At 41.4% G+C, this 67,803-nt stretch overlaps 2 protein-coding genes and 2 long non-coding RNA genes across 7 annotated transcripts; 3 read left to right on the forward strand and 1 right to left on the reverse strand.

Annotated features, from left to right (window-relative positions):
* Positions 1-15,292: 15,292 nt before the first annotated feature.
* On the forward strand, positions 15,293-15,799 carry LOC139785358 (ATP-dependent DNA helicase PIF6-like). The gene has a single exon (XM_071724527.1). The coding sequence runs from the start codon at positions 15,293-15,295 to the stop codon at positions 15,797-15,799; it is 507 nt and encodes a 168-aa protein (XP_071580628.1).
* Positions 15,800-24,707: 8,908 nt separating this feature from the next.
* On the forward strand, positions 24,708-26,078 carry LOC139785360 (uncharacterized). The gene has a single exon (XM_071724529.1). The coding sequence runs from the start codon at positions 24,708-24,710 to the stop codon at positions 26,076-26,078; it is 1,371 nt and encodes a 456-aa protein (XP_071580630.1).
* Positions 26,079-26,204: 126 nt separating this feature from the next.
* On the forward strand, positions 26,205-31,787 carry LOC139785359 (uncharacterized). 4 transcript variants are annotated; one of them, XR_011721916.1, is made up of 5 exons: positions 26,205-27,527; positions 27,827-28,052; positions 28,132-28,351; positions 28,439-28,571; positions 28,653-31,787. It is a non-coding gene; the product is annotated as an uncharacterized lncRNA (long non-coding RNA). The 4 variants fall into 4 exon arrangements; XR_011721917.1 differs by having other exon boundaries at positions 26,206-27,402; XR_011721918.1 differs by having other exon boundaries at positions 26,209-27,402; positions 27,928-28,052.
* A 30,572-nt stretch (positions 31,788-62,359) lies between these two features.
* Positions 62,360-65,141, reverse strand: LOC139785361 (uncharacterized). Its single transcript, XR_011721919.1, has 2 exons — positions 63,626-65,141; positions 62,360-63,454 (listed from the first exon to the last, which is right to left on the reverse strand). It is a non-coding gene; the product is annotated as an uncharacterized lncRNA (long non-coding RNA).
* Positions 65,142-67,803: the final 2,662 nt, after the last annotated feature.

Consider the following 67,803-nt stretch of genomic DNA (forward strand, 5'->3'; position numbering starts at 1 on the left):
GATTAAGATAGGATTCAATATTTTTTTATAAAAAGCGATGGGATTACCAGTATTCATCCTCCTTTCCTCCTCTATATCTCCCCGAAGAGTCTTCGCAACGAGTACGAATCGAATTGATAGTCTGCAGTCTCTGTTTATACGTCTCTCCTCTCGCATCCACCGCCAGTAATCAATATTAATAAATCATGGATATGGTAGTCCATACGCAGCTGTAAGATAAACATTAAAAATTACTTTTTCTTAAAACATGCGCACGCACGCACAAAGGAAAAATTATACCCACGCAATCTCGGGGGATGCGGATCCGCACCCACAAGTCCTCCATCTGCACCTCGATCCTTAAAATGCGCCGCACCCATCGCGGCCACATCCACTAAACAAAAAGAAAAAACATTAAAAACTCTATAATGTATGTCACTACACTTTTGTCGCACTTCGTACCAAGATGTTCTTGGAAAAAATATTTCAATGTACTCCATTGTCACACACGCACTCAATCAAAAATTCACGCGGAATCGTCGAGAAGCAGCTGTCGATCGTCGCTAAAGATGTTCGTTATACTGACCGCGCTCTAGCCGAGCTCAATTATAGGGCATTGAAAAATGAAGAGAGAGGGTTGTACGTGATTTATCTGTGACTATTATATTATCAAAACTAGCTATCATGAAAAATAATCTTCTACTTACCTTTGCATCATGCAGTCGCAGGTGGATACTCGAACCGCTATCGAATAAGATGAGAAGCGAGGATGCGCGTGATTTATCTGCGGCGTATTATGTGATGCGAAAATAATCCTTGCGAGAAAAAGACAGCTATCAAGTTAATAAACAAGCTTCACTAAATAGTTAAAAATACTGCAGGCTATGGTTCTTTCACAAATGACATGTGCACACAGGACACAGATTACATGGCATATTAGATATAATGATCTCCAATGATGACAGAAGAGACCGTCCATGAGTACATAAAGACGGGTGTCATGTTTCGCTCAGCGTACAACATTGAGAACAGTCCGCTTATTCTCACCATACATGATACACAAAACTTTGCGTGCCCGGAAGTGAAATAAAGTATGTGCAACCACATCTTTTTCAAAGGATTCAACGTATTCACTTCAGCTTGGTTTAAACTCTGAAAATTTCTTCCGTATCAGACCTTTCGCTGTCATAACATGAATCGTCTGACAATATTGCATCATCATCATCCATTTCTTCCTCTTCATTCACTTCAACGTCCATTTCTTCTTCTCTTGTTCATTCACTTCAACTTCCATTCTTTCTTCTCCTTCAAACTGCAATTCTTCGAAATCCATTTTATATACACTCTGTTCCACTCACGCGCTAAAATATAAACTTTGGAAAATATCCGAAGGGGTTTTTTCCAATAAAATTCGCTGTTGAGAACTCCGGTTCGATCGGAGATCAGCGATTCCGATTTCGCGACGGATCAATTATCGCGCTACGTCGACTCTCCCACAATTTCAATCTGCAACAATTTCTCATCCGCGGTTCGCTGATTTTCACGATTTTGAATTTACAATTGAGCACCGGTTTGCACAATTTTATGTACTCGTCGCTCATATCACGTTAAAATAGAAAAAATCGCGGTATTGCACTCACGCGCTAAAATATAAACTTTGGAAAATATCCGAAGGTTCTTTTCCAATTAATTCGGTGTTGAGAAACTCCCGGTTCGATCGGAGATCGGCGATTCCCAATTCGCGACGGATCAAATATCGCGCTACGTCGACGTCCGACAAGTACAATCTGCTACAATTTCTCATCCGCGGTTCGCTGATTTTCACTATTTTGAATTTACTATGGAGCACCGGTTTGCACAATTTTATGTACTCGTCGCTCATGTCATGTGTTGTACTCGCGACTTTCGGTCCACGACTACTGAGCGTACCCTCAAATTCATCCTTCTATATCTCACTATTGTCACATCGTTTGTTTAACATATCTAATTTCACAATGATCTCAGCATCCGTACGGATGCGCCTTGCGAAAAATCTACGATGTACAGTTTTGCACGTGTGCAATGAAGTCACCGCGAGACACGTATGTTCATGAAAACGATATCGCAACATTAACTTTCAATGGTTTAATCTGTATAACTGCTATTGAACCGCTATCAAACTTCTTTAAAACATCTTTAAAAACAACTTTAAAAACAGCTATCAAACAACTAAAAACATCTTTAGAAACAACTAAAAACAACTAAAACATCTTTAGAAACAACTCACGAAACAACAAAAAAACATCTTTAAAAACAACTAAAAACAACTATCAACAACTAAAAACAACTAAAACAGCTTTAAAAAACATCTATCAAACAACTATCAAACAACTAAAAACATCTTTAGAAAACACTAAAAACAACTAAAAACAACAAAAAACATCTTGAAAACAACTAAAAACAACTATCAAACAACTAAATAACAGCTAAAAACAACTAAAAAACATCTTTAGAAACAACTAAAAACAACTAAAAACAACTTAAAAACAACAAAAAACATCTTTAAAAACAACTAAAAACAACTATCAAACAACTAAAAACAACTAAAAACATCTTTAGAAACAACTAAAAACAACAAAAAACATCTTTAAAAACAACTAAAAACAACTATCAAACAACTAAAAACAGCTTTTGAACAGCTAAAACAGCTTTTGAATAGCTTTTAAACAACTAAAACATCTATATTATATTACAAACTATGTGGGAAAAGGAAATAAAACATTTTATATATACATATATAGTTTATTTAAAAAAAAATCATAATTTTTTCTGGTGTCGCGACCACCAGTTACATATTTTAATACATTTTGTAATGCGCAATTCTTAACATGTTTTCACATCTTATAGTATTAGTAACATCTAGATTATTTAAAGATTCGATATCTTCGTAATCGGCATCCAAAGTCTCATGTTTAGATTTTTTCTAGCTTTATTCTCAAGTAAATCCACCAGCCATTCTCGTTTCTGGCATCCCTTGACGTACACAAGAGTCGACGTCTTCGTCACCCTCTCCAAGCACGGCCGATGTAATTAAATGTTTCGCCATGCTGTATGGCACGTTTCCATCCTCCCATCGTAGTCCATGGTGATTTGCATCAACCAAGAAGCGCATGATTTGTCGGATTTCGTGAGGAGACTCCATGGCATGGGACATGTAAAAATGTAATGTGCCAAAACGGTCCCGTTTCTCAGAACCGCCACCTCCTTTACGACAAATTTCATCCCGACGGTGAAGCCTTGCAGATCGACAAACGTTGGTACGATCATGACGAAACGACGGAGCAATCTGTATCTTATCGCGGTACATCAGTGCTTCTTATATCGCAATACCCGCTGATATTGCAATTTACATGATTTTGCGCACTACGTTCGACAATGGACAGTATTCGATTACACGATCATGCAAGATGAGGCAATAGGCGGTAGTATTTGCCGGTACATTCTCTTTGCAGTCAAATTCTATTCGCACATCCAGGTGGCGCTCTTGACAGATTCGTTTTGTCGCGAGCAATCGATGACAACAAAAGGTCCTTCCATCAGGAATGTATACAAGCTGCAAAGCGTATCACTGGAATCGTATCCGTAATAAGCTTTACGAAAACGCGCATACATATCGAAAAGGACGGCGTATCGATTTTTGCCAAAAATCCAGATTCAAGTCGTCGTACGGATAAAATTCAGAGTTTAGATAAAGTTTCACGTGGTCAAGTTACAGTCATCGAATACGCTAACATTTTGAGACATGATATTCTTGCGCCCGGTCTGCAGCGCAAAGATAACGTATCGCGGCTTCTCCAGCTGAGTCGCCGTTTTGACGGCCCACGAATGCTTGGTCGTGCTCTGCAACATGGGTACTCGTACAGATCCCACGAACGGAAATACACTAAGATATCGCCCGCTTTCCAAGGCCCGTAGCATGGATAGTCTTATTGATCTCGTTTAATGTGACGTGAGGCATTCGCCACTGTACTTTAAACAATTCAATTTCCGGCTCCGTCGCCGGATTTCCCACAATGCAATTGTTGTCGCTGCGCGCTCGTATCAAAATTAATTCGTGACGAGCGTTAACAACCACGCGTTTGTAATCCTCGCAAAAGCCCAGCAACCTCTTGAGCGGTACGCAAAAGTGAAGTATCCTTCCGGTATGCTCGATGAAACGTCCCATCCAGCATTCCGCATGAGTTGAGAATCATTATACGATAGCGATACATAGTTCTTGATGGTACTGGTTATTCCAACGTTTCTGTTGCGATCAATCTCCACACCGTTGAGCTCGTATCGAATCTCATCGAACATGAACGCTGCACAATTATTCGCAAAACGTTGCCTGAGACTCGTCATCCCTTTTCTTTATCGTCAATCTTCCTTCAACGTAGAGAAAGCTCTCGCACGGCAACGTGTTATAAATCCTGTTGTTGTATGGGTATTCTTATCTCATCGTTATGTCCAAACGTTGTGTTGGCATATGGATTGTACGTGTGTGTCTCAATCTTGACGACGCTGTCGTCAAAGATCGGTTCACCTCCAATGTTTAAGATATTAGCCATTCGTACGACGAAACCCAATGATTTCAGAAATTCAACGTTCGACGCAGTGAGTTTCTTCTTTGGCGATCGGATTGTCTCTCTAATTTGTTTCTCGTCTGTTGCACCTGCTCAGCTTCGTTCAGTACGAGCATCTCACGTTATCGCTGTCGTCTTCGTACATGCAGTCTAACGGTGATCTCCTCTCCACGAAAATCATCAATCGGCCGTCCTGATCCACGACGCGAAGCGTCAAGTCCGAAATGCTCCGTACGATGATCGGAAGGTAAATGATCTGTGCCGGCGTTTCCGATATCTTATATCCTGGAGGCACACTCGGTGAAACTCGTGTATCGTGTGCACGTACTTGTCGTTGCTGTACGCACCCGCGGTCACGTTACACTCTATGCGAATGATGTTTACGTTGATGATATTTATCGGAACATCCGATTCGTGCCATTGTCGCGACTCCAGCACGCGATTCGCTGAAAATCCCAGCAGCGATCCAATGTTGTTCGGTTTGGTGAAATTTATCCGATAAGCGCACTTGATCTCGCTCTTCATCGTATTGTTATTAGCCCGAATAATCAATGGGTGCGATTCATCTTCGTTTATCGAGACATTATTGGATTGATCCCATAAAAGAGCGCGTTTCAGATACATGTCTATATCACGCAGTTCGTACGATCCTTCGGGAATGGTAATCTCCTTGTCGTCGTCATAGTAGAATTTATTGTTCGACGAATTTACATTCGGTATCGTGTGATAGGTTTCAAAATCTGTCAGACCGAGCTCGTAATCGCCATCGCTCAAATCCACGGCGGGAAAGTAGCTTACCGCGAGGATGCTGCTCTTGCCGGTGAGCGTAAATGTCAGTGACATGTTTGAATGAATACTGAGATTAAACAGCGTAACGCCGGTCTTTAAATTGATTGTCAGCCGACTGTAGAAAACGCAGACACAGTTGTCCACAATTGCTCTGATCGTATCGCTGATATGGCGTGCGATTGTACTCTATTACATTGTTCTTTAGATACTGCGCCAATTCTCTCGGTGGTCGAAGATTGCCAAAACTGTCGAAATATATGGCACGATCTCCCCTCTTCGCGTACGCCACCCAGTGAGTACCCGGTCCCTCAGTATTATCCAAATTCACGATACCGCTTTCGTTTCGACGTACACCGCCGATCGGTAACGAGTCGCGCATGAAAATACCTCGAAAATATGGAATGCGCATACGCTTTGCCAATTGTTGCAGTTGTACGTTGGTAGTTACACCCTTGGGGATTTTTAGCGTCTCTTCGACGTTTTTTTTTTTCTCGAGACTCCCCGTCCGCGTTTGTACGGAGCGAGATAAAGTCCGTGACCTTCCATGGCGCGATTGTGACGTTGCATCTCTTCCAGCTGACGTCGCGCGGCTTTGTTATCGTTCACGGCCTTTGCGACTCCCGCCGCTCCGCCGACCAACGAACCGAGAACCCCTAATAACGGCAGGATCGGTAGGATACCACCGCGTTTCGCTATCGGAAGTATTCGCTTGTTCTTCTTCTTTTTCTTCGTTTTCAAACCCATACCGAGTTTCGTTTTAGCCTTCATGGCCGCCCAGACGGCTGTAGCTGCAGCTCTCTCTCCGAGAGTCGAATCGTTCGCGGTGACACGTTTTCGCGCTTTCGCGGCAAGTATATTGTCTGCCACGTGTCGTTCTGCGAGATCGCTGCTACGCGAGTAGGCTATGTCGTGCTCGCGACACGCTGCGTCCAATGGATTAATACCCTGATCACCTCTTGCCAATCGTGTTTCTAAATGAGTTCCCGGACCGCAAAATTGATAGCCGGGAATGTGTAATTCGATCGGAAGCGCGTTTATCGCGCGATTCAACAGACCTCGACCTATCTTCGGTGGCATTCGCCACAGTTTTTTATCAACGGCGGCGGACCGTCGATGTGCGTTTGCTGACACGACAAATTATAATGTATTAAACAGCGACGGTATTGCTGAACCTCCGAATCTGCCTTGATATGTTCGGGAAGCTTATCCCACAAATAATCTATATGATTATAAAACTGCCGTAGTAGAATGACCTTTGGTATATACTTTAACTGCTCGGCGGTTAAATCGTAAATATCGCTGTTATCCGACACGAGCAAAAACATTTTAAAGACTGAGCATCTCAGCTCTACGCGCCTCTATAAATAGGCCAGCTTTCTCGATACTGTTTTTCATTCGTTGTGGAGGGGAGGTAAAATGCGGTTCGTACGACAATCGCGGACGATCAAAGTGACAAACTTTGACGATAGGATACAGTTAACGAAAGAGGTACGCAAACATGGAGACATGCTACCGATTTCTATACGTGGTATCATCTGCGGTCCGTCGAATTGCGGCAAGACAAACGTCTTGATAAGCTTGCTGGAAAGTCCGCACGGTGTACGTTTCGAGAACGTGTATGTGTACTCGAAATCGCTGCAACAGTCGAAATACCGATATTTGGAGAATATACTAACACCGATAGAAGAAATTGGCTACTTTACGTTCTCGAATAACAGTGACGTCATTCCACCGAGCGAGGCGCTCCCGAATTCTATTTTTATCTTTGATGACGTGGCATGCGACAAGCAGGATACGATAAGAGAATACTTTGCAATGGGCCGGCACGCCGACGTTGACTCCTTCTATCTTTGTCAGACGTATGCAAAGATACCGAAGCATCTTATACGCGACAACGCGAATTTATTGATTCTGTTTAAACAGGATGGTACCAATCTGAAACACATATTCAACGATCACGTAAACACAGATATGTCATACGATGATTTCAGCAAATTGTGTGATACATGTTGGCGACAAAAGTATGGATTCGTGGTGATAGACAAGGACAGCGCGATTTCGAATGGTCGATACAGAAAAGGATTTAACGACTTTGCGATACCGAAACGCGGTTAGTTGTTGTCGACGCGCCGATTGAACAACGTTATCGCAACATGGACAGCGGCGAGGAGATTAGAGAGCGCGAGAGAATAGCAAATCAAATTGCGAAAACAAGCGATTCGATTCGCAAAAAGTATCACGCCTTGAAAACTGGCAAAATGGAGGAAGATATCGCGTTGGAGAGACACTTTAAGCCCATCATCGAGTCTCTAAGGCAGATTGCCGAAAACACCGTTGGCAAAGAATCTGACGTGTCAAAGATTGAGAATGAAACGGTGTGGGAAGACGAAGAGCCAAAGTTCAAACGAAAACGACCAAACGCCTCGTTTAACGACTCTGTAATGGCTTCAACTCCGGTTACGTTGAAACGATCGATAAATGTGCCATCTAATTTGAGCGAAATAACCAAAATTTTACAACCGCATAAATCGAAACGATCGACAGGTCCATTGAATGAACCACCGATAACCTCTGCGCCTTCCGTGCAACCCACAATACTCGAATCACTCGCAAACGAAGATGTTTTCGAAACCACGGATGACTCACTCGTGACGTCCGTTCGACAGCAGTTGCAAACATCTGAGGGTCGAGAAACGTTGCGAGATCACTTTGGTCTATTGGGCCAAAAGTACGTCGGGGCAGTTCTGAGCGGCGATCAAGAAAGCGGTATAGACACCGTATACGGCGTTTATTTCAGCAACGATGGAATGATGCTCGGTAATAAACGTTTTGACGTGAACAACGCGGACAACATAATTATCGACGGCATACGATACGCTGGCACACGCGGTCTTTACGAGTTGATCTTTAAGAAATTTCCCAATGACGATATCTACACGGTAGACGATATGCAAACATACAAGAGCATTCTGTTGACGACGAGTGCTCATAAGCGCAATTATGATGCTCACGCTCGAATAAATGGCAACAGGGGATACAAGTACACACAAATAATCGCACCGTTGATTTCGGGTAAAAAAGCTGGAAAAGGTATACCGCGTGCCATGACATTAAACGGCAGCAAGATCGACCATATAATTGCATCGTCGATTTCGGGTAAAAAAGCTGGAAAAGGTATACCGCGTGCCATGACATTAAACGACAACAAGATCGACTATGTTCATTGGGACGATCCCAACGAGCTTGTAGATCGTCTCCGATTGCTCGAAGCTTCGCGCCTAGCGGGTCACACCGGTCACGATAACGAGATCCTGTCGATTATCGAGGAACTTCGCGAGGCTGGACTTATTATAAATTAAACCGCGCGTCGGCGAGTCGTTCAATCAACATCGAAATGCCGATCAACAAGTTTGGTATATCGCTCGGAAGAGGCGGTGCGGAACCGTACTATCAATGGAGCGGATTAATCAGAAATTACGTGCGCGATAACGCTCTTTGCATGGTCGCCACCGACTTTGACGCGAAATCGCGCAAGATTCGACGGATAGCGCCGCCTGTAGATGATGGCGATGCAGCCAATAAACGTTACGTGCAGCAGAGCGTGCAAATTTTGAAGGATCAGCAGGATGAAATCGAGAGAAAGATGGCCACATTCCAGAATAACGCGCAAATTACCCTAAACGAACTTCAAAAGATGATTCAAGATGTAATTGCGAATCATCGCGAATAGATAAGAACGTACATCTGATCTCTGCGTCAGTTGCGCGTCAGCGTCATGGCTAGTAAGAAGCAATCAACTGAGAAACGGAGGCTGGTGGAAGAACTACACGCTCCTGCGAGAAGAAATTTTTCGCGAAGACGCGTCATAGTGCGCGGATACGATGACCTGTGGCAGGCGGATGTGGTCGAGATGCGTCCATACACGCGATTCAACAGAGGCTACTACTACATACTCACCGTTATCGACGTGCTGAGCAAGCACGCATGGGCCGTACCGCTCAAGGCCAAGAGCGGAACCGAGGTTACTACGGCAATAGCGAAAATAATTCGAGACGGCGGAAGATGTCCGAAAAATCTGCAGACTGACAAGGGCAAAGAATTTTACAACGCAAACGTGCAGAAACTCTTGAAGAAACATAATATCAATCACTATTCGACCTATTCCGTAATGAAGGCATCGGTCGTCGAACGATTCAATCGCACGCTCAAGAACGATATGTGGAAAATGTTTACGCTCAACGGAAATTACAAATGGATCGATTCGCTGTCGGGTCTCGTATCGGATTACAACGCGCGAAAGCATCGAACTATCGGCATGCGACCCATCGATGTTACCCCCGCGATCACCGACAAGCTCCTAACAACGGTGTACAGCCACGTAAAGATCGCTGGTCCCGCGCGATTCAGAGTGGGCGACTCGGTACGCGTGAGTAAATTCAAGACAATCTTCGAGAAAGGATACACGCCAAATTGGACCACGGAGGTGTTTAGAATCGTCAAAGTGCAGAAAACTAATCCCGTGACGTATCTATTGGAAGATTCCTGCGGAAAACCCGTCGCCGGCGGCTTCTACGAATACGAGTTACATTGCGTTGCCAATCCCGACGTGTATCTCGTTGAAAAAGTTTTGCGCAAAAGGGGGGATGAGGTTTATGTAAAGTGGTTAGGATTTGATAATTCACACAATTCATGGATACACAAGAATAATGTATTGTAAAAATTTATTACAATATAAAAACATATTATACATACAAATGAGTCATTTATTTTCATACATATCTAAATGTATTTACAATTGTATTTTACAAAGGTATTTTATAATGCCCCCATGGCAGCGTCTCGGTAGAACCGGGTATAATGTATCGCTTATCATCGTACGGACTTAGAGCTATTTTCGTTTCGGACACGGTGTATACCTCGTGCTGTTTGGATCTTATGCAGGCTTGCTGTCGCGTCATTTCAATTTCGTCGTGCAGACATCGCGTGTAATCGTCGAACGTTATCGACCTGGCTACGACGTTACTCTTAACACCTTTAGCCTTTTTCGTATCTTTCTTACCGTCGACTCGCAAGGCGTACATCTTTGCTCTAAGCCCGACGAATTCGGTCATTATCGCACCGTTATTTTCGTCTTTCATTAAGCCCGGTACTTTTTTATTGGCGAGTGGGATATTGTACGCATTATCGATCGCGTAATCGCTAGTGTCAAATCTAATAATGTGGCGCTTCATGGTGTCATACACATCGTCGCACTCGATGTGATAAATGAGACTGTCCGTATCGGTGTACGTGACTTTACACTTGTCGTGATACAATGGTAACATGTACTCGTGGTGAAATTCGTACAAACATGTCTTGGATATATCGAGGATGCACATACCCACGTAGATTGGTTTGTCGAACTTCACCTCGAGTTTTCGCATTTCTATTGCTACTAAATTCTCCGAAAAGACGCTTCGGCTATGAAAATTTGGTTTCGCGATCATTGCCTCCGCGCCGTATCTACCCTCCCAATGAGTCACGAGTCGCACGTCAACGTGATTGCGCACATTCTCCATGGTTTTGCCAAACACAGCATTGTTCATCAATTTGTATAAATTTTTCTCGAAATCATTCTTGGCCAATGTTCTAAATTTCGTATTAAGTTCTATATAATCGCGAAGCCATGGAGATTGCGCGAATTTCAATATGCGGTGAATCTTTGATATACGGAGACCATGACGAGTGCACTGCTGCAGGTTGCGATAATGTATGACGTAACGTTTCTTATCGTATAATGTTGCGAGGAGCTTGTCCTGCCGCTTACCGGGTGGTTTATCGCGCGTCGGACAGAACGGTAGGTCAGTGTGCGCGTCGTGAAGATGTTGCGGATATTCCAAGTCGACTTCGAGAATGTAGCCTATCGTGGAATCCAACGCGACATCCATAACATTAAAATCGGTCACGTCGTCAACCCATTGAAAATCTGCGTATGGCAATGGTTGACACATTGCCCAGCCGTATAAGTTGTTTACGTCGAAATACATCAGATATGACGACGGTTTCGATGGATCGTACGACTGCATGTACTTGTTGTTGGCCAGCGCGTATCTGTTTGAACATTGACTCAAACCGCCGCGTATACCGCGTTCGATAAACATGACCATGTCAATGTCGGTGAGCAATTCGAAATTGATACGCGTATGCTTCAACATAGCATCCCACGTAAAACCTGGTAGAGTATAATAATACGCGGGATCGAGTCCATAACTCGCGACGCAGCTATCGCGAAAATTTTCAAAGATATCGGCCAACAGCAAAACATCGGTTTTGAGATATAAATCGCTGTAGTCACCGAGCGTTCGAATGGTGAACCGCTGCCAGACGTTGACGGCGTGCGCGTAATCGCTCTCGGATACGGTGCCACCTGTCAATGAACTATAAAACGAGTCGCGCGGTGGTAAACACGAGTCCTCCAACTTTTCGACGCAGTCAATGTACTCGTACGGAAATACGCCTTTTCGTGTCAGCAAATCAAAATTTTCTGCGGATATTTTACAAAATTCGCGTTGCAATATTCGCAGTTTATCCTTGCTGAGATATGATGCCAATTTGTCGAGACTAGCGGTGAGAAACTTGTACGAATCGATAAATCGCAATTTGACGCAAGTTTTCTTATCTTTATCTTCGGTGCTTTTAACGTTTTTCGTAAACGAAATATATTTCTCTTTTGTAATTGGGAGCAAGTCTACATGTCCTTCGTACGCTGTTGCTATTTCCGTTATAATAAAATGCGCGTCATAGCCCGATAAATTATGAAAAACTATGGGAATGCAATGCGAATCTTTATAGTTTAGATTACAGTTTGAGTGCGCGGGACCTCTGTACTGACCGGTCAGATGACAATGATCGCGTACTCGCACGTCGTCTGGCTCGAACGGTTTTTCGCACACGTGACAGTGCGTTGCGCTGTTAAACTTTTCCCACTCGTCTCGCGTGAAATCCGCCATGGGTACATTAGTGGACAAGATTGTCTTTACGTCGTGAGCTAAACGTCTTAGCTCCTCGGCGAACCACGCGACGCACTCCTTATCGCGACGAAACCGATACATTGATAGCGAGTCGTCGTACGAGCAGCGCACGTAGTATCCTATGCTAAATACGCGATGATGTTGATACGTGTACCTGGACGTTTCCGGATCCGCTTCCATCTTCTCCAGGGTACATTCAAGGTCGGCGTATACTATAAACGGAACTCGTTCCTTCCTGCCGTGATTCTTGAAAGCCAACCACTTGTCGTTATCGCTCGGTAACTTGATCGCGCAGTCGTTCATCTCCCGACAGTCGACGGTGTGGGCTTCCAATTTCTCGCTCGTGTAGAAATAGTGCAGACATCTGTAAATAATGAAATTTTTTTTTATATATCTTTCACGTAAAATTATTTTTATTATTTATTAGAATGTATACTCACCGATCGCAAAAGTATTTTTTGTTTCTATTCTTGCTCAATTGCGAGCTCACGAGGCGGGATAGGTTCTTGATCCACGCAAAATGTCCCACGTTGTCGTCGTGCACGTACAGCAGATTTACATGCCTGTCCATCTTTCGACCAGTAACCCGTATTGGCAAGATCGCAAGTTCCTTGTTTTTTTTCTCGATACCGTACACATTGATGGAGATGTCGTTGTGATCTTCAAACCGTTTAATTTGATCCAACGTCATTGGAAATTTAATGTTTGTAAGATTTAGTACCGACGTGTAATGAGGATACGACGATTGCAGATCTGCATTTATTTGGGCTGGATGCAGAGCCGCCATCACTGACCATGCGAAACATGCATTGTCCATTGATCGCACGTTTATCACCGCTCTCTTCAATTTAATTTCTCGCGGTATTTCCACAAGACACCCCGCGTGCAATGGATTATATTTGTTCACATTTACAGTCAAAGTAAGTATACGCGACAACGCCCATCCGCTATCGCGTTCCTGGAATTCCTCCAGCTTTGCTTGGGTAGGCTCGATGACGTGTCGCTTGTACCACTCACACAAATCGGACTCACGGAAGAGTTCATAGTTTCTCGTAGCGATACTTTTATTCGCGCGTTTGTCGCCCGCAACAAATTCACCATTAAACATTGTGTTTATTTTTACATTTTCATGTCGTTGCATGACGATTCGCACATGAATGAGTACAATGTCTCTCGCATCTTTGAGAAATTGATGAGGGTCGATGTGTTTGGAATTTATTACCACACCGGTTAGTATACGACTTTCAAAAGCCGTATCTATCTCACGCCATCTAAGTCCTGTCTCACTCGCACTGTATCCTGCACCCACATGCACGAAACGTTGACGTACCGAATCTTTCAGACCTTCGAGTCGTGCGATACAAGCGACCAACGACTGTTTAAGACCGATCGATAATCGCGGCCGTTTAATTCGACTTTGTTCTTCCAACGATTCGATAAACTCGTCGCATCGTTGCTCCCACGCGGCAAAGTCTTCCCTCGAATTTAAAAGGGTGGATTGCTCCAACAACTCTTGCTCCATGTTCCTCTTTCTACCACAATTTGTTGCACTCGCGACTTCCAGTCCTCGGCCACTGAGCGTATCCCCCAGATTCGTCAATTTATATCCTACTAATAATGCAACGTTTGCTTTTTTATCATATCTAATTTCATCTCAGCATCCGTACGGATGCGCCTTTCGAAAAAAATGCAAAATTTGCAGTTTTACACGTGTTCGATGAAATCATCGCGAGACACGTATGTTCATGAAAACAATAACGCTCCATTGACTTATGCGAAATTGCAAAATTTGCAGTTTTGCACGTGTGCAATAAAATCGTCGCGAAACACGTATGTTCTTGACAAATATATCACATTTAACGTATATGTGGACTGTGGTGGTGATCACCCTGCAGCAGCGACGCTTGGCTGAAATGCAAACTTGCATTTTTAAGATCGCAGAAAAAATATCTGCGAGGATTCTAGAGTCGAGAGTTAATATCAATTTTGTAACTTATCTACAATATATATTTAGGCGGCAGAAAGCGAGTAATTGTAAGATGATTTTGTAAAGGGTTGGCTTCCCTAAAAATGTCTTTCAACCCCATCAGAGGAATAAAGTGCATAGTAATCTAACCTATTTGTATGAATTCTTGTCGACACAAAATTCATGCCACATGACAAATAAATAAGTTTATAATATGGTAAAAAGTTTAAACGATTTTTCTTTTTCATTTACCATTCATCCCATTCCCTGTCATTAAGCTGTCTTCGTTTATCGCTTACTTAAATGTAATATTAAAAAATAAATATCGCGAAGATCCAAACGATTAAATAGCGTGAGCGAGAACGCGAACGGGAGCCGCGAGCGAGAAGACGCGCGCGAACGGGAACGAGAGAGAGACCGCGAGCGAGGGAGAGAGAGAGACCGCGCGAACGAGAAGACGTGCGCGAACGGGAATGAGAGAGAGACCGCGAGCGATGGAGAGAGAGAGACCGCGACCGTGAAGACGCGCGCGAATGGGGGACGGGGCCCGGGGGCGCGAAAGAACATCTACGAGGGGGAGATAACGCGAACGAGAAGACGTCGCGCGGACCAACGCGGTCGTTGCACGCGGACCTCGCGGCGCGGCGAAAACGCGGACCCCCTCTCCCGCGGCGCGGCAAAAACGCGGTACCCCCGCGAAATCCGATACCCGTGTGTAACCCGATACCCCCGCGGCGCCCCGAAAACGGTTCACGATAACGAGATCCTGTCGATTATCACACACACACACACACACACACACACACACACACACACACACACACACACACACACACACACACGCGCGCGCGCGCGCGCATGCACGCACACAGAGTAATTTAGAACTAACATAGTTTACCTACTAAAAAGTCACCACCGAATGTAAAACATATAAGTCAATAGACACAATGGTAAATGGAGATGAAGTCATTCACTATCCGATTGAGTTTCTCAACTCTCTTAACCCTGCAGGATTGCCTCCACATAAACTGAGACTAAAAGTTGGTACCCCGATAATGCTGCTTCGAAATCTTAAACCACCACGGCTTTGCAACGGCACGAGACTGCAAGTTAAGCGTCTCATGCCTTACATCATAGAAGCAACCATTCTGACAGGACCTGCAGCCGGTGAAATAGCATTAATTCCAAGAATACCTATGGTCCCTACGGATTTGCCATTTGCGTTTAAAAGGCTGCAGTTTCCTGTTAGAATGTGTTTCGCCATGACGATTAATAAGTCCCAAGGACAAACCTTCAAAGTAGTTGGCGTAGACCTCAGAAACGAAGTCTTTTCACACGGACAATTATATGTAGGACTCTCACGGATTGGTTCAACAAAGGACCAAACAATACTGATTCCTGATGAGAGCAATAAAACTCGCAATGTTGTTTTCACAGAGGTTTTTAACGATTAAAAAAACAAATCCAATGATCAACTAATAAACAAGTAGAATCAACGTCATTATAGAAGACAGATAAATAAATATATATAGAAAAATATAGATAATGGAAAACAAGCATTAAAGTAACATTGAAATGTGATTTTTGTCGGAGTACAGTTTATAATATACAAATAAAATACATGTTTAGTTCACCTATCTGCAAAAAGTATTCTCAGCGCCGCATTCACGCAAGAAGATGTCTATTAAGGCACAGTCACTTTGGCACAATCGAATTAAATATGATAGACATGCAAGGGAGATATGAAAATATATCCTAATTGATAACAAACAGAATTAGATATATGACAAAATATGTACAATACTTTGTTAAATTTGTTATGCAAAGTGATACAGTGCTACATCGTTTTTTTTATAGTCTCTTTGTATTTTTTAAAGAAATTTTAATCGCAGTCGCAGTCGCATTACTCGTCACGATAATTGTTTGATTATTATAATGTTTTTAATCAGTAAAATTTCAAATTGCTTCTGTAAGTAAAATAAGTATAATTTAAATGTTTGAACAAATGTCTTTTAATTCGTAGATTATCCAAATTTTAGATTAAGATTTATTTGAAATTATTTCAGCAACGAATTGACGCGTATTCTCTAATTTCCTCGATATTTCACTTACCGATTACCGATTTTTTCCATTGGTTTTTTAAGTGAAAAATCTTACCAATTACCGATTTTTTCCATTAGTTTTTTAAGTGAAAAATCGAGGTTATGTGTTCATCGCGAGCGAGCAATCTCAAAATTCCCTAAAAAACGCCAGGGTAAACCAAAGGATGATGTCGCTAATCGGTAAGTGAAATATCGGAGAAGCGGAAATGACTCAATAGTGTGAAACTTGAGTAGAAAAAGACCGGTTACGACATGTTTAATCCATGAAATCATTTATGCGGTCCATTTTGAAATTAGAAACATTTAGTTATGATTCAAATTACGAATATCAATTTCATCCGAAAGTAATAATTTGGAAAATTGATTTAATATGTGATCATTGTTAAGCAAAAAAGTTTAAAACTTAAGCACCTAAAATGTGTTATTCATGTGTAAAAGTTAAACTACCGTCTTTAAATCAACCCGACTCCTTATGGAACTCCTTTAAGAAAAACGACTCCCGGGCGAAGCCCGGGTAACCAGCTAGTTCTTCATAAATTTTTGAGTTTTTACAACAATGTTTATGTTAATTTAAAAAAGGTTTCGCGTTTTATAAATTACATTTTTTAATTTTTTATTTCTTAAAACCTCAGATAGCAGTACTGTGGACACATAGCCCCCATAGACAGATAGCCCCAGTCTCCCCTACATGTACAATAATTTATCATTTTTTATATAGATAATTCGGATGTAGAAGAAATAGAAGACGAAGTGGCAAAAATTAAAAAATGGGCTTTACAAAATAATATTTCTCAAGTAGCACTACAAGAGTTAATAAATATCTTGAGAAATAATCTCTTACCACAATTACCATTATCTGCAAAGTCTTTTATTGGAACGAAATATTGTTTTAATATCGAAACTTTTGATACAGAAGAAGAGCAATATCAAGGGAGCTTTCCAGCAAGCGGCACAAGTCGACACAAGCATCGTTCTATCTTTCTTCTTTGGCAATGAGTAACAATGATAAAACGATACTTGTGTCGATTTGTGTCGCTTGCTGGAAAGCTCCCCAATATGTATATTTTGGATTACGTGAAGGACTACAAAAATGCGTTAATACGGCTTTGCATACTCATGAAATACCTTTGCAAATAAATGTGGATGGTGTACCTGTATACAAATCGAGTCGAAAACAGCTTTGGCCTATTCTGTGCAAAGTTCATCATGACCCAGATATATATAAGCCATTTGCAGTCGGCATATATTGTGGTAATAATAAGCCTAATAATATTAATCAATATTTAAACAAATTTGTTGATGAAATCAATATATTACAACGCGATGGCTTACTTATCTCAAATTGTTTAATGAAACCTTATATTAAATGTTTTATCTGTGACAGTCCAGCTCGTTCTTTTTTAAAAGGGATTAAAGGACACGGAGGGTTTAGTGCATGTGAAAGATGTACCGTGTATGAGAAAAGAATAAGTAATAGGACTGTTTATGATGAAACAGATGCATTAGAAAGAAGTAATGAGAACTTTAGAGCACAAAGTGATTCAGAACATCATATTGCAATCACACCATTACTCGGTATTATTCCAGAAGTTGATATGATTAAATCATTTGTGTTGGACGTAATGCATTTAGGATATATTGGTGTCATGAAAAAATTGTTAGTGGATTATTGGATGGAGGGTAATTTGATGGCAAGATTGAGCCGCATACAAAAAAAGAGCTTTCAAGAAGACTTGATACTATTCGAAAATATATACCAATTGAATTCCAAAGAAAAATTGGTCCTTTAGTTAACTGTAGAAAGTGAAAAGGAACGGAATTTCGATTTTTTTTACTTTATTGTGGTCCATTAGTTTTAAAATATATTTTAAGATCAGAATTATATCAACATTTTCTATTATTACATGTTGCTTTCAGAATATTATGCAGTGATCAATTTCAACAATACAATAACTTCGCAAAAATTTATTTAAATAGATTTTTTCAAACGTTGCCTCTTTTGTATGGATTACAATCACAAGTTTTAAATATGCACAATTTACTTCATATTGCAGATGATACCATTAACATGAATTGCAATTTAAATCTTATAACATCTTTTCCTTTTGAAAGTTACTTGGGTCAAATGCGGAAGTTAATACGTACACCGAACAAGCCTCTTGAACAAATATGTAGACGTTTAGAAGAAAAAAAGTATTTCAACTTAAAAAAACCGATAATACCGAAATTATTTGCTATTTTAAAAGAAAACAATAATTATTTACAAGAGAATATCATTGTTATCGAAAAGATAAAAATACATGGATTATTTACTATCTCTTATAAAAGTCCAGACAATTGTATCCTACTACAAGATAACAGAATATTATTAATAAAAAGAATATTTTATCATGTGCATGACTGTAAAAGCGTGAAAGTATCTGGATTAGTATTAAAGAGAGAGAGGAAATCAGCTGTATATGAATATCCATCAACATCATCGCTATTTCAAATATGGCAAATAAAAGAAATTACTGATGAAATCAAGAGACACGGTAGTGTCTCGCGCCAAGTATACGCGGAGCGAGACCGACCGTGACTCTTTTACGCGACGCGACGGGTTGCGAGTACTCGAGATGTTGAGATCTCGATAACGAGTGAACGGATCAAGTTCTAAATAGGCTTGATCGATAGCTTGGGGTCGATTTGGGGGGGGGGGGGTACGTTCTTTTCATTTTTCCGCTACGTGCCCTACGAGCGGAGATATTGCGACGCAAAGTCGAAATGTGAAAATTTTATTTTAAGATACGTCGTCGTCGTCTACTCACTCACTCATGCCATGTCATCATTTCATTCGCTGGAGTCGCGTCCTTTTCACTTTTTCGACACTGGTGGTGCTGCTAGTATCGCCAGTTTCGATGTATACGTGTGTGTACTGCGCGCAGTGCAGTTGAGTGCAGACAGTGCGTTCAGGTTCAGCGCACTGTCACAGTCAGTTAACCTAACACGGTAGTGTCTCGCGTCAAGGAGTTCGGCTCGAGCTGTGGTACGAGTCGGACGTGTTTGTTGGCGCGCTTGCTCGTTGTGGTTAACCTCACTTATCCGGACCGCGGTGTGCGCGTGCTGCGTTACGGGGGGCTAATATATTAATTCGGGTGGGCCCTCATTAACTATAGTCTCAGTTGCTCCCCTCTCGGAGGGGGAGCGGTACAATTTTGTAGTAAATAGGCTACTTATATGGAAACTTCGGCTATATTAAGTGACACGCGGTCGGTTCGTGACAAGGCCCATTTGGGTGATGAAACTCAGCATTTGTCCAGCAAAAGACTGAAGACGAGCCTGAATGAGCAGGATATCGATACGTTTGTTAAAAATATCTCATCTGTGGCGGATTTTCAAGAGGTGAAGAACCGAAGACACTCCTCCTCTAGGAGGCAAAGAGAGGATGAGTTTCATAAACGACGTAATATCGACATAGTGGATACCTCATCCCAGGATGATATGGAGGTTAACGTGAACTCTAACATTGGAGAATCCCGGAATTTGAGTCGGGAGCTTTGCAATAATATAAGGGATATCAATGATAACGCTCCTCGCTTGGCGCCTGTATATAGAGACTGTGTTGGGAATGTTGGAGAATCACGTGATTCCGACATGATAAACACCAATGTACCTGATGACTCTCAAGTCAATGTAATCACTCCTGCCATTATTGCTTCACGTGATTCCGACATGACAAACACTAATGTACCTGATGACTCTCAAGTCAATGTAAACACTCCTGCCATTATTACTAAGGAAATATATGGGACATTCCACGTCAACTGAGACAGAGCTATGCCCAAAATTTGTCACGACCAAAAAAATCGTTCCTGGGCTCAAAATGTTCGTACTCTCATGTACTTTCGAAGGTCACATGGCGCTTGCGGAAAATTCAAAATGGCGGTTAATAGGGAGCTCATTAACCCCATTAAATATCACATTTCATCCGGAAAATGACGATCCCCAAAATTTGTCACGACCAAAAAAATCGTTTTAGGGCTCAAAATGTTCGTACTCCCATGTACTTTCGAAGGTCACATGGCGTTTGCGGAAAATTCAAAATGGCGGATTAAATATGGCCGCCCGTAAAGAAATGTTACTTGATTCGGATGAAACTCGGTACTAGGGGGTTTTCGAGGTCGCTGATTCCGAATGGGAAGTCGAAATTCGGAAATTCAAGATGGCGGTCAATAGGGAGCCCATTAACCCCATTGAATATCACATTTCATGCGGAAAATGACGATCATCATTCATTGAATCGTTGTTTGTATCTTGAACATATTTCATATAACATAAAATTGTAATTATGTGGAAAGCTCTCTGCGTTTACCAGGGTTGAGACTGTCTTCAATATCAATATTAAACGTTATAAAATTGTACATCTTATATAATCTTATCATATCTAATCAAACGAATAACAAAATAAAATTAAAAAAATTTTTTAAATTCAAAAATAAAAATAATAAAATATAAAAAATAAATAAAAAAAAAAGTAATGCGGGCTTTGAATATTGATATTGAAGACAGTCTCAACCCTGGTAAACCCTGGTAAAAGCTTTCCACATAATTACAATTTTATGTTATATGAAATATGTTCAAGATACAAACAACGATTCAATGAATGATGATCGTCATTTTCCGCATGAAATGTGATATTTAATGGAGTTAATGGGCTCCCTATTGACCGCCATCTTGAATTTCCGAATTTCGACTTTACATTCGGAATCAGCGACCTCGAAAACCCCCTAGTACCGAGTTTCATCCGAATCAAGTGACATTTTTGCATTACGGGCGGCCATATTTAATCCGCCATTTTGAATTTTCCGCAAACGCCATGTGACCTTCGAAAGTACATGGGAGTACGAACATTTTGAGCCCTAAAACGATTTTTTTGGTCGTGACAAATTTTGGGGATCGTCATTTTCCGGATGAAATGTGATATTTAATGGGGTTAATGGGCTCCCTATTAACCGCCATTTTGAATTTTCCGCAAGCGCCATGTGACCTTCGAAAGTACATGAGAGTACGAACATTTTGAGCCCAGGAACGTTTTTTTTTGTCGTGACAAATTTTGGGCATAGCTCTGTCTCAGTTGACGTGGAATGTCCCATATATTGTTAGCGGATCTACGTTAAAGGCTCGTGACCTTTCCGGGGACAACTCTCCGGTATTACAGAAATATTCCAGATATGAAGACGACTTCAAAGGTAAAGCCAATATTATTTTGTGTCTCCCCCCCGATCAGACCACGACTAGAAGGGGTAAGAATCATATTAAGATTTGGATGATTCTAAATGATCTTCAGATTTGCCCTTTATCAATTACTATGACTAATCACTTCTCAGCAGAGGCTGTATTTAAAGATTTTAGAGACGCTAATTATACACTTGACAAGATCGATGCCCTCAAAGATCCGGTGAAGCTTAGGGCCGGTTTGGAGCAACGTTTCATTGTCGTCAATTCTGGAACTTTGGTCGAGTATTCTGGACAAATCTAGTATCTTAAGCTTGGAGCGCATGTATCGCAGGAAGTGGGACCCGGTAAATAATAAGACCACACTACTGGCTACGGACAACATCATTGTGACATTCAAGGACAAAAACATTCGTGATCTAACTATTTTTACTAATGGTGTCTACCTCAGGGTCCGCCCTTACATTCCGCAAGTTCAACAGTGCTTCAACTGTTTCAGGTTTGGTCACACTAAATTATCCTGTAAGAGTGCTACGCGTTGTATAATATGCGGTGATAAGGCTCATGGCCAATGCGAAAAACCGATACGATGTTGTAATTGCGAAGGTCATCATAAGTCTACCTTTAGAGGCTGCCCTCTATTTGAAAAAAACAAGAACATTGGTATTGTTATGGCTCATAAAAACATTTCTTTTCATAGTGCGAAGCGAATTGTGGAGGGTGATGGCCCTCCCCCTCCCTTGGATCGTAACAAATTTTGGAATCCATCATCGTGGCCCGATTTACCGATGTCCGCTGGACTTGCTTCATATTTTGAGGCTGCGAGGGCTGAACCTCGTCACTCGGCTGAGTCGACTATTCCACAATTGAGAGACAATAGAAAACGCATCTCGCGTATTATACATAAGGACAAACGGAGCTCGTATGAAGCCCCGCGCAATTTTTATAAATCATTTGACCTCCGTGCTGGTGAAATTACCAGGGAAAATAACGGCATCATGATTCCAGCCCGGTTTCGGGCTGGACATGGGATTTATCTCGACGACGTTACGGAGACTGGACCACAGGAAGATCATCGTATTCTGGAGACCATCGAGAGCATTTTATTGCTCTTGCGGAGAACCCCGGGCGCGCGTGAGATGCTGATGCGCGCTCTGGCCGAATCAGATTCGCGCGACGGCCCCGGGAGGGCCTCCCCCCTCTACATAATGTTGATATATGTGATGGAAAGTCGGATTATAGAGAACCATTAAGGTATTTTAGGAATAAAGAGAATCTTCGCCCTTTTTCTGTTTTATAATTCAATTTACTTCTTTGGAACTGCAGAGGATACAGAAGCCACAAAAATGAGTTATCTAAAATTGCATTGGACTATGATATTATCATATTGACAGAGACTCGCTGTACCAGTCGTGCCCCGGTATTCTCGGGATTCAAGACGCTCCATAGCGACAATCTGCTGGGTAGTGGTGGAGTATCTATCTCCGTTCGTTCTCATATCGCTTTTGATATTTTGTCGATTGACGGGGCACTCCCGACTGACTACGATATAATTAGTATCAAAACCACGAACCTTGTTAATAATATAAACATAATTGCGATATATAGACATCCCAGATCTAACATTGGCATTCGGGACTTTAATCCTGTTTTTAACTCTACGAATAGTAATTCCAACGACTCTATTATCTTGGGTGATTTTAATGCTCACAACACTGCATGGAATTGTGAAAGTACAAACAACAATGGCGAACTTTTGCACGACTTAATGTTATCCGAGGGTTTCTCATGTATCAATGTTGACACCAAATCCCGAATTGGTTACAGTGGTCAAAGGGACGCCAACATCGATCTTTTGTTTGGATCTGGTGACATCGTCGGTAATATTGACTATCGTCAACTTGAGGATGCCTGCGACAGCGATCATTTCCCTATTAGCTTTTCTATCGACGCTCCCGCACAGGTTTATAGAAAGCTTTCAAATAAAACATCTTCCAAAAGGACGAACTGGCCTCAATATCAGGATCTTGTCAAGGCGGAAATTGATTCCTCCCTCCTGCCAAATTTGTCATCTTTCAAGCTGGACTTTGAAAAATATTATCAAGCTTTCACTGATACTTTTAAGGCGGCCGTTCGTCAGGCTTCTAGTGGGCGGAGGGATACAAGGCGTTTACTGGATTCCTCACGAAAAACCAAAAGATCTCATAGATGGTGGAATGCAGATTGTGATGCTGCTATTCGGGACAGAAAACTGGCTCTTGCTGAATTTAAGAGGCTTAGAAATATTCATACATGGATTAACTATAAACGCCATTGTGCTATGACTAAGAAAATCCTCAATCAGGCAAAAAAGGAAAATTTTGAAAATTTCTGCAAAGAAATTAACAGATTTACAAACCTTTCTTATGTTTGGAGTACCATTCGGATCTTGAAAAATGCTCGAAAAAATATAGAGTGGAATAAATGGCAGACCAAGGACAGAGAAGCGGAAATTAGAAATACAATAGATACTCTCGCTCCCCCCCTATGTGGGTACGGATCCTTCTTCTGGAGCTGAACGTGTTTGTCCCAATGAGAAACTTGATGCTCCATTTCTTCGATCCGAGCTGGAACGTGCGATTGAGATGATCAGGAGGGACTCTGCACCGGGCATGGATGGCATGGAGTATGGGATGCTCAGACTCCTTCCTGACTCAGGAGGGGGAAATCTTGTGCCGATAATCTGATCAGAATTACATCGGACATCCGAGCTGCTCTGAGTGCGGGCGAATATACCTTGGCTGCTTTCCTCGATGTCTCTTCGGCATACGACAGCGTGGAATTCCATATTATGCTGGATGGGGTGATGGCGCTTGGCTGTCTTGCGGGTATCGTCAATTTTGTTCGTAATTGGCTATACCGAAGAAAAGTTCGATTTATCGTCAACTCTGGTGAGTTCGTGGATCGCTTTGTTTATAGGGGCCTCCCGCAAGGCGCCGTGCTTAGTCCGGCGTTGTATTCGCTCTTCACTCGGTCTCTCCGTGGAGGTCTCCCGGCGGGAGTTGAAATGGTAGATTTTGCGGATGACGTCGGTTTGTATGTTTTGGGCCCTAACCGACGACGCAATCGACTCTTGCTTGAGCAAGCCGTAAACATCATTGCTGAGAAATTGAGACTTGTCGGCCTTGATCTCGAACCCAAGAAAACGGTTTTGGTTGAATTCAACAAAAATGGTTTTGTCGATAAAAACCTGAGTATCAAAATACAGGGATGTGACGTATTCAACTGCGACGGAGCCAAATTCCTCAAAGTTTGGCTTGATAACAGCCTTAATTTTCATCGTCAGGTCCAGGAAGTTAGAGGCAAAGTTAACAGGGCCAACTCTGTTATAAGATATCTATGCAGGGTGTCAAAGAGCCTGGAAGTTAACACGGCCCTCATGCTCTACAAAAGTTTGGTCAGGTCTGTCTCAGACTATGGCATTTTTATATACTTCCCTAGAGACTCGGGATTTCAACTTAAGCTGGAAAGGACTCAATATATGGGTATCCGCACTGCCCTGGGATACAGGAACAGCACTCCCAATAACGTCCTGATAGCTGAAGCTAAAATTATGTTGCTTAGAGATAGAGCAATTATGCTGGGCAGGAACTTTATTACTAAGGCCATAGCTTATAACAACAACGGTCTGTGTCTTAAATTACAACGTACCCTGGACCGGGAGAATTATTGCCGCTTTCGTCTACCGACCTATAAAATGTCTATGCTATCTGAAATTTGGAGGAAATTGAGATTCAGGACTGGGATTGGACCTAATAGACTGTTTGAAATCTTTCAGGGTCCTTATGGCGCACATACTTTTAGACCTTGCGTGGATCTTGTTACTGGCGAGTCGAGGAAGCATGAGCGATATCCGGATGAGGTGCTTATTCGTAATGTTATCAGGAAACACGATCTGACTCCTCCTTTGGAGATTATCTACACGGATGGTTCGTTCAACGAGGCGAGTCGCTCGACGGGTGCCAGCATTGTTATATCTGATCAAGAAACTGCATATAAGATTAGCCTCCCGGGCTCATGTTCTTCGTATACTGCTGAGGCGTTTGCTATCAAATCTGCTCTTCATCTTATGATTCTACAACATGAACACAGGAAGAAAGATATAGTCATTATGTCTGACTGTAAATCTGCTCTACAATCGATCCATAACAATCATATTAATGTCCATAAAAACCGATATGTCACAAAGGCTAGACGCTATATTTTTGATTTGGAGACTATATACGGCAAAAAAGTAATCCTGCTATGGATTCCGGCACATGTTGGCATTGCTGGCAACGAGCTGGCGGACGAGCTGGCTAAGGAGGCGTCCCTGGAGGAGGCTGACCCCTTAATTGAGGTGCCGGTTGGTGACTTTAGGACGCAAGACAAAAGGTAGTCTTGGGAGGCGACCCAGATATCGATTGTGCGCGATTCTGCGCACAAAGGAGCGTTTTACTTTGAGCATTTTTACGATGGACAGGCAACCAGACCGTGGTTCCATAAAATAAATTCAGAGAGATATTTCGTTACGTTGTTCAACCGACTGAGGGCGAATCATTTTAATCTGGGCTCTTCATTAAAAAGAAAAGGATATGTGGAACAGGAAAGATGTGACTGTGGATATGAGAGGGAGGACCTTTACCATGTGTTGCGAATTGAATACCTGCGAACGGAATATTCTCGAAGTGAATATTCGAGGAGAAAGCGAGCATTGTTCGAGAACGCTCGAAATGCTCCAAACCGCGAATATTTACCTTCCCCCCTTTTTTTGATGCTTTTCCGAGCGACAAGCTCGCAGGTGTACATCGCGTGATCGCACGTACCGCGCCCAATAGTCTGTTCGCTAGACGATTTGGAGCCAATCAGCGAACTTCACGTCACGAAATTCCTCGCGGCCTAACGCGAAGCTCCGGCCGCGATCCCTTGCCGGCTCCTGCCCGAAGAGTCAGCGCGCTAGCGAAATCCGTACGCTACACTCGTATAATTAAGTGAGCCATAGAAATCCATTTGCAACCCTCGTGCTTGGCGAGTGTTCCGCGATATTGCGAGTGCGACATCGAATCGCAGCGAGTGCGCTAAAGTAAAGGTGCGAGCGCGAAACTGTAACCAGCTTTAAAATAAACTTTACGCTATCTCCAGAAGTCAATTATTGTGCTTCTCTCGACACCCACGACGCGAAAGCAAACCGAGCGGTCTACAAACACCATGTATTATTGACATGTCGTAAATATGACGACTCAAGAATTGCTATAGACAAAGAATTGAGAGAGGCTAAATTTTTTGCTAATATCGATCTGATGCGTATCATTAAATCCAAACAATGGAATGTTCTTTATATTACTTTTAAATTCCTCAAAAATATTGGCAAAGTTATTTAGGAGTCATATAAATGAAATAGTGTTTTTGTCTGAGACTGTACGCGAGCATTTAATATATTGGCGAAGTGGAGGTTATGTAAATGAAATGGAGTTTTTGTCAGAGACTGTATGCGGGCATCAAGCATTCGATTGTCGGTGTGCAGTAGCATTTGCATAGTGTTGTTGCTTTCTTTGGGTCTACACGGCTTGTGTCAATTACCTTCGGGTACAAGACACCGTAATTCCTCACCCGAGGAATACAAACGAAAAACCCCCCCCTGTCTCGCGTCAAGTACGCGAGCGATACCGACTCGACCGTGACTCTTTACGCGACGCGACGATTAATATTTTTTCTGATTCAAGGTAATTGTTTTATTTATTTACATGTAATTATCCTATTATTATACGACGCGAAGCGAGACCGCACCGTGACTCTTTTACGCGACTAAGTGCATGTGACAGGAATTATAATAATAGTTTACGTTTACGTGAGTATTACTTCTGTAGTAACTTATACGAACGATATCGTCGTAGTTACTATAAAATCTCCAGTTTATGCGGAGGAATTATCGTATCGTTCGTAAGTTTCTACAGAATTAAGTAACGCTCGCGTAAACGTAGTATAGGTTAGATTACCGGTTTCTTACAAAATTTTACATAAAACGCGAGATTCACTTATGTGTGCAAGTTTAACGCCTATTGAGTTAATATGAAATAATTTTCCTAAATGTAAAAATAACACGATGTTATATATGCGATTTGGCGTGAATATATATCGCGACAATAGCCGAGGTGATCGAAGAAGTTGTGTATAATGTCCCGATTCAACGGCCCCTGTTCCTGGTTGAGAGTGTTAATAATGACATTAATATCTCTCACACTGTCAAGCCAAATTGGCTCTTCGTTCAGCTTCCGACTCATTCATCATTTCTCCTTTTGCAAAATTTGGAAGACAGCATGGTGTATTGGTTGGTATAACAATGAATTGCTGCCAGTTCCAGATGTATTGAACAGTAAGTGATATAATCTTAACACGTTGAATAAAAAAGAAATCAGGATATTTTGATTATACAATACATTTTTACTTTGTAGAGGATGATTACGTGGCTGTATATTGGAGCGACAAATGGATTAGAAGATGCATTGAACGTCCAGATTCATCGGGAGAGAGAAGCGTAGTACGATTACTCGATCACGGTGGTTACTGGCAGTTTAGTAATTCGTAATGTAGGCCATTGATATATAATTATTTGAGCCTACCCTTCCAAGCCATCAAAATCTTTTTAGCAAATATTCAGCCACAGAACGTTATGTATACTATTCTTCCAGATTATACATCTCTACTCAAAATTATTTATCTTTAGATATGTAATTATACTTTGATGTTACTCCTTTGCAGGTAAATGGTCGACAGAAGCTTACAATGTGGTACAAATTGTTCCTCAAAGGGAGTTGCTGCTCAAGCTCAGATTGAAGGTCGCATTCAAACTAATATTTATGCAAATATTTATTTTATGATACAAAATTATGGGGTAAGTAGTTATTATTATCCAATCTTCGAGAATCTCTTTGCAGATGCGCAAATTAATTGAAATTAATTGATTTTTTTAAAGCTAATTTCCCTTACTGAAGAACTAGTAATGAACGGACATGCTGAACAAGTAGCATGGGACCAGATGAAGCCAGAAACACTTGAATCCATCTGTACATAAGAGTTGTCAAGAAACTCTACAATTTTCACGCATAATCCGCGATTCTTAGTCAGTATGGACTAGAGTTTAATACAATCGCCATTGATGATCCCCTTTAATCGCGTCAAAATTGATTATTTCGCTTTTTGACTTCGTTCTTTACTCATGTTGTAAAATAGTTTTCCGATTGTGTAGAATATTTATATTCAGAAAGAAAGAAATTTATAAAGATTGCTATATTGATGGTAGAGTAGAGAAAACAATGGCTGCGTTCGCTTTGGACGCTTTCGTGCTGAAAGCATCACTCCATCTTTTTTCAACATGTAATGAGCAATAAAGATAGACTGATGCTTTCAGCACGAAAGCGCCCAAAGCGAACGCAGCCAATAACTTAACATTTTACAAAGTAGTGTCACATTTAAACTAGAACATTGTATCGAATAACTCAGACGAATTAGGAAATTCGTTTCTACGTGACTCATCTATTTCTGATTGGGGACGATTCGAGAACTCATTGAAATAATTTAATTTCTTTTCACATTTAAATTTAGGTCACCGTAGATTAAACTTGTTACTTTAGAAGTTATTGTTAAATGGTTATTTAAAGGTTGTTAATTCATTTAAAGATTCGTTTTTTGATTATTTTTCAGTAACTTGTATTCCGTATTTCACTGTCGTGGCATAAAATTATTTTATGTTTCAAAAGATGGAGACTAAGCTTTCGGATTAATCCAGATGTACGCATATACATATACCGTATATATTTGATTAATTGTTTACTTAGATATCGATGATTCTTGCGCGATATGCTAACACATTTTTTTCTATGCAAGATTTCAATGCAGTAGAAACTAGTTAACTGAGAAAAAGAGTCTATAAATGATTCGTAACTCGTGCAATTGCGCTCAACTGGAAACGTTTGGCAGTTATGAAATGTTAATATTTAATATTGTTGTTAAACATAATATAGAAATATTTTTCTATAAAATGTATACAAGTAAGGTTACAATTATTAAATTGTTCACAGTGCTCACGTACATAACTTTGTCGCGCGCTGCGATTAACTCAATTTATTATAATTTATTATAATTTTTTAACAAAGCAAAAATATAGCGATAATATGGCGCAATGAACATTGTTACGTAATATAGCTTTGATTATATGTAACATTAACATAATTATTTTTTAAGGTAATTATGAAGGAGAGGTGCTTTCTTACCGATTTGGCTAAAACTTCACAATTTTGTATATTTTGGTCCGTACAACATAAATATGTAAGAGAGAGAAAGAGAGAGAGAGAAAGAGAGGGAGAAGGAGAGGAGGAGAAAGAGGAAGAGAGAGAAAGAGAGAGTTAAAACTGTTGCTCTTAATTTTAGGAAAAATGTCATTAAGTACTAAAATTGATTGTTGCGTAGTCTGTTATTATACCAATATGATGTAGACGCACATGATCATGCATAGTGACGTAAAAGTACATGGAATTACAGCACTAGTACAGTATAACAGCAACCTTTCATAATAGTCTGACGCCTTTAATTGTGTGCTATTGTATTATTTGACTTTGTATTTATATAGACTTTTCAGTATATACCAATTGTTTTTGCTTAAAAAAAGCATTAACACTATTTCTATTATCTTTCTTAACCATATAGTTAAATAATAGAAATAGAGTTTATGCTTTTTTTAAAGCAGAAAATAATTGGTATATTGAAAAGTCTATATAAATACAAAGTATAATAAATACAAAGTCAAATACTAGGTGCGCAACTAAGTTTCCGGGTTTCACACATAGATGGCACCAATAACACATGTACTCGACTTACATGTCTGAAGTTGTCTGAAGTTATAGCTTGGACATCTGTTAACAATAACCAGTCGTTATATAAACACATATTGCAACGCAAAAATATTTTTTCTAACAACGGAGATGTCGAGTTTTGTGCCAAATAAACAGCATTTGCGGGAAGCTTTGCTTTTCTGCTTTAACTTGAAAAAAAAATGCAGCTGAAGCACGTCGTTTGCTTGAGGAGGCCTACGGCGAACATGCACCATCGAAAACTACCTGTGAAGATTGGTTTAAACGCTTCAGAAGTGGCGATTTCGACACTGAGGACAAGGAGCGCTCCGGAAGACTAAAAACAATTGAGGACGCCGATCTGCAAGCGTTATTGGATGAAGATGATACGCAAACACAAGATCAACTTGCGGAGGCATTAAACATGACTCACGATCAATTTAAACCATACATTGCTCGAAAAACGGCCAGAATGGGACACGAGACACGAACGAGTGATATTGCAGCACGACAACGCTCCGTGCCATCGCAGTTCCATCATCCAGGACACCATCAAAACGCTGAAATGGGATCTGCTACCGCACCCGCCGTATTCGCCAGACCTGGCGCCTTCCGATTATCACTTGTTCCGGTCGATGGCGCATGGCTTGGCTGGGCTACACTTGACCAATTTCGAAGAAGTGCAAAATTGGTTGGATGAATGGTTTCGGTCCAAAGACGCGTCGTTTTATTGTCGCGGTATTCATGTATTGCCAGAGAGATGGCGAAAATGTATAGCTAGCGAGGGACGATACTTTGAATAAACCATTTTTTGTATTTCTCTTGAAATTTTCCATTTTTTATTGATAAAAAAAACCCGGAAACTTAGTTGCGCACCTAGTAGTAGCACATAATTAAAGTAAGATGCCAGACTATTATAGGACAGGTTGCCGTTATACTGTATTATTACTGTAATTTCATGTATTTTTACGTCACTACGCATTATCATGTGCGTCTACATCATATCAGTATGACATACATTCTAACCACGCAACTATCAATTTTAGTACTTAATAACTTTTTTCCTAATTGAGAGCGACAATTTTAACTTATAGATTCATGTTTTACGCACCAAAATACACAAAATTAAAATTTTAGCCAATTCGGTGAGGAAGCCCCTCTCCTTCATAATTACCTTTTTTAAACCACATTTAACTGCAATAATTAAATTATTTATATTCAACCAATTAATAATTTTTAAAATATAAGTAATTTATTTGAGACTATTTATTTATTATTGAAAAAATTAATAATTATTTTCCACTAATTATTAATTTTCAAATAGATAGTAATTTATTTTTGATAAACCATCTATTAATTATTTTAATAATAAAGAATTTATTTTTACTAATTACCAGTTTACAAAAGAAATTAATTTATTTTCACCTAATTACTAACTTTCACAAACTAGAAATTTTTCTCTGACAAATTACCAATTTTTTAAGTAATCTACACTTTTCACAAAAATTAAAGGAACACTATATAAATTTATCTTTAAAAATAGGCAAAATTCAAGCAACTGTAACTTTGTTAAAAATGAACGAAATTTAAATTTTAAAAAAAGATTTTAAAGCTCAAAATTTATACTTTCGAAAGGTTACTATTATTTTTTAGTTTCTGTGAGTTTGGTAATTTTTACATATAGAAAACTACGAGCTAGACAAAATAGAAAATTTTCCTCTCACTTTGTGGGCCTGTCAAGTGCACAAAAAAAATCTGCGAAAATTTTCGACTTTCTAACGTAAAAGCTTGAAGTTTTCCTTGCAAAATCTTTTTTTAAAAATGTTTCTACGATTTTTTGTTACTGATTTATCGCGGATTGAATAAGAAATGAGGATTTTGACTTTGATTGCTCATAATTCCCTTAGAAATCATCGTATCGCAATTCAAAAAATAGATTCTTAAAGCTGAAACTTTGTTCTATTGAACGGTATAATTGCCAAATTTTTTTAATAACATGTAGATATGATAGACAAATAGATGAAAATAATGTAAAAATTCAGGTTTTAAGCTTTAAATTTAAATTTTGTTCATTTATAACAAAGTTACAGCTGCTTGAATTTTGCCTATTTTTAAAGATTTTAGTGCTTCTTTAATTTTTGTGAGAAATATAGGGTTGTGTGGGGTGATGTGCAACATGGGGTGATGTGCAACGTTTCCGATTCCTGGTCTACATGTCGACATTTGACAGAACCGCATACTGCCATGTGTTTGTGTCGACAGTACCTTGTTTTAGATAAATAACTCGCGAGATAGCACGCACCCTGGTTTGCTGTACGAAAAGCGAGTTAAATTTCTCGAGCTGAAAGTTTTTTTTGCTTTTCACATTCATAGTGATTTCTTGAATTGGTTTTAGTCATCTTATAGGTAAATATTTTTATATTGTTAGTTTTTCAAGTGCTTTTGATAATCCAAAACGATTTTGTGATTTCCTTACATTGTGTTGGTGTCACGCCAGTCCGCGCAAAATAGCGTGTTTGGGGTGATGTGCAACACTATCATTTGAAATGTGTCGACATGCAAGGTCGCAACTATTTTACTTGTGACAACTGCGATTCAGATGATGAAAAATAAAGTTTTTTGCGTTTTTCCTTTCATTATATTAATTTTTAAGTGATAAATAAATAAGAAATCAAATAAAATGATTTTGTGAAATTTCCATTTGTCAGAGGTCGATTACAACACAGTGAAATTTTTTGTTTACCAGATTTCGATTAATTTGTATTTAAGAAGCCCAAATTTAACATTTAAGTCGATTGATGTCGATATTCATGCATTTTTTTACCTTAATTTAACCTGTGTTGCACATCACCCCAAGAAAATTTGAAAATGCTAAAACAGACGTTTTTAAAAACTTAAAAAATTTTTAGAAAAAATTTAAAATTTTGAAAATCTAATCAAGCAGAATTTTAATATTTTCCTTCCTCTACATTATACAGCCATGATATATTCAAGAATTTGATTTTTGGACATGTTTTCCGAGCAACGAAAAAAAGTGTTGCACATCACCCCACACAACCCTATAATTTACTTTTACTTAAATATTATTAATTTTTATGTAAATAGTAATTTTTTGTAATTAATTTGTTGGAATTCGTATTTTGTATTCGACCCTTCGCGGATAAACCGCGCGTTACGCACATTAAATTCCACCGCTAGTCTACGTTACTTTCTGGAGAGGCGCTATTGGTATTGTCTCGTGCGGTATTGCCTCTGTGCGGCACCTTCACTTCCTCTCCGCCTCTCGCGAGAACCACAAGTGTCCGAGACATATTATATAATATACTTATCATTTGTTCAAAAGGGTGTCCCTTATTCTTTCTTGACCGATCCCTGATCCTGCGCCAACAGGTTATGGGCCCAGGTTGCAATCAATTGCGGTCGTGAAGATAAGGTAACGCGTGGCGGTCAGATACATTTACCGCGCGTAAACTCGATCACGCGTCGAGAACGTGTTAAGTGTATACTAGGTGTGCCTGTGTATCCGGATCATCGCGGGACTGTAGAAATGTCGACTCCGATGAGGATTGAATTGCTTACCAAGGATAACTACGACTCCTGGAGCATGCAGGTGGAAGCACTAATGACGAAGAACGGCACCTGGAAATTTCCGAGCGGCGAGGTTGTGGCACCAGAAATAATACGCGGGGACCCGACGAGAGAAGCGGCGTATAAGAAGTGGATACAGGACGATAAAGAAGCTAAGTCAGACTTAATTTTATCTATTAGTCCCTCAGAGTTGCAACAGATACGGGGATGTGTAACATCACGTGAAATCTGGCTTAAATTGCAAGGCATTTACGCTTCGAAAGGCCCGGCTCGGAAAGCCACCCTGTTAAAGAAATTAGCGCTTCAGAAATTACAAGAGGGGGAAGACGTGCGCGAACACATGAACCATTTTTTTGACGCTGTAGATAAATTGGCCGTTATGGGCGTAGACGTAAATCAAGAATTACTGAGTATCTTACTATTGTACAGTCTACCGCCGAGCTTCGAAAATTTCAGGTGTGCTATCGAATCTCGCGATGAACTCCCCGGAGCGGAGACCCTGAAGATAAAAATCTTGGAAGAGAGTGAAGCACGACGTCAGAAAAAGCACGACGAGGAAGCCGGAGCGATGCTCGCCTGGAAGAAACCAAAGGGGGCATGGAAGAAACGAACCCCGTTTCGACGAAATGATAATCCCAAGGGTAAAAATCAAGTCGACTCCAAGAGTCAAGTCGATTCTGAAAGTCAAGACGAATCAAACGCCAACGCCAAGATTAAGTGTTTCAAGTGTCGAAAATTCGGGCACAGGGCCACCGAATGTTCCAGAAAGGCTGAAGGTCACGGAGCCAAAGCAGCTCAGGAATCCGAGGCATACATTGTTTGCGAAGCGGACCAAAACATTGCGCTCAGAGCCGATTCGAGCCTCAAGGACAGCCGTTGGTGTCTCGATAGCGGTAGCACCTCACACGTATGCCATGATGAGAACATCTTTGTTGATATCACGAACGCGGAGCATGAACAGCTGAGCCTTGCCAGTAACGCATCGACAGAAATAGAGGCTAGGGGAATTGTTGAGCTACACATCTCAGACGGACCGACAAGGAAAACAATAAATCTTGAGGAGACGCTCCTGGTTCCGAATTTGAGGACAAATCTAATATCTGTGTCGAAGATAACAGACCGCGGGCACGAGGTGATATTCCGGAAGAACGAAGCCATCGTGAGAAGCCCGGACGGATCGATCAAAATGATCGCTGATCGCGTCGGAAATCTGTACTATATTCGTGGAACGCAGGAAAAGGCTGGGTTGACTTCCGGAGATTTGGATCAAGAGAAGCTGGTGTTATGGCACCGAAGGCTGGCTCATTTGAATATTCGCGATCTGGTGGAAATGACAAAGAAAGGAGCCGTTTCAGGTGTGAGTCTTGGACGCATAGAAGATTTGGCGCCCTGTGACATGTGCATACGAGGTAAGCTAACTTCGTTGAGCTACACTCAGAGCACTACTAGGAGCACCGAAAAGCTGGACATTGTTCATACTGACCTATGCGGACCCATGAGGGTCAGGTCGAAAGGAGGGGCATCCTACTTTCTCACCTTCATCGACGACTGCACCAGGTGGTGTGAAGTCTACTTCATCAAGCAGAAGAGTGACGTTTTTGCCACATTCTTGGAATACAAGGCATATGCTGAGAAGCGAACCGGGGAACGGATTAAGCACCTTCAGAGCGACAATGGTCGCGAATATTGTAACAATGAATTCGACTTATTTTTGAAGGAGCAGGGGATTCGACGACGGCTCACCGTTCCGCACACTCCGCAGCAAAACGGCGTAGCCGAGCGAAAGAACCGTACTCTCATTGAAATGGCACGGTGTATTCTGTTTCAGGGAAACTTGCAGATGACTTTCTGGGCAGAGGCGGTGCATGCTGCAAATTATTTGCGAAATCGATGCGCATCCAGAAGCCTGGAGGGCGCAACACCGTATGAGAGATGGACAGGGAGGATACCGGACCTGAGACATCTTAGAGTGATCGGCACAAAGACGCACATCCTCGACAAAGCTCCGACAAAAGGAAAGTTCGAGGCACGAACCAAGGAAGGCATTCTCGTTGGTTATTCCGAGATTACCAAAGGATATAGGGTATGGATACCATCGGATAACCGAGTGATCGTCGCTCGGGACGTAAAATTCCAGACGGAACTCGATCTGACTTCCCCTAAAAACGAAGAGATTGACGCTAAAAACCTCATGAGCAGTGATTCGGACGACGATGAACGGGAGAGACCCTCAACTGTCAGGGAGTTCGAAATCGCGCCGACCACAACAATTCAGGAACCAGAAGTTGGGAGTGTCGAAATGCGTAGGGCGCCTGGTAGGCCACGCATTGTTCGTACCGGAAGTCGTGGCAGACCACGAAAGGAGTACCGTCTGGTCAGTAGGGAGGATACTGAAGACGCCAACATTGAGCTGGACGAAGACTCGCCCCGTGAAGCGACAAGCGAAGTTCCCGTTAACGCCGGCGCATCACCGGCTGACGAAGACGGAGACGCGGAAGAAGACGATGTTTTCCTCGAGGCAAATCTTGTAATGGAAATAGCAAACGTGGCGGAAATAAAGCTCCAGGATGCTATGGCAGGACCTTACTCAAAAGAGTGGATGGACGCTATGGTGGCTGAATTCAAGAATATCCTCAGTCGAGATACCTGGGAGTTGGTCGACCGCCCCAAAAGTCGAACCGTGGTTGACTGCCGCATGGTCCTAACAAGGAAATTGAAGCCCGATGGGAGTCTGAGCCACCGGAAGGCACGTCTCGTCGCACGCGGTTTTTCACAACGACCAGGCATTGACTTTCTACAAACCTTTGCACCGGTTGCAAGATTAGAGTCATTGCGATTGATGATGGCACTGGCCGTACAATATGGGATGAAAGTCCACCAGCTCGATATCGTAACAGCATATTTGAATGGTTTTCTAAATGAGGATGTTTACATGGAAAAGCCAAAGATGTTGGAGGACATCCTGCAAGAAATCGTTTGCCGAGAGGGAAAGAATAGCATCATTGGTGCTAAAGCACACAAAATGTTGGTTGATATGAAAAACGGAGATAAGGTTTGCCTACTAAAGAGGGCCTTATATGGTCTTCGGCAAGCTGGTCGCCAATAGTACAAACGTCTAGACAAAATTATTCGTCGACTAGGACTAATTCCGATCAACGCTGACCCGTGTCTCTATTATGCAAGGCGTAATAGAACCCAAATAATAGTGTTAATCTATGTCGACGATATTTTGATCTGTTCACAGGACGAGACTTGGATTAAGGAATTTTGTCAAGGCCTGGCTCGAGAGTTTGAAGTCAAAGAACTCGGACAAGCCCGGTATTGCCTAGGAATTGAGATCACTCAGGACGGAAGCACGATCTCGCTAACCCAGCGGAAATATATTAGGGAAGTCCTTGAGCGGTTTCGCATGGGAGCTTGTAACCCTGTGTCTACTCCCGGAGAAAATAAAATTCGGGCAGCTGCGACTCGATCAAACGAGGGGGATGAAGACCCAATCAAGCCTTATCGTGAGCTCATCGGTGCCCTAATGTACCTGGCCGTTGCGACGCGCCCGGACATAGCGTATATAACAAGCTATCTTGCTCAGTTTAACCATTGTCATACCTTGGAGCACTGGGGGGCTGCTAAACGCGTGTTACGTTACCTCCAAGGCACCTCTAATCATGGCTTATGTTTCAGTAAATCGAACATCAAGGTGACAGGGTACTCTGACGCGGACTGGGGTAACTGTGCAATCGACAGGAGATCTTACACTGGTTATGCGTTTATATTGAGTGGAGCTGCCGTGAGTTGGAAGTCTAAGAAGCAGCGAACCGTTGCTCTCTCCTCGACCGAAGCCGAGTACATGGCACTCGCGGAAACGGCCAAGGAGGCTGCTTACCTGCGAGCTTTACTGCAAGAACTCGGAAACCCAGCGATCCAAATCACCGTCTTCTGTGATAACCAGGGTGCTAGGATTCTGACTGAAAACCCGGTCTTCCATAGTCGGACCAAGCACATCGATATTCGACACCACTTCGTCCGACAGGCCGTTGAGGACGGCATACTAACGCTTGAATCGATACCGACCTCCGAAATGGTAGCCGACGTCTTGACTAAGTCGTTACCGAAACCGAAGCATTGCCGATGTATCGAGTCATTAGGGTTAAGATTATGTACGTCAAACGCGAGTCTCAATTACGCTCGGATCGAGTAGGGCGTGTTGGAATTCGTATTTTGTATTCGACCCTTCGCGGATATACCGCGCGTTACGCACATTAAATTCCACCGCTAGTCTACGTTACTTTCTGGAGAGGCGCTATTGGTATTGTCTCGTGCGGTATTGTCTCTGTGCGGCACCTTCACTTCCTCTCCGCCTCTCGCGAGAACCACAAGTGTCCGAGACATATTATATAATATACTTATTATTCGTTCAAAAGGGTGTCCCTTATTCTTTCTTGACCGATCCCTGATCCTGCGCCAACATAATTATTAATTTGCTAATTTAATAAAAATTTAATTTGTTGTTATTGCTAATTTCGTGAATAATTAAAAAATAAAAAATAAAAATTTTTTGCAGATCCTTGCTTAACACTACAAAATGGATGATATCAGTACAAAATTACCTTTTTCAAAAAAGGTAAAAAAAGGCGCCAAGTACACGCAATGTATTTTATAAATTCGAAAATTCAACCTAAGTGGTAGCTTTATTTCTTTTTCACAAAATTATATTACCTAACTCAACTCAAGTGACATGTATTTCAAAAAAAGATATAAAATCTTTAATTTCTTTTTCACAAAATTATATTACCTAACTTAACTCAAGTGACATGTATTTCAAAAAAAGATATGAAATCAGTACAAAATAAAAATATTTAATTATAACAAAATAAATAAATTTTTCTTGTAAAAAAACTTGGCGCTGCTAGACTTTGAAATTTAAACATTAAAATTTAAACATTAGTACTAGATTTTTGATTAAATAAAAAACAATAAACATAATTTAGGGAAGAATGCGACAGGAGTAAAAAAGCAGCGCTAAGTTTTTTTACAAGAAAAATTTATTTATTTTGTTATAATTAAATATTTTTATTTTGTACTGTTACTTCTTTAATTCTTTGTAATTAAAATAATTCTTTGTAATATTAAAAATTTGTTAAAGAGAATTAAGAAGCTATTACCAGTTGGGTTGGAATAGGAAGACCCTTGAATAGGAACACAAAGATACCACTTGGGTTTTATTTTTTTTAAGTAGTTGCACAACAATTATCTTTCAAAGCAATATACATATTCTCTTTGCAATTGGCGTAATTTAATTTAAAGATTTCATATCTTTTTTTGAAATACATGTCACTTGAGTTAAGTTAGGTAATATAATTTTGTGAAGAAGAAATTAAAGATTTTATATCTTTTTTTGAAATACATGTCACTTGAGTTGAGTTAGGTAATATAATTTTGTGAAGAAGAAATTGCACAACAATTATCTTTCAAAGCAATATACATATTCTCTTTGCAATTGGCGTAATTTAATTTAAAGATTTCATATCTTTTTTTGAAATACATGTCGCTTGAGTTAAGTTAGGTAATATAATTTTGTGAAGAAGAAATTAAAGATTTTATATCTTTTTTTGAAATACATGTCACTTGAGTTGAGTTAGGTAATATAATTTTGTGAAGAAGAAATTAAAAATTTTATATCTTTTTTTGAAATATATGTCACTTGAGTTAAGTTAAGTAATATAATTTTGTGAAAAAGAAATAAAGCTACCACTTAGGTTGGATTTTTGAATTTACAAAATACATTGCGTGTACTTGGCGCCTTTTTTTTACCTTTTTTGAAAAAGGTAACTATAAACCCGGCGACACGACGCGCCAAAGGGGCCTTAATTCCAGACAGGGTTTGATGAGGATCTTTATTGCATCGCGCGACTAGCTCAAAATTGCCCGCGCAATGTTCCGACAAACAGAAACGAGGTCTAAAACGTGCTTTTAGAAATCTTGTAAGGGCACGTGGCGGAGGTTTCTGTTTGCAATAAAACTGCAATTAAGATTAGAGGGGTATGCATCGTCTGTCGATCAACATAGAAACAGGGTCGCGAGATAAATAAGGGACCCTAATAAAAGAGAAATCGGCGATAGTCGAAAACAGAATGAGTCACTGGAAGAAGCGATGGGTTGCATCCCCAATAAGACAGTGGCGGCCTTACAAGAAGACTCACCAATAAGCAGCCGTAAAAATCGATAACCGTCTCTAGCTCTGCAGGATAGGCGAAAACTTAAAAATCTACCTCTTGGGTGAGAAACATCTCGCCCAATAAGAAATCCTTTAAACAAAAATAAGAAACATTCCGCCAATAAGAAATCCTCGAAGCGAAAACCAGACACATTCCACACGAAATCCACCCCTTCCATCCTTTGAACTTTCCTATATAAATCGCGACATCACGGGACTTCCTCGCTTAGTTCAGCTCCTCTTCAGACAGTTCACTTCTTCGCCCCGGTTCATCTCTTAGATCAAATTCTCTTCCCTCCGGTTCATTTCTTCAGTTCAATTTACTTCGCCTCTCTTCCGTTTTACGAACAGTATCACATTCAAATCCGATCTTAAGTTTTAAGTTAAATTCTGTGCGCGAACTTAAACTCATTGAGTATCGACGAGAGCCTATCCACAGGGCCCAAAGAGATCCAGCTATTCTACTTCAATTTGATCAGCGCCAAGTAGTAAGTCGTATATACACTTCTTTTTATTACCCTTATTTTCTTGTGTTCGGAAAGTCTCTCGGGTACATGTTCCTTCAAATCCTCTAGCCCCTTTTAATTTCTCATTACTCCTGAATTAGCTGATTTATCGGCGGACTCGGAGTAATCGCCTTTCCCTATTACTTCCGAATTAGCTGATTTATCGGCGGACTCGGAGTAATCTCCTTTCCCTATTACTTCCGAATTAGCTGATTTATCGGCGGACTTGGAGTCATCTCTTTTTCTATTACTTCTGAGTTAGCTGATTTATCGGCGGACTCGGAGTAATCTCTTTTCTCATGCCTCAGTAAAATCCAACATAATAGTTATTTTAAAATTAAATGAATTATATTTCCAATAATGTCCTACTAAATGTCAATTAAATCGACGGAATCGACGGAACAAGCTGGTTATGGAATCAGTAAAATCAAACGTCTTAAGACCTTAAATAACCTTAAACTTATTTCAATGGCGGTATCCTTATTTTCCATGCATAAATTCTTGTCTCTCTGTTTTCACCCCGCAAACATCTCTTCATATTTTTTTTTTAGTTGCGACTTAATTTAATTTCAAATACACACATACACCACATTTAGCTAAACCATTATGTAATTCCATACCAATCTCGATTGTAATAATAGCGGGCAGGATGTCCATTTTTAAATAGGTTTCCCCTTCAAAAATCCTGCCAGATCACCCCTGCACTAATGTAACACCCGCGAAGAACACACACACATTACACATATATCCGACATTTACACTTATAAATGTATTCAATTTTATTTTGCCCTAATTCTCATTTATTGTTCACCTAGCTTATATTATTGTAATAAATGTTTATCTTAAGTAGGTAAGCTAGGCCGGTTCTAACCGTAGTGGAGGTGCTCGAGGGGGTGTAAGGGGCGGGGGGGTATACCGCGGGAGAGGGGGAGGGGGGTACCGCGTTTTCGGGCGCCGCGGGGAGGGGGAGGGGGTACCGCGTTTTCGGGCGCCGCGGGGAGGGGGAGGGGGGTACCGCGTTTTCGGGCGCCGCGGGGAGGGCGAGGGGGGTACCGCGTTTTCGCCGCGCCGCGGGGGAGAGGGGTACCGCGTTTTCGCCGCGCCGCGGGGGAGAGGGGTACCGCGTTTCGGGCGCCGCGGGGAGGGGCGACCGCGTTCGCGTTTTCGCCGCGCCGCGGGGAGGGGTGACCGCGTTCGCGTTTTCGCCGCGCGGCGGAGTCCGCGTGCAATGGCCGCGTCGGTCCGCGTGACGTCACACGGCACGCTCCCGCTCGCGTTATCTCCCCCTCGTAGATTTTCTCTCGCGCCCCCGTCCCCCGTTCGCGCGCGTCTTCTCGTTCGCGCGGTCTCTCTCCCCCGTTCGCGCGGTCTCTCTCGCTCCCGGCCCCCATTCTTTCTCCCCCGTTCGCGCGCGTCTTCTCGCTTGCGGCCCCCATTCGCGCGCGTCTTCTCGTTCGCGCGGTCTCTCACGCTCCAACTCGGGTGATCTCGTTTATTCATTCTCCATTATATTTAAACTTATTTAATGTATAAATAATATTATATGTTAAGCTTTTTAAACATATTTAAATTATAATGTTTATATGAATCATATATAATCTTTTCTTTTACTATTTTTATAAAATTATTTGCCATATTTAAGCATCACTATTACTAGCTTATCTAAAGGAAATGGAATCGGCGAAATAACGGAAAACAGATTTTAAAAATTATTTTATATTTTATATTTTAAATTTTGAAGTTATACATTTCTTCAAATAATGTATTTGAAATATTTTCGAAATAATTTTACCAAATTTTTGGCTCGTAGATGCGCATTCCGAACAAAATTTGTAAATCGAATATGTCTTCCTCACCGCTCTGCTCCCATATTAGATCGTTGGCTTCACGATCAATCGATCTGAAATAGCGAGTCCACCTTTGATGCTCCAAATTTAAGAAGCCATCGATTCTCACCTCATCACGATATATCTGTCGCTGAAATCAGATTACATAAAATTAAAAAATGTTAAAAATATAAAGATACGAAGTATACATACCTGGCCACGAAGAATTCGAATTCTCACCATGTCTGTAACGCGCACCTCAACGATGGGTATGTTATCAACCCATACTATCTGTAAAAGTTATATACCAGTTAATATTTACAAATTTGCACTTTAATCGCGAATTGTTATACACACCCCAGTCGTTGGATAAGATATTTGAATCACATCTTCAATATAAGCCATTATATAGCAGTTATGTAACAAAATGCATGTAATAAGCCGTATGTTTGCAAAGAGAGACTGTGCTCTGACCCGAGACAGAGCTCAATTTATAGGGAACGAAAAATGTAGAGAGAGGGTTGTACGTGATTTATCTGCGGCATTGAAAAAAACTAGCTGTCATGAAAAATAATCTTCTACTTACCGTTGCATCTTGCAATCGCGGGTAGATACTCTGAACCGCTATCGAATATAATGAGAAGCGAGGATGCGCGTGATTTATCTGTGGCATATTATGTTATGCGAAAATAATCCTCGCGAGAAAAAAGACAGCTATTGAACAGCTATCAAACAACTTTAAAAACATCTTTAAAAAACAACTTTAAAAACAGCTATCAAACAACTATCAAACAACTAAAAACAGCTATCAAATAGCTATCAAACAACTAAAAACAGCTATCAAACAACTATCAAACAATTAAAAACAGCTTTAAAAACAACTAAAAACAACTATCAAACAGCTATCAGACAACTATCAAACAACTAAAAACAGTTTTTGAACATCTTTAAAAACAACTATCAAACAGCTTTTGAACAGCTAAAACAGCTTTTGAACAGCTTTTGAACAGCTAAAACAGCTTTTAAACAGCTTTTGAACAGCTAAAACAGCTTTTAAACAGCTTTTGAACAGCTAAAACAGCTTTTGAACAGCTAAAACATCTATATTATACTACAAACTATGTGGGAAAAAGAAATTAAACATTTTATATATACATATATAGTTTATTTTAAAAAATCATAATTTTTTCTGGTGTCGCGACCACCAGTTAAATATTTTTAATACATTTTGTAATGCGCAATTCTTAACATGTTTTTCACATCTTACAGTATTAGTAACATCTAGATTATTTAAAGATTCGATATCTTCGTAATCGGCATCCAAAGTCTCAATGTTTAGATTTTTTCTCGCTTTATTCTCAAGTAGATCCACCAGCCATTCTCGTTTCTGGCATCCCTTGACGTACACAAGAGTCGACGTCTCGTCGCCCTCTCCAAGCACGGCCGATGTAATTAAATGTTTCGCCATGCTGTATGGCACGTTTCCATTCTCCCATCGTAGTCCATGGTGATTTGCAATCAACCAAGAAGCGCATGATTTGTCGGATTTCATGAGGAGACTCCATGGCATGGGACATGTAAAAATGTAATGCGCCAAAACGGTCCCGTTTCTCAGAACCGCCACCTCCTTTACGACAAATTTCATCCCGACGGTGAAGCCTTGCAGATCGACAAACGTTGGTACGATCATGACGAAACGACGGAGCAATCTGTATCTTATCGCGGTACATCAGTGCTTCTTATATCGCAATACCCGCTGATATTGCAATTTACATGATTTTGCGCACTACGTTCGACAACGGACAGTATTCGATTACACGATCATGCAAGATGAGACAATAGGCGGTAGTATTTGTCGGTACATTCTCTTTGCAGTCAAATTCTATTCGCACATCCACGGTGGCGCTCTTGACAGATTCGTTTTGTCGCGAGCAATCGATGACAACAAAAGGTCCTTCCATCAGGAATGTATACAAGCTGCAAAGCGTATCACTGGAATCGTATCCGTAATAAGCTTTACGAAAACGCGCATACATATCGAAAAGGACGGCATATCGATTTTTGCCAAAATCCAGATTCAAGTCGTCGTACGGATAAAATTCAGAGTTTAGATAAAGTTTCACGTTGGTCAAGTTACAGTCATCGAATACGCTAACATTTTGAGACATGATATTCTTGCGCCTGGTCTGCAGCGCAAAGATAACGTATCGCGGCTTCTCCAGCTGAGTCGCCGTTTTGACAGCCCACGAATGCTTGGTCGTGTTCTGCAACATGGGGTACTCGTACAAATCCCACGAACGGAAACTAACACTAAGATATCGCCCGCTTTCCAAGGCCCGTAGCATGGATAGCTTATTGATCTCGTTTAATGTGACGTGAGGCATTCGCCACTGTACTTTAAACAATTCAATTTCCGGCTCCGTCGCCGGATTTCCTACAATGCAATTGTTGTTGCTGCGCGCTCGTATCAAAATTAATTCGTGACGAGCGTTAACAACCACGCGTTTGTAATCCTCGCAAAAGCCCAGCAACCTCTTGAGCGGTACGCAAAAGTTGAAGTATCCTTCCGGTATGCTCGATGAAACGTCCCATCCAGCATTCCGCATGAGTTGAGAATCATTATACGATAGCGATACATAGTTCTTGATGGTACTGGTTATTCCAACGTTTCTGTTGCGATCAATCTCCACACCGTTGAGCTCGTATCGAATCTCATCGAATATGAACGCTGCACAATTATTCGCAAGCGTTGCCTGAGACACGTCATTCCTTTTCTTTATCGTCAATCTTCCTTCAACGTAGAGAAAGCTCTCGCACGGCAACGTGTATAAATCCTGCTGTTGTATGGGTATTCTTATCTCATCGTTATGTCCAAACGTTGTGTTGGCGTACGGATTGTACGTGTGTGTCTCAATCTTGACGACGCTGTTGTCAAAGATCGGTTCACCTCCAATGTTTAAGATATTAGCCATTTCGTACGACAAAACCCAATGATTTCAGAAATTCAACGTTCGACGCAGTGAGTTTCTTCTTTGGCGATCGGATTGTCTCTCTAATTTTGTTTCTCGTCTGTTGCACCTGCTCAGCTTCGTTCAGTACGAGCATCTCACGTTATCGCTGTCGTCTTCGTACATGCAGTCTAACGGTGATCTCCTCTCCACGAAAATCAATCAATCGACCGTCCTGATCCACGACGCGAAGCGTCAAGTCCGAAATGCTCCGTACGATGATCGGAAGGTAAATGATCTGTGCCGGCGTTTCCGATATCTTATATCCTGGAGGCACACTCGGTGAAAACTCGTGTATCGTGTGCACGTACTTGTCGTTGCTGTACGCACCAGCGGTCACGTTACACTCTATGCGAATGATGTTTACGTTGATGATATTTATCGGAACATCCGATTCGTGCCATTGTCGCGACTCCAGCACGCGATTCGCTGAAAATCCCAGCAGCGATCCAATGTTGTTCGGTTTGGTGAAATTTATCCGATAAGCGCACTTGATCTCGCTCTTCATCGTATTGTTATTAGCCCGAATAATAATCAATGGGTGCGGTTCATCTTCGTTTATCGAGACATTATTGAATTGATCCCATAAAAGAGCGCGTTTCAGATACATGTCTATATCACGCAGTTCGTACGATCCTTCGGGAATGGTAATCTCCTTGTCGTCGTCATAGTAGAATTTATTGTTCGACGAATTTACATTCGGTATCGTGTGATAGGTTTCAAAATCTGTCAGACCGAGCTCGTAATCGCCATCGCTCAAATCCACGGCGGGAAAGTAGCTTACCGCGAGGATGCTGCTCTTGCCGGTGAGCGTAAATGTCAGTGACATGTTTGAATGAATACTGAGATTAAACAGCGTAACGCCGGTCTTTAAATTGATTGTCAGCCGACTGTAGAAAACGCAGACACAGTTGTCCACAATTGCTCTGATCGTATCGCTGATATGGCGTGCGATTGTACTCTATTACATTGTTCTCTAGATACTGCGCCAATTCTCTCGGCGGTCGAAGATTGCCAAAACTGTCGAAATATATGGCACGATCTCCCCTCTTCGCGTACGCCACCCAGTGAGTACCCGGTCCCTCAGTATTATCCAAATTCACGATACCGCTCTCGTTTCGACGTACACCGCCGATCGGTAACGAGTCGCGCATGAAAATACCTCTAAAATATGGAATGCGCATACGTTTTGCCAATTGTTGCAGTTGTACGTTGGTAGTTACGCCCTTGGGGATTTTTAGCGTCTCTTCGACGTTTTTTTTTTCTCGAGACTCCCCGTCCGCGTTTGTACGGAGCGAGATAAAGTCCGTGACCTTTCATGGCGCGATTGTGACGTTGCATCTCTTTCAGCTGACGTCGCGCGGCTTTGTTATTGTTCACAGCCTTTGCGACTCCCGCCGCTCCGCCGACCAACGAACCAAGAACCCCTAATAACGGCAGGATCGGTAGGATACCGCCGCGTTTCGCTACCGAAAGTATTCGCTTGTTCTTCTTCTTTTTCTTCGTTTTCAAACCCATACCGAGTTTCGTTTTAGCCTTCATGGCCGCCCAGACGGCTGTAGCTGCAGCTCTCTCTCCGAGAGTCGAATCGTTCGCGGTGACACGTTTTCGCGCTTTCGCGGCGAGTATATTGTCTGCCACGTGTCGTTCTGCGAGATCGCTGCTACGCGAGTAGGCTATGTCGTGCTCGCGACACGCTGCGTCCAATGGATTAATACCCCGATCACCTCTTGCCAATCGTGTTTCTAAATGAGTTCCCGGACCGCAAAATTGATAGCCGGGGATATGTAATTCGATCGGAAGCGCGTTTATCGCGCGATTCAACAGACCTCGACCTATCTTCGACGGCATTTGCCGCAATTTTTTATCAACGGCGGCGGACCGTCGATGTGCGTTTGCTGACACGACAAATTATAATGTATTAAACAGCGACGGTATTGCTGAACCTCCGAATCTGCCTTGATATGTTCGGGAAGCTTATCCCACAAATAATCTATATGATTATAAAACTGCCGTAGTAGAATGACCTTTGGTATATACTTTAACTGCTCGGCGGTTAAATCGTAAATATCGATGTTATCCGACACGAGCAAAAACATTTTAAAGACTGAGCATCTTAGCTCTACGCGCCTCTATAAATAGGCCAGCTTTCTCGATACTGTTTTTCATTCGTTGTGGAGGGGAGGTAAAATGTGGTTCGTACGACAATCGCGGACGATCAAAGTGACAAACTTTGACGATAGGATACAGTTAACGAAAGAGGTACGCAAACATGGAGACATGCTACCGATTTCTATACGCGGTATCATCTGCGGTCCGTCGAATTGCGGCAAGACAAACGTCTTGATAAGCTTGCTGGAAAGTCCGCACGGTGTACGTTTCGAGAACGTGTATGTGTACTCGAAATCGTTGCAACAGCCGAAATATCGATATTTGGAGAATATACTAACACCGATAGAAGAGATTGGCTACTTTACGTTCTCGAATAACAGCGACGTCATTCCACCGAGCGAGGCGCTCCCGAATTCTATTTTTATCTTTGATGACGTGGCGTGCGACAAGCAGGATACGATAAGAGAATACTTTGCAATGAGCCGGCACGCGGACGTTGACTCCTTCTATCTTTGTCAGACGTATGCAAAGATACCGAAGCATCTTATACGCGACAACGCGAATTTATTGATTCTGTTTAAACAGGATGGTACCAATCTGAAACACATATTCAACGATCACGTAAACACAGATATGTCATACGATGATTTCAGCAAATTGTGTCATACATGTTGGCAACAAAAGTATGGATTCGTGGTGATAGACAAGGACAGCGCGATTTCGAATGGTCGATACAGAAAAGGATTTAACGACTTTGCGATACCGAAACGTGGTTAGTTGTTGTCGACGCGCCGATTGAACAACGTTATCGCAACATGGACAGCAGCGAGGAGATTAGAGAGCGCGAGAGGATAGCAAATCAAATTGCGAAAACGAGCGATTTGATTCGCAAAAAGTATCACGCCTTTAAAACTGGTAAAATGGAGGAAGATATCGCGTTGGAGAGACACTTTAAGCCCATCATCGAGCCTCTAAGGCAGATTGCCGAAAACACCGTTGGCAAAGAATCTGACGTGTCAAAGATTGAGAATGAAACGGCGTGGGAAGACGAAGAGCCAAAGTTCAAACAAAAACGACCAAACGCCTCGTTTAACGACTCTGTAATGGCTTCAACTCCGGTTACGTTGAAACGATCGATAAATGTGCCATCTAATTTGAGCGAAATAACCAAAATTTTACAACCGCATAAATCGAAACGATCGACAGGTCCATTGAATAAACCACCGATAACCTCTGCGCCTTCCGTGCAACCCACAATGCTCGAATCACTCGCAAACGAAGATGTTTTCGAAACCACGGATGACTCACTCGTGACGTCCGTTCGACAGCAGTTGCAAACATCTGAGGGTCGAGAAACGTTGCGAGATCACTTTGGTCTATTGGGCCAAAAGTACGTCGGGGCAGTTCTGAGCGGCGATCAAGAAAGCGGTATAGACACCATGTACGACGTTTATTTCAGCAACGATGGAATGATGCTCGGTAATAAATGTTTTGACGTGAACAACGCGGACAACATAATTATCAACGGCATACGATACGCTGGCACACGCGGTCTTTACGAGTTGATCTTTAAGAAATTGCCCAATGACGATATCTACACGGAGGACGATATGCAAACATACAAGAGCATTCTGTTGACGACGAGTGCTCATAAACGCAATTATGATGCTCATGCTCAAATAAATGGCAACAGGGGATACAAGTACACACAAATAATCGCACCGTTGATTTCGGGTAAAAAAGCTGGAAAAGGTATACCGCGTGCCATGACATTAAACGGCAACAAGATCGACCATATAATTGCATCGTCGATTTCGGGTAAAAAAGCTGGAAAAGGTATACCGCGTGCCATGACATTAAACGACATCAAGATCGACTATGTTCATTGGGACGATCCTAACGAGCTTGTAGATCGTCTCCGATTGCTCGAAGCTTCGCGCCTAGCGGGTCACACCGGTCACGATAACGAGATCCTGTCGATTATCGAGGAATTTCGCGAGGCTGGACTTATTATAAATTAAACCGCGCGTCGGCGAGCCATTCAATCAACATCGAAATGCCGATCAACAAGTTTGGTATATCGCTCGGAAGAGGCGGTGCGGAACCGTACTATCAATGGAGCGGATTAATCAGAAATTACGTGCGCGATAACGCTCTTTGCATGGTCGCCACCGACTTTGACGCGAAATCGCGCAAGATTCGACGGATAGCGCCGCCTGTAGATGATGGCGATGCAGCCAATAAACGTTACGAGCAGCAGAGCATGCAAATTTTGAAAGATCAGCAGGATGAAATCGAGAGAAAGATGGCCGCATTCCAGAATAACGTGCAAATTACCCTAAACGAACTTCAAAAGATGATTCAAGATGTAATTGCGAATCATCGCGAATAGATAAGAACGTACATCTGATCTTTGCGTCAGTTGCGCGTCAGCGTCATGGCTAGTAAGAAGCAATCAACTGAGAAACGGAGGCTGGTGGAAGAATTACACGCTCCTGCGAGAAGAAATTTTTCGCGAAGACGCGTCATAGTGCGCGGATACGATGACCTGTGGCAGGCGGATGTGGTCGAGATGCGTCCATACACGCGATTCAACAGAGGCTATTACTACATACTCACCGTTATCGACGTGCTGAGCAAGCACGCATGGGCCGTACCGCTCAAGGCCAAGAGCGGAACCGAGGTTACTACGGCGATAGCGAAAATAATTCGAGACGGCGGAAGATGCCCGAAAAATCTGCAGACTGACAAGGGAAAAGAATTTTACAACGCAAACGTGCAGAAACTCTTGAAGAAACATAATATTAATCACTATTCGACCTATTCCGTAATGAAGGCATCGGCCGTCGAACGATTCAATCGCACGCTCAAGAACGTCATGTGGAAAATGTTTACGCTCAACGGAAATTACAAATGGATCGACTCGCTGCCGGGCCTCGTATCGGATTACAACGCGCGAAAGCATCGAACTATCGGCATGCGACCAATCGATGTTACCCCCGCGATCGCCGACAAGCTCCTAACAACGGTGTACAGCCACGTAAAGATCGCTGCTCCCGCGCGATTCAAAGTGGGCGACTCGGTACGCGTGAGTAAATTCAAGACAATCTTCGAGAAAGGATACACGCCAAATTGGACCACGGAGGTGTTTAGAATCATCAAAGTGCAGAAAACTAATCCCGTGACGTATCTGTTGGAAGATTCCTGCGGAAAAGCCGTCGCCGGCGGCTTCTACGAATACGAGTTACATCGCGTTGCTAATCCCGACGTGTATCTCGTTGAAAAAGTTTTGCGCAAAAAGGGGGATGAGGTTTATGTAAAGTGGTTAGGATTTGATAATTCACACAATTCATGGATACACAAGAATAATGTATTGTAAAAATTTATTACAATATAAAAACATATTATACATACAAATGAGTCATTTATTTTCATACATATCTAAATGTATTTACAATTGTATTTTACAATGGTATTTTATAATGCCCCCATGGCAGCGTCTCGGTAGAACCGGGTATAATGTATCGCTTATCATCGTACGGACTTAGAGCTATTTTCGTTTCGGACACGGTGTATACCTCGTGCTGTTTGGATCTTATGCAGGCTTGCTGTCGCGTCATTTCAATTTCGTCGCGCAGACACCGCGTGTAATCGTCGAACGTTATCGACCTGGCTACGACGTTACTCTTAACACCTTTAGCCTTTTTCGTATCTTTCTTATCGTCTACTCGCAAGGCGTACATCTTTGCTCTAAGCCCGACGAATTCGGTCATTATCGCACCGCTGTTTTCATCTTTCATTAAGCCCGGAACTTTTTTATTGGCGAGTGGGATACCGTACGCACTATCGACCGCGTAATCGCTAGTGTCAAATCTAATAATGTGGCGCTTCATGGTGTCATACACATCGTCGCACTCGATGTGATAAATAAGACTGTCTGTATCGGTGTACGTGACTTTACACTTGTCGCGATACAACGGTAACATGTACTCGTGATGAAATTCGTACAAACATGTCTTGGATATATCGAGGATGCACATACACACGTAGATTGGTTTGTCGAACTTCACCTCGAGTTTTCGCATTTCTATTGCTACTAGATTCTCCGAAAAGACGCTTCGACTATGAAAATTTGGTTTCGCGATCAATGCCTCCGCGCCGTATCTACCCTCCCAATGAGTCACGAGTCGCACGTCAACGTAATTGCGCACATTCTCCATGGTTTTGCCAAACACAGCATTGTTCATCAATTTGTATAAATTTTTCTCGAAATCATTCTTGGCCATTGTTCTAAATTTCGTATTTAGTTCTATATAATCGCGAAGCCATGGAGATTGCGCGAATTTCAATATGCGGTGAATCTTTGCTACACGGAGACCGTGACGAGTACACTGCTGCAGGTTGTGATAATGTATTACATAACGTTTCTTATCGTATAATGTTGCGAGGAGCTTGTCCTGCCGCTTACCGGGTGGTTTATCGCGCGTCGGACAAAACGATAGGTCAGTGTGCGCGTCGTGAAGATGTTGCGGATATTCCAAGTCGACTTCGAGAATGTAGCCTATCGTGGAATCCAACGCGACATCCATAACATTAAAATCGGTTACGTTGTCGACCCATTGAAAATCTGCGTAAGGCAATGGTTGACACATTGCCCAGCCGTATAAGTTGTTTACGTCGAAATACATCAGATATGACGACGGTTTCGATGGATCGTACGACTGCATGTACTTGTTGGCCAGCGCGTATCTGTTCGAACATTGACTCAAACCCCCGCGTATGCCGCGTTCGATAAATATGACCATGTCAATGTCGGTGAGCAATTCGAAATTGATACGTGTATGCTTCAACATAGCATCCCACGTAAAACCTGGTAGAGTATAATAATACGCCGGATCGAGTCCATAACTCGCGACGCAGCTATCGCGAAAATTTTCAAAGATATCGGCCAACAGCAAGACATCGGTTTTGAGATATAAATCGCTGTAGTCACCGAGCGTTCAAATGGAGAACCGCTGCCAGACGTTGACGGCGTGCGCGTAATCGCTCTCGGATACGGTGTCACCTGTCAATGAACTATAAAACGAGTCGCGCGGTGGTAAACACGAGTCCTCCAACTTTTCGACGCAGTCAATGTACTCATACGGAAATACGCCTTTTCGTGTCAGCAAATCAAAATTTTCTGCGGATATTTTACAAAATTCGCGTTGCAATATTCGCAGTTTATCCTTGCTTAGATAAGATCCCATGTGCGAATTTCATAAAGGCTCAGTGCTGGCTTGGTACTGGTACCAGAGTTACCAGTACTGGCTGACGATTCTGGGCCAGTACAAGCTAAGATCGGGGTCATTACTGGGGCAATGTCATTACTGGGGGAATGATAACACGGGTCCCAGTCTTGGCGCCAACTTTGGCCCGACACAGAGTACTAGTACGGGGACAACACTGATTGCCAGTATTGGGCCAACTCTTGGCACCAACTTTGGCCCGACACAGAGTACTAGTACGGGGATAACACTGATTGCCATATCATACTCGCGGCGTGTTGCTTTCGTGCCGCGGTCGTTACTTCCGGCGCCGCTCGAGCAAAAAGTTTTCTAAATCCCCTCGCGGCGTGTTGCTTTCGCGCGGTTGTTACCTCCGGCGCCGCTCGAGCGAGAATTTCTCCAAGTCCAATTCGGTCTTTCGATACTCGTGGCAATGCTGTGTTCGTATAAGATACACGACAGTGGCGATCGACTACGAGCGCGAGCGAACGGGAAACGATGCTCCCCGCATCGACTTCGTCGTACGTGCCCCTTTCGTGTACGTATTCCACAAACGTTTTAAGCCCCTTGCACAATAGGCGATAGCGATAGCGATAGCGACAGCGAAAAAGTTGCCGACAAAGGTATAGCTTTGTTGGCAACCTTGTCGCTGTCGCTATCGCTATCGCTATCGCCTATTGTGCAAGGGGCTTTACACATTTGTACGGACCAAGCGAAAAGCGTTTGCACGTCCGTACGTATCGTTCGTGTCGCTCGCCTCGCCGAGCGCACCGCACCTCTTATAGTACCCAACCGGCCGGCCGAGCGATCGGCGACGCACGGTCTTACGCACGGTCGCTTACGGGCGCTGGAGGCGAAATACCGAGACCATCGGGACTTGACCGCTGAGAGCGACGACGACGGCATGAACGCGGTCGTTACCTCGGGCGTGGGCTCTAGCAAAAATTCCCCTCGCGGCGTGTTGCTTTCGCGCGGTTGTTACCTCCGGCGCCGCCCGAGCGAAAATTTTCTAAGTCGACCCAATACATGCCCAGTACTGAGCCGACTCTCGGCCGTAGATCAATATCATTTCTGGCCTTATACACGGTCAGTACTGAGACGAGACTCGGCTCAGAACAGAATATGGTTGCATGGGGGTACTGGCACAATACTGATCTAGCGGTTTATCCGTACTGGGGCAGCACCACCCATCAAGTCTTGGCAGCCAATATTGTGCCACTTCTGGGCCATGCGGACAACTCTGGCAGAAGTCCGAAATTCGCACATGGGATGCCAATTTGTCGAGACTAGAGGTGAGAAACTTGTACGAATCGATAAATCGCAATTTGACGCAAGTTTTCTTATCTTTATCTTCGGTGCTTTTAACGTTTTTCGTAAATGAAATGTATTTCTCTTTTGTGATTGGGAGCAAGTCTACATGTCCTTCATACGCTGTTGCTATTTCCGTTATAATAAAATGCGCGTCGTAGCCAGATAAATTATGAAAAACTATGGGAATGCAATGCGAATCTTTGTAGTTCAGATTACAGTTTGAGTGCGCAGGACCTCTGTACTGACCGGTCAGATGACAATGATCGCGTACTCGCACGTCGTCTGGCTCGAACGGTTTTTCGCACACGTGACAGTGCGTTGCGCTGTTAAACTTTTCCCACTCGTCTCGCGTGAAATCCGCCATGGGTATATTAGTGGACAAGATTGTCTTTACGTCGTGAGCTAAACGTCTTAGCTCCTCGGCGAACCACGCGACGCAATCCTTATCGCGACGAAACCGATACATTGATAACGAGTCGTCATACGAGCAACGCACGTAGTACCCTATACTAAACACGCGATGATGTTGATATGTGTACCTGGACGATTCCGGATCCGCTGCAGATAATATTATACACGATGCATTATATGAGAAATAAATGTATATTAAAATGCATATCACTGTATCTAAAATTATCTTTCCTTCTGTCTACCGTTCCCTTGTCCACCGTCAGCGGTTTAGAATTACAGAGCGGTAACTCTCGATAAGAATGCGCGTGCCGCATTCGTCGCGCGATCATTAAACGTTTTCTCATCTGTCTCGTATAAATTATTAAATATTCTTCCTCTTATTTACAATAAATAAATCACTTAAAATAGTATAAAAAATGATCTAACTATAATGGGTGACGGGAGCGAGAAGACCGTGCGCGAGGGAGAGAGATGCGCGCGAACAGGGGAGAGAGACCGCGCGATCGAGAAGACGCGCGCGAACGGGGGACGGGGGCGCGAGAGAACATCTACGAGGGGGAGATAACGCGAGCTGGAGCGTGCCGTGTGACGTCACGCGGACCGACGCGGCCATTGCACGCGGACTCCGCGGCGCGGCGAAAACGCGAACGCGGTCACCCCTCCTCCGCGGCGCCCGAAACGCGGTACCCTCCTCCCCCCCCCCGGCGCGGCGAAAACGCGAACGCGGATCCCATCACTCCGCGGCGCCCGAAAACGCGGTATCCCCCTCCCCCTCCGCCCGCGGCGCGGCAAAAAAAACGCGAACGCGGTCCCCCCCTCCCCCTCCCCCCGCGGCGCCCGAAACGCGGTACCCCCCTTCCCCATCCCGCCCGCGGGGCCCGAAAACGCGGTACCCCCCTCCCCTCCCCCCGCGGTATACCCCGCCCCCGCCCCTCACCCCGCGGTACCCCCCCCCCCCCGCCCCTCACCACCCCTCGAGCACCACCACTATGGTTAGAACCGGCCTAGCTTACCTACTATCTTATGTTAAATATTAATTTCAATCTGCATTCATTTATAACTTAAGACCTCACCCACTACCATCTCTCTCTCGAAGTCGTACGAGGTCCGATCCCGAGTTAAAGGGATTAAATTCCCTGACTTAAAAGAGGACCGACGATCGCACCGCTCACGGAAGGCGTCCTACCGTTCCTACGGACGTTGACCCTTCCTGAGCCAAAAGTGCGTTCGGCTCGCGCCACGCGCCTCAGAGCGTGTGTGTGTGTGTGTGTGTGTGTGTGTGTGTGTGTGTGTGTGTGTGTGTGTGTGTGTGTGTGGGTGTGGGTGTGGGTGTGGGTGTGTGTGTGTGGGTGGGTGGGTGGGTGGGTGGGTGGGTGGGTGGGTGTGTGGGTGTGTGGGTGTGTGGGTGTGTGGGTGTGTGTGTGTGTGTGTGTGTGTGTGTGTGTGTGTGTGTGTGTGTGTGTGTGTGTGTGTGTGTGTGTGTGTGTGTGTGTGTGTGTGTGTGTGTGTGTGTGTGTACCTGCGAGCAATATTCTTAAGCGTCTGGTTGCGTCCTTCCGTACCCCTGCTCCACTGGTTAGCCTTTCCTTCGCTTCCCAGTTTTCTTACTCTGTATGAGAGTTGAGAGTTCGAATTTTATTTGAATAAAGGAGATGAAAGAACAGTACATAGAATCGTCTCGAATAACGTCGAAATTCGATGTTATAATCCGGAATAGACTTCAGTCAAATGTTTGTTAATACATTGCGCCATTGCAGCAAAAATAGATATTTCATCAGTGTGAAACACATTAAATAATCATCATATAAAATGCACAAATAATATGATTCAATAAAGACATGACAATGAAAATATAAATGGTTAAATTCATTTCTCAAGATAATCGCAGTTGGAATTCAATGATGAATTAAGTATAAGGAAAGTTTGTTATTGTAGTATGAATCCCCTTTTTAGAATCAGTATTAAGCTTTTAAAATCGAAGAAACAAGTCTGGCAGAGTGAATACCTGAATAATGTTCTCAATGTAAAATTCAAAAGGAAAACAGGTATGATAGTTCTAGTTGAAGTTTAATAGAACGTAAGATAATTAAATCATCATTGATTCGATATAAGATAAAACATAAATATCCTTTCTCTTTGTTGAGACATTAGTAATCACTCTAATGATTTTCCGAATGAAAGGTAGACGCAAGTAAGAATAAAATACGACGCAAGGATTATTGAGAATTAAACGCATGTAATATTAAGAATTAAACGCAAAACGCTCGTAAAATCGAGAGGGCATTATAAACGCTTGTAATATAATCTTTGTATAAAGATGTTAGTGAAGATTATTCGAATCTCTATAAAAGATATTCCTTTATCAGTTAAAAAATCACTCATTGTCAGATACAATTTTCAAGACATATAAAAAATAGTGTAAATTTACTTGATAATGAATAATCCACCGGCAGGAATTGCATTCCGTCAATCATCTTAACTCATCCAATTCTAATTAACGGAAAGGATAATTTCATCCTTTAAAATCATGCGCATGATACGAATGTTAAACTCTTGCACTTTCGTGCCTCGTCGAGACGTCTCTGAATTTACTGTAATCAAGAAATTGATTACAGAACTCGTGTACGAAAATACAGAAAAGCCATTATAGGCTAAGGTACCTTATCTCAGATTGTCTGAAAGACAAACGTTTCGAAGGAAACGTGAAATGAATCCGCATTGGATTCCAATGGCCGCTCTCCTTTGTACGAACTGCGTGTATCTTTTACAACCGCGGTACGTGGCCATCCACTCGGCGATAAATGCCGCTCGTTTGGAATTAGACTGAAGAACGGACTGTTCCTCTTCTAGTTATTATCATGATTCCAATTCACGATACGGATTATCCTTATAAAGTCGGATTCTCCGGTTGAAGATCTTAGAATAGATCGTACTATCCACTTCCTTCTAGAATATTCGAGAACTGCGTAGTTAAGCCTCGAAACGTGCTCACTCTTCAAGCGATGGAACGGAAGTGAAGACGCACGCGTCGCGCGTCGAGTAGTTGCCTATGATAGCGCCACGCAGTGAAACGCATGCGCAGCTCGAAATTAATCTAGATGGTATTAGCAGCGCCGCTATGTTGATAGTGTGTTTACAGGAGATCGATAAAGTAGCTCACGGACTTGTTGATTCGACTCTTCAATATCAACTAACTGTTTTATCCTCGAAAGCTCTGTCTGTCCTTACTCTTAATTTGAACTTATGCTATATTCTGAACATACTCTAATCCCGGGGTTGGACGTAACAAAAGGATCTTCCTATTCCAACCCAAGTGGTAATAGCTTTTTAATTCTCCTTATGTTTGAGATCGCGATTACATTCGTAGATTGCATCGATTTTATCGTACGAAAAAGCACAATGCGTGTGCCATCGTTATATTATAAATTCATCGTTTCAATAAAATGATTATTCCTATATGTAAGTCCCTTGTGTTTGAGTTATAATATGGGCTTTTCCAAGAACATTCCTAATCGATAACTTTCTAGACGTTTCCCGAACGCTGTTTGTATGTTCTTGTGCGATAGAAAAACCCACGTTATAAACAATATTCGGCGTGACAAACAACAACAATTGTCAACGGCCCGTCAACTATATTTCGTCTCGAGACGGCACATTGCGATGACGTAGGCAGCCGATTGCCAATCGCTCGTCGCAATACGTGCCTCGCGCATGTCAGGTGCGAATCAATGCGTGTCGGGCCCTTTGGCGGCCAATCGCACGCTTCGACCTGAGGTCACCTACAACACTTAAACTTAATTGGTGATTGCCGAGAAGAAGCGCCCTTATAAAAGAGCTTGCTTCGTCGGAGACCCGCTCTCGCTCGCAGTTCACCCGCAAGTATACACTAAACCGCTTATTTCGTACACCGCCTAGAATCACGCGCTTAGCTTTCGCACGAATACGAAGAACTTCGCTATCTCGCTTCGCGAACACGCTTTCGCTGCTTCTTACACGCCGTACTCGCTTCTGTGCGCGCTATCTCACGGCTTATTCCGTTGCTGAAAGTAGAACGAACACTGTATATATTGTACATATAGACTTTGTAATATACGTGTTTTATTGTACTTATTCGTTTTGACTTTTCTGTGAACTGCTTTTCCTCGTGCTTGTCCTTCTCGCGCTATCAATCGCGTATCCGCGCACTCTCGCACACCTTAACAAAATTATAATATTACAAAGAATCTTTTTAATCACAAAGAATTTAAGAGGTAACAGTACAAAATAAAAATATTTAATTAAAATAAAATAAATAAATTTTTCTTGTAAAAAAACTTGGCGCTGCTTTTTTACTCCCGTCACATTCTTCCCTAAATTATGTTTGTTTTTTTATTTAATCAAAAATTTTAGTAATGTTAAATTTTACTAATGTTTAAATTTTAATGTTTAAATTTCGAAGTCTAGCAGCGTCAAGTTTTTTTACAAGAAAAATTTATTTATTTTATTTTAATTAAATATTTTTATTTTGTATTGTTACCTCTTAAATTCTTTTTGATTAAAATGATTCTTTGTAATATTATAATTTTGTTAAGGAGAATTAACCCTTTAGGGGCCTGTGTACATAATTATGTACATTCAAAAAAAAACTATAAAAACTATTAAAAAACTAAAAAAAAACTAAAGAACTTTCATCAGGGACGTCTTTTAAGACTATCTTATAAATTACAATATTTTACTCCAACGGGATCGATGTGTGGCCCCTAAAGGGTTAAGAAGCTATTACCACTTGGGTTGGAATAGGAAGATCCTTTAATGGGAACACAAAGATATATAGGTACCAGTTGGATTTTATTTTTTAAAAGTAGTTGCACAACAATTAGTTTTCAAAGAAATATATATTTTTTCTTTGCAATTGGCGCAATTTAAAGATTTCACATTTTTTTGAAATACATGTCACTTGGGTTGAGTTAGGTAACATAATTTTGTGATATAATAATTTTGTTAAGGAGAAATTAAACTACCACTTGGGTTAGATTTTTTAATTTACAAAATACATTGCGTGTACGCCTTGGCGTTGGCGCCTTTTTTACCTTTTTTGAAAAAGGTAATTTTGTATTGATATTAAAGAAACAGGATTTGTATAAGGAAGAATAATGGGATAATTAATGTGAAGAGTAACGAGAAAAAAAGAAAGATGGGAGCTGAGGAAGGGGAAAAAGGGAGAGGTATCGTACAAAAAAATTAGAATGTAATAAGTCTTATATGAGAAATAAGAAGAAGGAAAAAAACAAAATATGGGAGAGATAGATACGTGAAGTAAGCAGAGAGGGAAAAGGAGGTGGTGATTAAATATTAGTACAGTAGAGGAGAAAAAGGAATGAATTAACGGAGAGAAATAATGGAACGGAATAAATATTTTTTTAAAATAAATATAACAAGAAATACATATATAGACATGGATAGCGCGCGCGTCAGCGCGCGCTGCGTGCTAGTCATATCTAAAAAAGGCATGTAAAGTCGATACTCAAATCTATCAAAGTTTATGGTTATAGCTTTTCCACGATGCCGATTGGTTCTCTCGCTTCGTTTACTTCATGAGCATCTGTCATCGCATATTTTGACAGTTGTATGTATCAAGGGTTAATAGTGTAATAGTAATAGTATAATGTTAAAGCTAAATAGCGCGCACGAAGCGCGCGTCTGTAATGTCTAGTGTAATAAATTTTTCTTTTGGAAGTAACAAGAATTTTTAGAAGAAATATTACACTGATAATTTTTTGATAATTAATGAATGCCATGTTGAGACTAATTAACGTATAAAAAATAACTAATGTGTGCTAAAAAAGTGTAATAATTATTAAAAATTACTTTTTTTTTAAGTAAATGCAACTCAGGCATGCCTAGTTCTTGTACGTTAATTTGTTTTTAAAACCGCTTTATACAATTTAGAATTTGCAACAGAATCTGCGGCAAAATAGTGTAATTTTATGTATCATGTAATACCGAAATTATGTTTAAAATTAAAAGTATAGATAATGATTATTATACCATTTTGCGCAACAGATTTTTTTTATACACGCTATTTTTCATTTTTAATTATCGCAATCTTTTAATATCATTTTTGTACAAATTAAAATAACATTTTTTTATCAAATAATTTTGCCTGTAATACATTATTTTCTATAATTCTTATTTTAATTAAAAAATTGTTTCACAAAACAATTTTCTTTTCTCACAATAGGTGCGTGCGCTTGACGTTTCTTTACATTTTTTTGAAATTTTTAATAAGTTAATTAAACATATGTAATATCTTCAAATGTTATTTTATTTGTTACTTTTTAAGATTTATTTATAGGTTTGATATATATTCTTAAACAGTTAATTTGTTATTTAATAATGCATACTATACACTTTAAAATATTCTTTATGTACCTACTTTGTACACATTTTTACTTTTATAAAATTCTTTTATAAGATTCATATATTTCCATAAATTGTATTTTATTTAAAATAAAATAAAAATATGATTTATGTTATTATTATATGTTTATACAGTATCTGAAAGTGTCTGTATTTTTTGTTCAAATTTTAGCAAATTCATTTTTCGTGTCAATCAAAATATAATTAATAGGTGATGAATAGATTTTTGTAACCATTTTATTTTTGTTCATTCCTGTTTGTTCGGATGTTCTGGATGTGCCGCGCCACAGTCGTCGCACGTCTTCGGCATCGACACTCATTGATCTTTAGAACGCGTTTGCGCGTATCGGCCACCAAGCGGCCGTATAACAATGGAACGCGCCATGACCAATGAGGGGTCGCGATTTTCTGGTTGCGTTGAAGTCTCGTGGCCGTTCGCTATCGCCGGTGTCGCGAGCCATCGTCATTTTCCTTTTTTAGTCAGGCGAGCGCCGTTAATGATAGAGATTGTTACCGTTATTGTCGTCATCGTTGTCGTCTTTGTTGACGCCACCACCATCGCTGCTGTTGCTCTCATCGACATTGTCGTCGTTGTTTTCGAGATTACCAGAGAAGTTCGTTATTACCATCCCGACCATCGACGCTTACCGTTACTGCAGGAACAGTTGTAGAAGCAACTCTTACCCTCTCTCTTTCTCTTTCTCTCTTTCTCCCTTCCTTTTTTTCTATCTCCCCCTCCCCATCTTTCTTTCTTTCGCCACTATGATTCCATACTCCACATGTTTGTCTTTCGGGGGCCATCGCGACATCCGCCACTGGGTAATCATGTATGACGAAATCAATTCTTACTCGGTGAGTCGTTTAAACATCATGTAAGCACAAGCAGAGATATATTCGCAAATATCTATATATTTACTCTCATTTAAAGATACTTTTACCTGAATCTGCTCAAAATGAATATATTATATACATATATGTTCGAGCTTCTTAATTATTTTTGACAAATAATTTAGCATGGAAAAATTGAAGGTTATTGAATTATTTGCTCAGGTGCTTATATATGTATATATGTATATATGTATATATAAAATACATATAAAGTATTAAAAAGAGTCCAATATTTGTAGAATAGTTAATACTTATTAAACTTATAAAAGCTTCGAGTAAAAACTAACAATAAAAAACACGCAAGTATCTCCCTTCCTCTGATTTAATAAGCTTTTAGGTATATTGTAGTACAGATTAAAATAAAGGATACGTATTTTTTTTTTACAAATGTTCTTACTTACATAAAGGAAGTGAAACACACCTTTGAAAAAAATCGACTTTTATGTTTTTAAGCTTATATCATCAAAAAGAAAAGAGATATACAAAAATGTTTTAAATAAAACTTTTTGATTTCAAAGGCACTTTATAATGGCCAGATTTTTCGAAAACGTTATATTTTTTAATATATTCCAACTATTTACTAATATTTTTGAAAATTTTGAAATGTTTTTATAACCAAATTAAATCTTATTTAAGAATAAACCATATCAATCATATAGAACAAAATTATTTTCTGCAAACGTATTTTTGAGAAATGTGCTATAAATGTCTTTATATGCACTCCGTAATCATCTTATCCACTTAAAGAACGTTATTAAAATGTCCAACGCAAATCTATTTCTCTTTGAAATATCAAGAGACAAGGTAATGTCTCACGCCAAGTGTGCGCTTAGCGCGAGACTGCCCCGTGTGTTATTACTCGTGCCGGCGACTTGTGAGTAGGCTCAATCGATTATCAGATCTTAATAACGGCTCAACCGATCAAGTTCTAAGTAGGCTCAATCGATAACTTGGGTTTGGATTACATAATAAAACTGTTCTTATTTTTCCTCTATGTACCCTACAAGCAAAGCTATTGCGAAACAAAGTTCGAACCTGGAAGAAACGTCGTCCTCATTATTATTGTCATCTGTGTCAAAATGTTGTACGGTTGCAATTTCTGACATAAAATTGCGTTAGCGCAGATAAGATGTATGTATCATAGCTTCTGGCAAGATGTAAAGGACATAGATATGCTTGCTGAGATACGCTTTCCTTTTCTAATTGTGTCATTGGTTGGGAGAAGGAAAGATAAGGGAAACCGCGGTTTTCTGAAGAAGTTTGTCCAGATGAGCCTTGTGATTCTGCGGCCCGTGAGCCGTACTCCTGTCCAGTGGATTGCCGATGGTGATTTTCTTCACCTCGTCGACCACACGTCTCACGAACTCGTCATGGATGGTCTCCTCGACGAAAAGTCGTCCTAGAGGACGGAAAAGAATTATTAAATAATAGACAATTTAATTATATTGAAAGATTAAATCCTATCCTATTATTAATCGATGGAAAGTATTACGAACAAAGATATTTCTGAGATTAATTACTTAAAAAAATCACCGTTTTAATTCCGAAGCAAAAGAAATAAATGTCTTACCGGCGGCGATGCGAGATGGGTATGATTGAACCGTGAATCTTGTCGCACCAGCTGGCGAAGTAGCGCCAGGTCTCGATGGACATGCCTATATATGGGTTTTCAGAGCGAGTCGTATCCGTGCTGCTACTGAGTGAGCTTGTTCAAATCGGGTAAGGAACGCTCCTTCTCTTCAAGCACGCTTCTGGCCTTATCCAACCAAATCGAGAACGTCGTGAGTTCATTTTTGAACTTCGTTAATTCATTCGGCGTTGATCGATTAGCTCGATCCTCCTCCTTACGACGACGACGAGGGACGAATGGCGAGGCGCGGACAGGCGGACACGCGGACAGACGTGAGACCGCGCGAGCGGAAGCGTCCCGTTGAGATATAGGCTGCAGTCCATTTAATGCTATAAATGCTTCGAATTCTCTTCTCTTTTCTTTCAATGAAGAAAGAAGAAGACAAAGAACGCTTCGAAGCATTTGTAACATATCAAATGGATCGCAGCCATAATCGACCGGCCGGTCGCGCGCGGACACGCGAGATTCTTAAAATTCACACCGCCAGACGGATAGGCAAGACTCGAGGATAAGCCAGGAAGGCGTGGATGGCCCGTGAAGGCAGAAATGGGTACACGAAACTATAATATATTATTTAAGCACTCGGATTGCTCGGATACAGAGCACGCGGAGCACGCGAAATGTTACCGCGAGGACGTTCGGATCACGAAGGACGACAAATGACAATCCAGCCGCTGCTGCCGAGCGAGTCACGTAGGCGGGCGAACAATGAAAAACGCGGGGTCGCTTAGGCGTGAGGCGTGAGATGCGCGTGAGCGGCCGGACCACTGAGGACAAGTTCGGGTGGAGATCGAGCTTGGATGAATAAATTAACACATTTCACGATCTCATTATATATAGACCCACACAATTTGCATAATTAAATAATATAATAAAAATAATAAAATGATATAATAAAATAACAATTACATTAAAATTGCTATTTTAATCGCTATGCGGGCATTTTGTTATTAAATATTATAATATAATAAATCGCGCGCGGATATTATAAATTATAATATATTATACCTATCCAAATAACAATTCGTGCGGGGTCATGTTACATTCACGGCGTGATTATCACACCGTGCATGCACGAACGCATCATGCTCGCTTCACGAAGTGATTTTGGCATACGTACCCGAATTTATACGTATTTGTAACGTTTTTGCCATTTTATCTGATATTTAAATATTATTTTTATATGTAGTGCGATCTTTTACGATCAATATTATAATTCATCATCAATTATATATTAATTGTAAAAGATCGCACTATGTCATCATGTGTGTGTTCACTATGCCATCACGTGTGTGTAATCACTATGCCATCACGTGTGCGTAATCACTGTACCATCACACGTGTAATCACACGTGATGGCATAGTGCGACCTTCTATACGCGCACGTATGCCAAAATCACTTCGTGAAGCGAGCATGATGCGTTCGTGCATGCACGGTGTGATAATCACGCCGTGAAGGTAATATGACCCCGCACGAATTGTTATCTGGGCGTTTATGTGGTTATTGAGTTACGTGGTTACGTTACATGTTGAACTAATTATAATAAACAGAGAGAAGACTGAGAGCGGCCATGCCGGCGATCTAGTAAGTGCTGAAATTGTGTAAAGGCCCTTGCACAATGCCAAGCAACAGGCAATAGGATGTATCAATGCAGAATGGACGATGATACAGGCAATAAACACCCGTCACGTTGGAAATGCCTATTGCTTGTGTCATCGTCCATTCAGCATTTTTGACTTCTGTTTCCTGTTCCTATTGCCTGTTGCCTGGCACTGTGCAAGAGCCTTTACATCCACAATTTCAGAATTCACCAAATCGCCGGCGTGGCCGCTCTCAGTCTCCTCTCTGACTGTACTAATTGGGCTTGTCCGCTTATCGTACAATCAATAAATGAAAACCACTTTACTCTATAACCTCTTCATTCTTCGGTAATCTTAAAAATAATGAATAAAATTTAAAAAAGTTAGCTTAAAATAGTTATGAAATAGTTAGTTTAAACTATAAACTTTCATAGAAAATGGAAATTTTCACACATAGTTACCTATGAAAGGATAGGTCGTGTTCTCCTTGCCTTATTTTTTATTAAATACAGCAATAACCAACCATTTTACATGTATTTTTATAAATATTATATTTGCACAATATATTGCACAATGATACTTTTCCCGTAAAAAATTCAAGGAGTCAATAATCACGTGATTATTACTTCTTCCCATCTTTCTTTCTCCGCACCGACACAATTAAAAAAGGAAAGCACCTCTCAGCAAGCATATCTTTGTCCTTTACATATTGCCAGAAGCTCTCCAATGGGAATGCTCAGTTTATTATATACGTCTATGGCAACCACGAAAAGGGAGGGATATAAAAAGAACCGAATTTGGTAAAAATTCGATAAGGCAATAATGAGCTATAGGATTGATAGAAAGTTTCAATCACGCCTTGCTCTAGCCAAACCCAGATTCCTCCTCGTCTCGAGAAAGGATCATTAAGAGGTGCCAGACTCGCCCGCTTCCGCTACATAAAGTCTTCGCAGCAAAGCGAAGTAATATTGCGCTAGACGCAGCCCCTGGCGCCCTGCAGCAGGCGCTCAGCCGCCAACCTCTGGCGCTAGTCGCCCAATCTCCGGCAGTCAGTCGTCTTCTCCAGGCGCTGGACGCCCTAATCGAGGCTCCTCGCCAATCCTCAGTGTCAGTTGTCTAATACCTGAGGCTTTACCACCTCCATCCAACAAGAAGCGACCGTTCCAACTAGGAACGTCGACGCCGAGCTCCGGAGGATCGACACCGCTAAACCTTTGGGTGATCCCACCTTTGATTTCCTCACTGCCGTTGTCTCCAATCAAGTCAGTCACCGAGAGAACCCAAACGGCTCAAGCGAGAGAGGATCTCTGGAGTAGCTCTACGCAAACCCATGGTGTGTAGACAGGTGAAGCATTCCCGACGCTGCGCACTCGTTCAGTTTTTTAGCCAATTAGCCCGCGACCCGTTTTGCAAGAAAAGCGCGATCAAAGATCCATATACAAGGTTTACGAAAACAAAGCTTCCTCTATGAAGAAGCAAAAATGAACCCGATATCTCAAGAATTGCGAAAGTCAGAGTTTTTTTACAGGAGGGAGTGAAAAAACCTAATGTGTACCGCCTCCCTAAGATGGAAGTCGGGAGGACTTACGTACACCGCTTACCCTAGGGGCCGGCCATCCGGGGCTATGTGGGACTCGCACCCACTAAAAACGTTGTCATAGAGATTCAAAGTGCAGGTTTCTAATTTGTACACTTTTTTTATTATACTAGAACACTACAAGCGCGCGCTACGAGCGCGCCATTTAGCGTTTTTACCATATTATTACACAAAACAACATTCACAACGATATTTAATATTGCTACTTTTTTTAGTAATACCACATTAAGAAAAATTTAACGGTATACAATAACATGATTTTAAATGACTTTATACAAATCTTTTTATTTAAATTGATTTTATGTCTTGCAAAGATATAAATACATTTTTAATAATCCGTTAAACAACCAAAACGATACGGAATCTCTTTCAGTAGACTATCTTCCGGTTCTTAATCTGTTCCCACCCTAGTAGCTTCGTGCTTTCCCTACCTTTCCTTCTTCCCCTCCTTTTCCTTCCCTATCTGTCTATATATACGGTTCGTTCTCTCGCCGCCGAGTATTTTGTCAGTTCATTTTTAACTAAACACATCATTACTGAAATGTTGATCCTACAAAATAGTTCACGTTCACAGCAGAAAGAAACAAACTTAGATGTACGTATTTTATTAACTATTTAATTATTGTTCCTATTCTACAAACCCACTGAATTAATTAGATTAAATTACAATTGTTACAGTATGGTCCACTTCGAATTCAACGTTTTAACTGTTGCGTTAATTTTAGTTGCGTTAATTTTTAGTTGTAAAATTTGTAACGTTTGTTAACTTTATCCGATATTGACTTAATTTTTATGCGACACTGAAGATGGTCCTATAAAGGTCCGAAACGTTTGTCATTTTTTACTTTAATATAGAATTTTTTAACACTAACACTTTGTTACGGCACGACGCTCCTTTTTCTTCGATTGATTTTTAATCTTGTGAGCCTTTTTGTTATAT

This window comes from Temnothorax nylanderi, unplaced genomic scaffold (genome assembly GCF_030848795.1).
Source record: "Temnothorax nylanderi isolate EJ_2023f unplaced genomic scaffold, tnyl_v1.0 TNYL_tig0786_pilon, whole genome shotgun sequence".
NCBI classification, from domain to species: Eukaryota; Metazoa; Arthropoda; class Insecta; order Hymenoptera; family Formicidae; genus Temnothorax; species Temnothorax nylanderi.

Bases quoted from the DNA above. Each gene is read 5' to 3' on its own strand.
- LOC139785358 (XM_071724527.1), top strand. From the start codon at position 15,293: ATGGTAAATGGAGATGAAGTCATTCACTATCCGATTGAGTTTCTCAAC.
- LOC139785360 (XM_071724529.1), top strand. From the start codon at position 24,708: ATGGTAGATTTTGCGGATGACGTCGGTTTGTATGTTTTGGGCCCTAAC.